Source organism: Ochotona princeps, chromosome 12 (genome assembly GCF_030435755.1).
Source record: "Ochotona princeps isolate mOchPri1 chromosome 12, mOchPri1.hap1, whole genome shotgun sequence".
Lineage (NCBI taxonomy): Eukaryota > Metazoa > Chordata > Mammalia > Lagomorpha > Ochotonidae > Ochotona > Ochotona princeps.
Window position 1 is genome coordinate 24030745 of NC_080843.1, and position 72089 is coordinate 24102833.

A 72089-nucleotide genomic window follows, 5' to 3' on the forward strand; every position below is an offset into this window, starting at 1 on the left:
TGTTAATCTGTAATGGGGAGGGAGTGCAGGGAAGTCTCTCAGGACCATAAAAAGAGTGAGGAAAAAGTACAATATAGCCTATCAAGATCAAATCTGGTAATTCATAGACAACAGACTCAAAGCGGCACTAAACAATAGTAAAACTACTATACCAATGCATGAGGGGGGAACCGGGTGCGATCCTGACAACCTCTTAACAGGAGGTCATGTGCGTGGAGCAGGGGGGCACTCCAGAGTGGAGCAGGTGGTAAGGAGGAAGCTTGGATCCCAACCATCAAGACTCCCAGACCTTCACCACAAACTATTAATACGAGCAACAAGGACTATATCCCAACTGCCAAGGAGGCCACAGGGAATTGGATGCCCTCGGAGGCCGAGTACTCTGAGGTCACCCACCCCCAACCGGAGCTTCTGCTGGGGATGGAAGAAGTCCAAACACTCACTACCGTGCAGAAACCAACGTCATCGGAAAGACAACCAGAAGCCCTGAGCGGTTCGCAGAAACAGAAGAACAATAAACGTCCTTCGGGACCAGGGAGGAGAGCTTTCTCTGGTCCGAGCCTGGCTCCACCTTTGGACCCCCACCCTCCCTCGCAATGACCATCGGGATCGCTCCGAAAACCCCTCATAGCAAATAAACAATCATACAAACTAAAAAAACCTAAAATAAATAGACAAACAACAAAAAGTAGAGCTTGGAATCTGACAGGAAAGAGCTGGCGTGGATTGGCTCATGCCTCGCTGGGTGGGACACAAAGATTAGTCACTCCTCACCATGGTGCTGAGGATTTTCCTGCACACTGCCCCCCCCAAATGCTCTGCACCTTAATTGTCGACAAATGTCTTGTTAGAGTTACAAGCCAGTCTAGATTATCCTAAAATCTGCCAAGATCAGCAAAATTATACTTCAACACAACAAATGGCTAAATACTAAAATGAAATAGACACTAGACAGCTGAATGGTACCTTATAGCCATTTTAAGGTATATAGCAGCCGGTCCTGTATATAAACTAAAATTGAAATGTCAATGAGCTAATCAGAGGTTGTGGTTAAGAACTTGTTTTTTTTTTTTTTTTTTTTTTTTTAACATACTGGTTACTCAAAACCATGTCAATTCCATAATGTTGCAAATTGCTGTTGATGTTATGTTGGGACTCTTAATTGACTGTGATGATATTATACCAGCTCTAACTTCGGACCAGAAATGGTCTCCCCAAGAAACTGTTCAACCCATCTGGACAATAAGTAGCTGGACTCTATGCTTGGTATACGTTTGCAAGGAAAGAATCTTGATTGAATTTGAACTGTAATACTGCATCAAGGTGGAGGAATCCACCAGGAGGGAGGGGCGTGGGGAGGGGTGGGGGGATTCCCAGAGCCTATGAAACTGTCACATAATGCAAAATAATTAATAATAATAAAAAAAGAACACTTAAAATGTACAGGCTCAGGGATCTCCAACTGCTCAGTAATTACTGACTTTAGCCACCAGGATGCGCAATTGATCTCCTAACTTTACTCCTGGTGAACTGAGATTTTCCATCTCTGAGCAAAAGGGCCTCCGCAGACGTGGTGAGATTAACTCATCCTGAGTTACTGGTTTCCTCTGCTTGCTGCGGTGCTCAGTGCTTTGCCCCCATGAAGGTCTTGTGCACTCTGCATTATCAAAGCGTCCCTGTGTTTGGGTCACAAAATGCCCCAGATATTTTTTTCTGGTTTAGACCCAGATAGTCCATTAATTTCTCTGCATGGGAATCATGCATGACATAGATAATACAGATTTGAATCGGAGGTTTTGATTTCTCCTGGGAGAGTTTTTAATTCACCTAGAGACAAGCTTTCCTCACCATTCCAGGGTTGTTCTTACAAAAACACACAAACGAACAAATAAAAACACACAAACGAACAAACAAAAACGGGCGGGGAGCACCTCTTCCAAGCCTGTGAATTCCAGGCGCCTGGCTTTCTCTGACTTGACTTCATGCCAAGTGCCTCATAGAAGCCGGAGGCTCACCCATCTCCCTGTTAAACTTGCATTTGACTATCAGTATCCCCAGGGACCACAGCCTTCATTCATCTGCTTAGGCTCTGCCTGTGCTTATACTCTGGCCAGAAAATGTTCTTGCTTTTCTAATTCATCATTATGGTTTTACAAAAACAGAACTATTCTTGTTCGTGTGCTTTAGTGGAAAAGTGGCTCATATTAGAACAGTCTGGCATAAACACTACTCTTTTTCACTGTTTCACGGAGTTAGAACAGTCCTCCTTATTCTTAGCCCAAATTACCTCTCATAAGGATAAAAAATCCTGTCATTCAATCCCTCCGAAGCTTCCAGGCTTAGACTCAAGTCCTGCTCCATCTGTCCTACTTAGAGGTACCCCACAATGCCATCTGTTTATAACCTGTTTTATGTTATGGTGATTGTAGGCATTGCTTTTTGATATTTGTGTGAGAGTACCAAAATGTACAAATGACAAACAACACTCTTACACGGCAAGGAATTTTCCACACATTTATAGAGTATAACATTAAAATCCATGGATTCAATATTTTAGATCTCAAAATTATTTTAGATATTATCCCATCGTGACCAACTCTTCTAAATAGGAAACGAAGTCCTTAAATGGTTTAGAGCAGTGTCCAAGGGGCTCTGAAATGCCTCTGCCAAAGTAACTGTAAGGCATTCAGAATCAATTCAACATTCCAATAATAAAATAAATATGGGTATAATATCTTCATTGAACTCATTAATACTTCTCATGGTAATCATATGCAATATGGGCAACTATGTAACATTCCTTTTAATTTTTTATGTTACAGTCTACTCAGTTAACTCAATCTCATCGTTTCTTAAAATTTCAACCTAGTTAACAGTATCATGACCAATGCCAATTACTAGTTTTTATAAATGAATACTAATCATTTCGCATCTGTTTTTGGGTATTATTCACAGTTTAGCATCTTAGTAGATGCTTTGAATATGTGAGTCACCATTTTTTGTTCTTAAATTGTGTTTAAGTTTTTAACTTGTGTTACTTGCATTTCTGTTTTAGCTTCTGTTTCTTCCCATGAGGATTTTATGGGAAAAGAGAATCCTCAGAAGATGACTTGATGAACTGGACTAGCACTGTCCGGCAAAGCAGGTGCTTTGACCCCATTGCCCTGCCTCGAGGAGATCAAGAACCTCAGTGGAGGGGGTTTCGTTTGCAGTTATCGCAGGATCTCGTGTGTGTGTGTGTGTGTGTGTGTGTGTGTGTGTGTGTGTGTGTGTGTGATTCTCCTGAGAGCCACTTGATCTTGTTTCCTGAGATCACGGACAGCGTTTACTGAAAGCTCTTCATTGCTAACTTTTTGCTCTGTGGACAAACATAATAACTCTGTCCGTTTTTCTAAGACATCAGAAATGCAGATGCGATGTTAGCAACAAGGCTTAAATAGATCGATCCTTAATTCTGAGTATCTGAAAGAATACATAAACAATGATTTTCCCCAGGGTCAATGCTAATGCTGGGCCAGAATGACAATCTAAAATCCATTTGGTATTTAGATGAGGGTTGATATTAGTTCCCTCCTCCCCAAACACATAACCCCCTGGCAGGCATTTTGAATTTACACTCATTCAAAAGGTGATCTGGAGGATGTGGTGTTTTCAAAAGCTGGCACAAACATTGGGTAACTAATATCTGAAAAGGCACATTGATATTAAAATGCTACAGGAGGTCTGGCTTTCAGGCTTAGGTTTTAGAAAGTAGTAGATGCCAGGTGTTTCAGAGGAAAGCATAAAACGCACATTAGATGCCTAATTGTACTGTCCTGCATCACAGAGATGGGGACTTTCTCCCTTGACTGCAGCTGGTGATAACAATCTGCCCTGGAGTGTGAAAGAATCAGGCAGCCTGAGCACAGGGCAGCTCCTTAGTGTGTCTTTTCTGGAGGGGTGGGCTCAAACTTTTGTGTCAAAAATCCTCACACGTGACAGCAAATACCCCTAATACAACAAAGTCTGTGGGTGTGAGCTGAAGTGCCCCCCACACTAAACCTGGTCACTGCTATGGAGAATGACTTAGAGAAGGGCCTGGCAGCAAAGCCTGTAAAAATCTGGACACTATGATACATTTTGAAATGGACTTCAAACCATGTTTCTGAGGCCATGTGACTGTGGGTCCCACAGCCCCTGGTAATAATGAGGATCTCGCTTGTTAAACATGTCGCAGAGCCGAGCTGGTCCCAACAGGCTATTTTTCTTTTGTTATGTCAGGAGTTGGCCATACAAAGGAAGGTAGGAGTGAAAGGTGTGAAAATGGAGTAGGCATTTTATACCTTTCCAGATGTACAAGCATCACTGATCAATTACAAAAAAAAAAAAAAAAAAACAAAAAACAGAGTCTTCCCATCTTGCTGCCTTTCTGGCTGCAACCTAGAAATACAGTGTCTCTATCAGGGAAGAGTTCTACCTAGACACAAGGCATGCTGCCCATAATAAAAAATTTTTGGATGTAAAAAGTATAAACTTCCTCTCAACTTTTTCTTATTTATACCCATCTTACAGGAAGACTACAACACATGTCAAACCTTTAGAGTCAGTTATATCCTATAATTCAAATATTGTATAAGGAAATATATGCCTCTAAATTATTGAATTATTGAATTTTTATTAAAATACATGTAATGTTTTCTTCAGAATTCTTTTCAAATGCTAACGCATTAAGTCACAGAATCATACTTAGAGAAACACTTAACTCATGGAACTGAAAACTGTCTCTTCTAATAACAGAAGTGAGTTATTTTTCATTGCTAGAGATGTCGCAGAGCGATTAAGTGACTTTCAAGTGTTTTAAGCTGTCAAAACCTAAAAATTTATTAAATTAACTAAACTGCTAACGAAATCTAAATTAAACTACTTTTACCACACACTAACTTCTTTTGACAACTTAAAAATGGGATTTCTTCTGATGGAAACAGAGTTTTGTGTAATACTGCCACCTAATGGTGTCTGGGATGCTTACCTCGTCTAGTCGTGATTAAATAAATTTATTAAATTAACTAAACTACTAACGAAATCTAAATTAAACTACTTTTACCACACACTAACTTCTTTTGACAACTTAAAAATGGGATTTCTTCTGATGGAAACAGAGTTTTGTGTAATACTGCCACCTAATGGTGTCTGGGATGCTTACCTCGTCTAGTCGTGATTAAATATCCTCTAACAGAAAACAATAGTAATTAAGACACAATTCTCAGATCTGAAGAACTCAAAAAAAAAAAAAAAAAAAAAAAGTTTGTGCCATACAAAAGGTGAACATATTAAGGAATGATCTTAGTGTTTTAAATATGTATGTAACTGGTACATTCTTTTGTAGCCAATTTTTAACATCAAACCCAGGACAAAAAGAGACTAGTACTCTAACCATTTCTCTCTGAGTTTTTGTTAAGGTCTTTCACTAATTGTCAACCTACCTATTTCTTTTAAAATTCACAAGTAGCATGCTTGTTTGTTTTTTTCATTTATGTACATTTCCTGAGGTTTACAAGGGAGGTAGGCGAGGACCCATGGCTATTTTCTCTTAAAGCAATATCTGTATTTCCTTCAGTTCCTGTTATACTTGCGTAAAGTCATCAGCTTCGGAAGGGGAAGCCGAGACTTCTCTGAGCTTCAGTTACCCTAAATTAGGTTGCAAAGATAGAGTAAATGATTTCCAAGTTTCCTTATAGCTTCAGAAGTTTGTCTTATAAATAGTATAACCAACTAAGATGCACATAGGATCCTAGTTCACACTTACATAGTGGACCAAAAATCTTCACATAGTTCTGTTTCCAAACTGCTTGATAAAAGTTGGAATGGGAGACAGTGATGTTCATCAGTAAATGAATTCTACTTAGCAATTAAGAGCAGTAGGATCCCCATGTTGTTAATATAGTTTTTCATATTACATGACAAATAAGCACTTACAAAATGATTTTTTTAACCAAGAAGTTAGAGAACACGCACAGAATATAAATGAGCCTAATATAATTCAAATAATATTTAAAATGATGTATTCTATATGTATCTGAGTATGCTATGCTTATGTAATATGTATGAAGAAACAAAGAAGCCCCATAATTATTCTTACAAATTCTATTTTAGGTCCAGAATAACGTTATTGTAAGTTATCATCAATGCAAAACAGCAGGGAGGAGAAGAAAATAATAAACCATCAAAGATAACACAATATAACAAGCTAAATCAAAATTTCAGAACATCGTAGAAACAGGCGGAGACAGGTTAGTACCCAATTTACACAAACGCTGAACTTGGAACACTGACAACATTCTGCCTCATTTTACTCAAACTCCTGATTAGAAGGTTTCTAAGGGGTTTGATAATCAGGTGCAACAGATGAAGCAACCATTTGCAAGAACTGCATCTCTTATGAGAGTAGGAGAATAGGTAGGAGGCAGCAGAAGATGGTGCCTTCCTGAGCCCCTGTTACCCAAATGCGAGATCAGTATGGAGTTCCTGGCTTCTGGGTTCAACCTGCCCCAGCCTTGGCTGAGATAGCCATTCAGGAGGCAAAAGAAAATCTGTCTCGCACGCTCATTCCCCCTCTCACTTTGCCTTTTGAATCAATAAATCAATAAATCTCTTCAAAACGATGGAAGGTTTCTACTGAAAGTAGGAACCTACCGCTCCCGTATTATGAGGGTCGTGATGTCAAATCATAAACCCATAATATTATCTCCAAAGGCAATTGGCATATCTTCAATTAATTAATCCATGTAGTCACAAAGAGGACAAAAATGAAGACACATGACTGTGTAAATTTTAAAACTTTCACCCAAAAAATACCCAGGAGGAAATATGGCCTGGCAATGGTGATGAAAATGGGTTGAGCCGAGAAAGTCTGAGCTCAAGCTCAATGCCTTCAGACCCTCAGGCTTTTTCTTTTCCTCTGCTTCTCTTTCCCTTCATTTCTCTCTCCCCTGCTTTCTACCTGGGTTCTACTTACTTCTTTTCCTTTTGCATTTGGTAATTTTCAACTATATTAAGGAGGAAAATAAGGAAGTGTTCCTTTTAAAATGAAAGAAAATGTAAAATGTCCAAGACCAATTCATTTAGTCTTTTTTTGCTAGGAGGCAGCTACATCAGCTGGGAAAAAAGAATCAGTCTTTCTTCTGTCCCAGATACATCATAAACTCTTGTGTATTTATAGAGAAATAAAAATGTTTACTGCCTGTCTGGATGCATTTCCCAGAAACGGAGAAGCCAGCTTCTAACTCGGAGTGCTGGGAATGTTATCTGATACTACAGAGAAAAGAGCAATATGTTTTGCAAACACACCAGTGATAAAATACTGAGTAAGTTCTGAAAGGGAGAAAAGAGAGCCAGAGGGATGAGGCAGGGGCTAGAAATTGTTAGGAAGACTTGGGTTATAAACCAGAGCTTGGTCTACACACCAAAGGAGAAAAATCTCAGAATCTCAGAATCTGGCAAGCTTTAAAAGCACAATTTTGTGTTCTTTGAGTGTTTGTATGTCCTATTGTGTGTTCTGACCTAGATTCGTCTAGTTACTCAGAACACAGCAGTATAGCTTTGCAGCAGCATTGCCCCATGGCTTAATTTCCCAATTAAACTTAAACAAATTTCTCAAATGCTCATAAAACCCTTGGTGGCAAGATCAGGGCACCTGAATATTTAATTATTTGCATGTCAGTCTGAGTCACAGATAACTGGCAGCTAATAGAAAATGTGTAAGACCTGAAAACAAAAGATTCTTCTAAGGTTTATAAAGAAATCAGTCAATAAAATTACCGACATGGATTTTTTTTTTCTTCAGTAGAAAGTTACTAGGAAACAGGAAAAATATTTTTAAATAATTAAGAAGAAAAAGATTATTAAATTAAAATCATTTTCTGGATGTTGAGCTCTGACAGTGAAATGACACAGCTAATACTATTAGAGGTTGTCTGAGTCTGACTTGAAACTAAATGATCGTTTAAGAGAAACTACCAAATTCAACCTGATTATAAATACTCCTCATTGGCTATAACGTTACAGTGTATTTTAACATAAGGCTAAGTCAAATAAACATGTATCTGAGACAACATCTTACAAACTAATATTAATCTAGCGACTCTCATAAATTAACTTAATTATATACCTTGTAAAATAGCTTGAGATTTGGCTGGAAGATGATGAACCAGAGGTGGTGATAAAAGAATTATTGAGCCCAGGAGAGGTCCCAGTGGGAAGCCCGGGGAATTAGTCTTGGGCTCAGTTTTACTTTCCATCTTAATTACTGAATTCAAAGAAAGGCTAAACTGCACATTAACTAATTTGCAGATGGTACTAAACTGGCAAACACTGGGAATTGCAGATTAAAATCCAAAGGGACTTGAAGAGTTTCAAAATAAAAGTCAGTGAAATCTAATCCTTTAAGTAATAATAATGGTGATGATGACAGCGACAAAATAAAAATTCTGGTGGTTATATTCCTTTGCTGAGGCACTTAAAAGATGTGATAGAAAACATTCTTTTCTGAGCTACTAGCACAAACACCGAAAAGATGGAACGGATAACGAAATTCTAAAAGCAGTACAAGCGTCTTTCCTTTACTGAAGTTCAACTAAGCCCACTTCTTGGCCCACTGAAAAACGAGAAGAGTAACTCATTGCCACCTGTTCACGTTCTTCGAACCACGTGACTCCTCAACTAACAACCTGTACTTCACTCCCTCTGCTGAGGTTCCTCATGGAACCTGATTCATGTTCCGGTGTTTCACATCTTTTCTGTGTCATCAGTGAAGGCAGGACAAAAAGGATACATCCCCAAAAGCCAAGAGAACAAGCAGAGGAACAGAGGGGGCGGGGGGAAGGGCCATCAATGTCCAAACATTTTTTTTAAAAAAGCAACATAATTGCTGAAAGCCAGATGGAATGGAAGTCAACCTTGACATGAGTGGTTATTCAGACTACATTCTGTCGCTCGGAAGTGTGGAACGTTATTCAGACTACATTCTGTCGCTCGAAAGTGTGGAACGTTATTCAGACTACATTCTGTCGCTCGAAAGTGTGGAACGTTATTCAGACTACATTCTGTCGCTCGGAAGTGTGGAACGTTATTCAGACTACATTCTGTCGCTCGAAAGTGTGGAACGTTATTCAGACTACATTCTGTCGCTCGGAAGTGTGGAACGTTTCTTTAGCAGAACTCTAAAGAGACTCTGGCTTCTTAATTAGCAGCTAACACATTGCAGGAAAAGGAAATAAAATTGAAAAAAGAGGTTCAACAATAGACTTTTCATGGGAGCATTGCTGGTCTGAGTGATCAAGCCACCAACCAACAGCCCAGCTCCCAGACAGCTGGCATTCCCCACACGCCGGGCTGGTGTTTCTGTTTCTTTTTTGTTGTTGTTGTTTTTGACTTTTCTACAGCCACCCAAGTCCTCCTTCCTCCACAGTTTTAAGACCTTGAGACTGATAACCAATGGTCTATGCATTTCCTCTAAAGCAAATCTTCTACCTCCAAGGCTACCAGAATAGTCTTATTCCGGCAGGGAAATAGAGAGGTAGAAAATGATGGCTACTATCCTGTCTTCCCACAGCAATAATGGGAAGAACTGATTGAGTACAGGGGTCCCAACCATTCTTACCACAGCCATATATGAAGTTGTCCATTGTGTTCCCCGAAGAAGTAAAATTTCAGTTGAAAATGCAATTGCAGGGGAGACTCCCCTTAGGTAATCCTCTCATCTGAGAGCTCTGAAAAAATTAATCAAGCATCACCAAGCTTATAAAAACAGTAACAGAAACTGGAAAGAGAATCACAAGCACAACATACCAAAAACAAAACAACACAACAACAACAACAACACATGGATCTTTAAAAGGATTCCAAGTATTTGGCAAGATCAGGACATACTACATACATTAAAAGAAGGCAAAAGACAGTGTAAAGTGAATTAGATGGGCACACTTTTAAAAGGAAAGGCGATTAAAAACCTGCAAGAAAACAAACGAGAAACCTTGACATGAGATGCATTGTCTAGATACAAAGCAAATTAAATGTGACACAAGCTTAATAATTGACGAAGAAATTAAAAGGAAAATTGAGTCGACTTTATATCTAAAAATAGTTTCTTTGATTGGCCAAGAGGTGAAAGCAAAAGCCCTACAGAGAGGATGCTGATCTGGATTTAAAAAAAAAAAATCTGGGTGAGCAATAAAAACAAAACAAAACAAAATAAAAAAAGCTATCATAAGACCAGTATAAGCATTAGTTATTGATCTCCAAATATTACCATCAATGTATTGTAAAAACAGGAAAGTCTTAGGATTTCTAGAGAGGTTGCACATGTTACCAGACTTGACAATATTCAAGGTACAAACGTAAGTGAACAATGTTGTCAAGGTCATGGCGAGAGGCTGGGTGCAAGATGGACTCAGCAGGAATAGCAGCGTGGAGACAAGGGCTGGTGCTCCAGTTTCCTCGTCACAAAAAGAAGTTGAGGAATGGTGCCAGAAACTGAGGTGAATGAAAGCGTGATCTGTCATTCTGTATTTACAGCAGCACGATCTACAATAGTAATGACATGAAAATACCTCAGATGCTGGTCAAAAGAGGAGGGGATAAAGAATCTAGGGTACATCTACTTCATGGAATATTACTCAACCACTAAAAAGAATGAAGTTCTACCATTTGCAACCAAATGGTCCCAACTAGAGACCATTATGCTCAATGAAATAAGCCAATCCTAAAAGGACAAATATCATATGATCTCTCTAACACAGCCATACTTCATGCAAAATACAAGATCAATAGATATAGGATTTGTTTAAGTGATAAGTATACCATGAAGTGGAGAGTACGGTATTCATCTCTACTTCTGAATAAAAGATAGACTTCCAATGAAACTGTTAAATATGTCTTAACACAAGAATGCTGGACTTCATAACATTTTCTATACCCACAATATCAGGATGCACTTAAATAGCAGAATGATGCACTTGTGCCAGTTGTTGAGGGACTAAACTATTGTTACAATATAGGGAAATCAGGGGCGGAGGGAAGAAGAGAAAATCTCTGAACCTGCGGAACTGTAGCATAAAAAATTGAGAATTTATTTTTAAAGAAGAAAAAGAGAAGCTGAGGTGAACATAAATCAGGGTAAAGAATGTCAAGTGAAGGTAGTAAGAAAAAAATTAAGTAATAACTAAAAATATCAAATTGAGGAAAATAAAGACTGAGTTACATTTTCATATTTTGAATTATGAAAGCAAGAAACATTTTAGGAATTTTCTTAGTCACCAAGTGCACGCATGAAAAACCTGAGCTGTGAAGGCAGGTGTCACTCCAGACTGGGAGCGCTTGCCTTTGGAAGGGACAACTAAGGCTGGCGATCGTAAACTCTTCTGTGGTAATTTATGTAACCTCGCAATGGTATTTCTGTCCCTGTAAAGTTACTGTTTTAAAACCGAACCTCCACAGTGCTCATATCAAACAGGCTTGGGGAAGCCACGTAATCCTCATAGCATGTTAGGACACAGGAAGAAAGTACATCTATTAGGAATGCAACTCTCAACAGACTAAATCTTTTAGCATCTTCATCTTGGAATCCCCAACTCCAGAATGCAGGGAGTACATTTGTATTGTTCGTAAATTACTCAGTCTAAGATATTTGTGATAGCCTGAAAAGACTGAGCAAATTCATCCGTATGGATTCCTCCAACAAAAATAACATCCACTAAGGGTTGATGTTGCAGCATAGATGGCTTGCATAGATGGTGCTTGCATCCCATGTGGGCACCAGTTTGTGACCTGTTTGTCCCACTTCCAATTTAGCTTCCTGAGAATGAAGAGGGAAAGAAACAGATGATGTTTTAAGTGCTTGGGCCCTTGCAAACACATGGGAAACACCAATCAAACCACTGGCTTCAGCCTTGCCCACCCCTGGCCTTTGCAACCTGCAGATGGAAGGAATATCTCTTTCTTTTTCTCACTCTCTCTTTCTCACTTGCTCTCTCCTCCTCTAGAACTCTGCCTTTCAAATAAGTAAAATAGATCTTTAAAAAGCCCAACTAACTTCATCAACATAGCTCTTTTTGTTCTAACTTTAAAATGCAGATATCATATAGCAGAACAAGATCAATGCTAATAAATACCAGTTTTTTATTGGTTTACTATATTTTAAGATTTATTTGATTTTTTTTTTTTTTGGAAAGGCAGATTTACAGAGAGAAGGAGACACAGAGAAAAAGGTCTATCCACTGGTTCACTTTCCAAGTAGCCACAACAGCCAGAGCTGAGCCGATCTGAAGCCAGGAGCCAGGAGCCTCTTCCAGGTCTCCCACACAGGTGCAGGATTCCAAGGCTTTGGGCCATCCTCAGCCAGAGCTGAGCTGATACAAAGCCAGGAGCCAGCAGCTTCTTCTAGGTTTCCCACATAGGTGCAGAATCCCAAAGGCTGTCCTCCACTGCTTTCCCAGACCACAAGCTGGGAGCTGAATGGAAAGTGGAGCAGTGAGGATATGAACTGACACCTATATGGGATTCCAGCACATGCAAAGCAAGGATTTAACCACTAGGTTATTATGCCGGGCCCAATATCAGTTTTTTTTTTTAATAATAGATGAATAGTTGTTCAGACAAAATTTGAGAAATCATGTCCACAGACATCATAAAAACATTATGAAAAAAATAACCTACAATGTTTTTGTGAAAGAATATTCACATAACCTATGTGCGACCTCTCTGCCTCTGTCGCCTTTGTGCAGTTCAGTCTTGTACAAACATGAAACCCACAATGCTGGGTTAGCATGTGGCAGAGTGCCACCTGTGTTGTTGACTGCTGTCCTTGTGGAGCCATGGTGTCAGCTGATACCTGTGAGTGCTGCTTCGGATCCCGCTGGAGGAGGCTGCCCCGTTGCGTCTAGTCCTTAGCTAATGCTCCTGGACAAACAGCTGAGAACAGCCTCGGTGTTTGGGCCACTGCTACTCACACAGGAGACTCAAGTGGAGTTGCAGGCTGCTGTGATGGTTCGAGTGGTTGAGTCTTTGCTACCCAATTAGGAGATCCAGGTTGACTCCCAGCTCCCAGCTTCAGTCTGACCCAACCCTAGTTGTTGTAGGAGTTTGGGGAGCAAATCAATGAATAGATATTCATATTCTCTTCCGCCTCCATCCCTCTCTTCTCTTTTCCTATCTCTGTGTGTGTCTCATTCTTTCTCTCCTTTCTCTCTTCCCCCTGCCTCATTCTTTCTTTTTTTCTCCCTGCTTTTCTTCCTCTCTCCTCTCCCTTTCAAAGAAACAATTGTTGAAGTTTTTCTCTAATTCTTCATAGGGCACATGTAAGGATCAAATGAGAGAACAATGCTCACAGGTGTGGTTAATATGGGGCCAGTGTTTTCAAAACGTCAATTACGTTGTTGCTTTAAGGATAATCGAACCTCAAAATCTCAAATGCTTAATTGCTGACAGAGACTTCGTGCTTCCACACAGTTCCCTGCAAGTAAGCAATGCATGATGGCAGGTACACAGAGCACTCTGCTCAACTTAGCCACCCGAATAATTGTCCTAAAGATCACACCACTGTGTGAGGCATCGGCAGAGCCTACATGCACCGGCTTTGCTGTGTGTGGAGCCAGAACTGACACGCCACACCTTCCCAACTGCAAGAACAGCAAGGACGCAGGGAAGTGTGTGGCAGCAGATTGATTAATGAGCCTCCAGTCTCATTTAAATATACAGTCTCTAGATAGAGAGGATGGCCAGTGAGGATACAGCCTAAAAGTCTAAGAGATCACCTAGTCATTTCTTAAGTCAGGCTCCAAAAATAAAACATTTTGAAGCTATCCCTTTAACTTAGATGCTTTAATGTATGACCCATAATTGGGGTGGCTTTTGACAGTATTAACCAGAGGCTTGTTACTGATTTTTATGTTTTTAACTAAAGTTTCATATTTATCATGTCAGAGATGTACAGGATCTTTTCTGATGATGGAAAGCTGTTTTTGCACATTGCTGTTATTTTTCACGATGCTGTAGTGTTTACATGTAGCTGCACTTCCCATGTGCTGCCAGCAGGAGGAGATGTAGGTTCTTTGAGGCTTCCCCACTGCAGTGTTACTTCCAGGGTCTGAAAGGGTAGGGAAGAAGTTACAGATTTAAATTGATTTCTTCCCTAAAGCCCTCAGAGTTTCCTGCAGCGGGATAGTGATTATCTTAGAATGCTTTTTTAAAACAACATTTATTAAAATAACAGAAAGCACTTTGAAAAAAAAATCTTCATTGTGTAAAGATGCCCCTATATGTTTTTCACGGTTCTCTTCAGGTTTTCTTACTCAAAATGTGGGATTGTGGGATTGATCCACGAACCAACTTTCTTTTGAGAGGCGGTCTCCTCTTAGAGCTTGGGACAGAAGTTACAGAAGCACACCACCTGCATCGAACCTGTTAATTTCCTAATTCCATAAGGGCGTCTCAAGCTTTCCTCCCTGACTCCCTTCCTCAAATCCCCTGTGCTTTTCCAGCAATAACTTCTGAGGTTGCCAGAGCCACTGCCGGCAGATTGCTCAGCCTGGGGTTTAGAGGTGGACACATCATGCCATTTGGTAAACTTCCCGACTCTTGACTCAGGAGTTTAATGGAAAGGATTTGTTTTTAAATCTCTGTACCTCAAAAAAGCAAACAACAACAACAACAACAAAAAGTATCTAACTATGTGCAGATTTTGCTTTGCCTTGCTAGTTGTATCTGAAAGTCTGCACGTGTAAAGAAAAAACAGGAGAGAGCAACTGACATCCGCACCTAAACTAACACAGATGATGCTGCAACTTTACACTGGCCTTTATCTTTTTGTTGTTTGACATTTTGTTCATCGATTTTGTGCAATTTGGAGAAAAAAATCCATTTTAAAAAATTTTATTCTCATAGTGATTTGTTTGTAGAATAGAATTACTCGTTTGGCATTTTCATCCAAATACTACCCTAATCCTTCTATCTTAGTTTGCTTCTATACATCTGGTTTGGAATCTGGCATTTTTTTCCATTTTTTGCTTCGATGGACTAAGAGATGACTGATTTTTGTTGTATAAATTACATAGGAAATACCATTATACTTGAATTTTTTTGGAAAACTACTTCAATATTAATAATTTTTAAAGGAAGTTTATTTTTGAAAATATTTTAGTCAAGCATAGTTTTGACAAATTATTAGAATAAAAATATTAGTGGATACTTTTATTAATAACATGTTTACCCAGAAATTATGATTTTAGTAAGATTCTTTCCCAAACTTCTCTTTCTTTAAAAAAAAAATGTTATTTAAATACCTACTAACAGTGAACTTTTAGGACAAGCACATCAACTTTAAAAGAAGAGAACCTTGGATCAAAGTCCTTGGGAACTTTCCACGGTCCTCTGTCAGATGTAAACAGCCTCACCAATATGGGAACACCTGTTCGGCCAGCTGGAGGCAGATAGTTGGGCCTGACTTGGCAGTTGTCCACACTCTGACTGTGGCTAGGGTCTTAGGAGTTTCTGCTCTGCCTCTCATGGCCTCTCTTGACGCCAACCCTTGGCCCCTGTCCCCACCAGACATTCAGGCCCGAATCTCAGTTGAGTGTTTCACACGCCATCCCTTGTCAATATGTCCACATTAAAGAAATGATGAAGATGCAGGTAAAAAAAAAAAAAAGAAAGAAAAAGGAGGAGAAAGAGGAGAATAGCAACTGTAAAGTAGAAGGAGGGAGAGGAGGGGAAGATAGAAAAAGGAGAAGGAGGGTGAACCTCCTACATCAGGGTATAAAGGCCTCCTTCTTGGGCTGCGACTCACTCGGTCTGGTCCCATCAAAGCTCTGCGGACATGCTGCCTCCATATACACTGGTGTCTGTTGTTGCTCTAAGACAGCACACAACTCACTGTTTCTGTCCATCTTCTAGAACACTCGCAGAGAGCAGCACCTGTCTCCTTCCACCTTCCTCTCTGATAAGCGCTGTGTTGGTTATGTGGTTGCCTTTTGGTGATTCTTGAATTTTCAGTCTCCCCTTTGGGAATATGATTCTCCCTTCTCTTGAGGTCTGTTGGAGACCACAACACGGCTTAAATGAAGACCTCGCTCTTGCTTGGAGACCACGGCACCTCCTATATGCTGCTGAAGCATGCTTGCCTGAGCTAAAAGGTAGGCAGTCAAACATGCCACATTAACAATGACATGTATGCTGAAGCAGTGAGACAAGTGTTGTGAGCTTCAGTCAATACCTGATGGGTCCTAGTTATTGGTTCTTTGACAATACCAACCTCAGTATCTCCTAACGCTGTGATTGTTAGCTTAGTTACTGGTTTCTCTGTAATCAATTGTACCTGTGTTCAAATCATGTTTTTTTTTAAGATTTATTTATTTTTATTGGAAAGGTAGATGTACAGAGAGGAGGAGAAACAGAGAGGAAGATCTTCCATCCGATGATTCACTCCCCAAGTGAGCCGCAAAGGCCAGTGATGCGCCGATCCGAAGCCGGGAACCAAGAACTTCTTCCAGGTCTCCCACATGAGTGCAGGGTCCCAAGGCATTGTGCCATCCTCGACTGCTTTCCCAGGCCACAAGCAGGGAGCTGGATGGGAAGTGGAGCTGTCGGGATTAGAACCAGCGCCCATATGGGATCTTGGCACGTTCAAGGTGAGGACCTTAACCACTATGCTATCGTGCTGGGCCCCAAAATATGTTCTTATAAACACCAAAACTCCCTATTGTTCATTTTTTTCACTATGTTTAGACTTTCTCATCACAAGGTCTTGTTTTTATGAACTGTGCATTATTAACGATTGATTGCTTGCATCATTGCTAATAAAACTTGGAAAAAAAAATCACACTTCAGGGTCGCTTGTGCCTGACAGACTGTCCCCTGGCTTCCCCACACTGGACACTTGAACTTGTTTCTTTGTTTCTTGCACCACCATTCCTCTTTGGCGAAGCTCTTGCATCAGCTGGATGCAGCAGAGGTCTTCCCAGCATGTTGAGAACAGGGACAGCCTTCTCCTTCCCGGACCTGTCCTCACCCAGCTCACACAGGAAAGAGGCAGGTGCTTCCAGTTCTGCAAGGCTCCAACGTCCCTGCCCTTTCCATACCTTGCTGCTGCTTTTGGCATGTTATTCAGGATCACTGAACCAAACTTTCCAGATACACAAAGATATGACAACAAGTTGTTATTGATGTGGTTCATGCATTGCAAGCCTTGATGTATTTTATTAGATGTTGAAAGATTCAATGAGTATCTTTAGTTTTCCTTGATTCATTAAACATTTGTGGAGAAAAAATTTAGTGGAAACACCACTCTGCATCAAACACTATACTGAATCATCAGACTGGAAAGACAATGCCCTTGTTTTAGCAATTTGAATTCTACCATGCCAGATGATAAAGTATCAGATATGTCATTATCTATTATTGATGCATATCAAATATTTACAAATGTTCCTAAAACATTTTTAAATATATGTGATATGCACAAACTGTAGCCAATAGTAGCATATTTTATGGAAAAAAATAAAGGTAGAGAGTGAAAATGCAATGACCAAAAAAAGTGTTATTTAAGAAGAGACCTAAAAGAAGTGTGGACATCATGCCATTGTAATATCTGGAATAAGATTATTTAAGACTGAATTAATTACTCTTGTAGAATTTGATGGAGAGAATCATCCGTCTACTAGCTCACTCCCCAAATGCTGGCAGCAACAAAAAAACAGGGTCAAGACAAAGCCAGGAGCTAGAAATGCAATCCTGGTCTCTCACATCAATGGTAGAAACCCAACTACTTGAGTACTTGAGCATGCTCTGTTGCCCAACATGGTGTACATTAGCAGGGAGTTGGAATTGGGAGCATAGGAGTGGAACCCAGGTATTTTACTATGGGATATCCTAACCAGCATTCTAATCAATGACTTAACTATTACAGCAAACACCTGCCATTAAATGAACTTTTTCATTGTTTACAGATTTTCTTTTTCTTCTTCCTGTATCTGGGAGAGTGGGGGATACCAAGGGAGATACCACACCCAGCCTACCATCCGCCTCAGAACCTGGGGGTGCGGAATGGCCACTCCATATGAAAGACATCCTAGGGCATTAACTGAAATTTTAAAAGTGGTTCTTCTGGCTCCTGCATTGAGACTGGACTGTAGGACACATCAGTGTAGAACTGGGGACATCAACTACAGTTCTTATCCTCTCCAACAAAATTAGTCACAATTTGTGAGTAGCCATCCGTGTATCTGGGCCTTCCTGGCCTGTGCCAGGTCATGAGGGTGCAGCACACTGTGCCCTGGGGAAACCAACATGGGTTTCGGCAAAATAAGATCCCACTTTGACCTGATGGCCGACAGGCGGCCCAGGACTGCACATACATGTCCTGTTTTCCTGTGCTTAGAAGGCCCCATCTTGTAGTGGAAAAATGAGGGAATCATTAAGGGGCCACTGCAGTCAGACCAGGCTTGCAGATTGCTCTCAGCAGGAAGGTCCATATCTAAAACTGACCTTTAAGTTGATTGGTGTCTATTGGGGGTGGAAGACCAATCAGGTTACTGTTACTAATGCCTCATGCTTCCTGTTTATCACCTGTATGTAAGCTTCGGTGTTAGACTCAATAAGCGGGTCAGATTGGATCAGTTGGTTGAATCTTGGTGTCTACTTTCTCTAGTGGTCTCGCTCAGGAACTCTGTCATCTCACATTGGAATCTTCTAGTAGGACTGTGAAAAGCAGCCTCAACAATTAAGATAATGAAAAGTAGCTGGGCTCTAGACAGGTTTTGCAAGTAGAGTTGAGAGAATGTTGCAGTGGATTATGTATGAGATGTTAGAGAAAGACAAAGAGGCCATGTGAGATTAAAAGAAATTTGACCCATATTAAGTGATATGCAGAAGTTTAAATTTGGGGCAGTGTGTGGTGTAGTAGGGAGTGTGAGTGCTGAACAAAGCTACTGGCATAATGCTAGTCATGTGGCTTCTTGATATCTAAAGGAAATCGTGGGGAGGTAGGATACAAAATGAATCTGAAATAGACAAAATTAAGGCTATTCTGGGGAGGTACTTACATTAACATTAGAAATAAAAAAGAAATGAGGGCCTCGGTTTTGGCCCAGTGGTGGAGACCCTGCTTGGAATGCCCTTATCACATAGCAAGGTGCCTGATTGGAGCCCTGGCTCCCTTGCTTTGGATCCAACTTCCAGTTGATGTGCATCCTGGGGGGCGTTATAGATCAATTAATTTGGTCCCTACTGCCCATAGGGAGGGTCCATATGGAGTTCCAGGCTCTTGGCTTCAACCTGGTACAGCTCTGTTGTAGGTACTTGGGGAGTAAATCAGCAGATGGAAGATCTCTCTGCCTCCTTTTCTTTTTCTCTGTCTTCCAAATAAATGGGGGAAAATAACTTGATATCAATAAAAACACTAACTTGACAACAATACACAGTTGAGACTCAAACTGAATTGGTCTGGGCCCAGTGCTCATTTTGAACCACCATGGGGTCATACAGTCTTTGCTTTTTTTTGGGGGTCACTTCAATATTTTCTCAGTTGCACTACTATAGTCTATCTATCAAGATCAACAACATTTCCATTCTGTTTCATTACCACATTTCACATTATTAGTCTTTATTCTGTACTGAAATCAATTTGCCCCTTCTTTTACATTAGCCTCTCCACTGCTCACTTTCACAAACACTTTTTGCTGGACTGGATTCCCACATGCAGTCAATTTTTGTGGTCTAGCTAACACATATCACATTCCCTGAGACACTTCTTGCTTGCAAATATCTGGCTTTGATGTGATATCAAAGGACAGTTTGTGAATCTCACTGCCTTAACTTGGAGCTTTGCAGATAGGGCTTCTCCGGCTCATAGCACTACGAGTTGCTTTGCTCTTTTCCCTGAAGCTTCTCCAGCCATATGTGGGTTGAGCTCTTTGGCTTCTGATGTGTTTCTTTTTCAAAAAACATCCACAGATATATATTTTTTTATCACTTTTGAAAGTATTTATTTGAGAGACAGAGAGTGTTCCCATTCACTGGTTCACTCTTCAAAATTGTTGCTAGGACTGGGACCAGCTGACACTTTAGCTTTGATTGTTAAGCCTCCATGAAAGTCCTTAAAGTATGATAGCACTCTGAGATATCTGAGGAGGATAGAATGAAAATGAGTTTATTTTGTTGCAATAAATGAAATTGATGCATCGTTTCTTTCAGGGCTCTTTGGGATGGGGTTAGGAGGGTGACACACCAATTCTTCAGGACCCCGCCCTGTATACAACTTCACCTGATTATTCTTCTGCACATTTTATCATGCAAGAGTTAATAGGATCACAGTGAAGGTTTGGAGGAAAATTAGGATTTTAAGATGCATTTCTTTTTACTAGAGAGGCAGGTTCACGGAGAGAAGGAAAGACAGAAAGATCTTCCATATGCTGGTTCACTCCCCAAATTGCCTCAATAGCCAGAGCTGAGCTGATTTGAAGCCAGGAACCTCTTCCAGGTTTCCCACTTTGGTTCAGGGTTCCAAGGTTTTGGGTCTGCTCCACTGCTTTCCCAAGCCATAAGCAGAGTGACTGATGATAAGTGGAGTAGCTGGAACATGAACCAGTGCCTATATGGAATGCTGGCACGTGAAGGTTGAGGATTAGTCTGTTCAGCCATAGCACTGGCCTTGAAAATTAGGATTTTTAAACCAATATTATGTGAGATAGCTTCCTCTACCAGAATATATTACTTAGGTGGATATTATGTCTTATCGGGAACTGCTTCCCCTACCTGTTATTGTAAAACCTAAGGTCTATGAGTCGGCCCTCAGGATTGCCCTAATTGTACACGGCAAATAGGAATCACTAGAACTTTCTGAACCCACTCAGGTGATTAATTTAAAGCAATATAGGACACCTGATAGGCAAAAAGAGATGATCACTTTAATTAATGACATGCTAGATGCTGATGTGCTGGTTTCGATGAATTCTCTGAACGATGGTCCGCTAAAGCCTATGAGGCAGGCCGATGGCGCATGGTGACCCTAACAGACCACTGAGGCTTAAATAATGCTGCACTTGCTGTTGCCTCAGCAGTTCTGGACATTGTTTCAACCATACAAAAATACTATGGGCTAAAGGAGACTGATATTCAGTGTTTGATCTTACAGATGCTTTTCCTTTATCTAAATCTCAGAAAAGCACCTAATGTTATGGCCTTCATGTGGGAAGCATTTGGATGATATTTACTGCTATAGGGCTTTCTGTTTTTAAACAAAAATTTATTTATTTCTCTGAAAGGCATAGTGACAGCAAAGGGGAAGAGAGAAGCCAGATCTTCCATCTGGTGATTCACTCCCACAAACAGCTACATAAAGCCAGGATCCAGGCAGTCCACTCTATTCACAAGAATGGCAGGGGTCCAAGCACTTGGACCATGTGCCTCTGCCTTCCTAGGGACATTACCAACACCTTGGATCACAGCAAAGCAGCTGGGACTCCAACCAGCAGTTTGAAATGGTACATTGATGTCACAATGTCAACTTAAAGCATTGCACCAAAACACTGTTACCTGTTACAGTGCTATCTAAACTCACCAGTTTATTGTTATACTTTTTCAAAAGGTATTGGATTTGATACAAGCCTCAAGTGCTACAATTCGCACTACTGATGACATTATGGTATCAGAACTTGAAGAGCAAGCAAGAGTGTACTTGAATACAATGGTGACTCACTTGAGTAACTGAGGCTGGTTGATAAATTCAGCATTAAATGCTGATAGGGATTAGAGCAACCAGCATCAAGTGGTGGTAGTGGCTGAAGAAAAGCCCATCTTGAGATAAGGAAGGCTGTGGGAGACCACATGGCACACTCAAACTGAATTATATCCAAGTGTGGTTACCACTCACTTAACACTGGCATGAGAGATCCAGCCTCTCTGGATGTGAAACATGCATTCTAACTGCAGTGAAACGTAGTGGTAACAACATGTGCGATGGACTGATAGATTCAGCAGTGTCCTACAATGCTGAAAAGTCTCCTAAGGTCGAAAAGCACTGCTCTAAGTACCCAGGGAGAAGCAGCATTTGTCCTGATGGGTAGCAGCATTCACAGGACAAAGATAAACAGAACGGGAAGATTAGAAAACACTCCTCTTGCAGGAGGGTAAAGGATTGGAATCAGCCTGTAAAGATAATAAATATTTAGCAAAGTGAGTCAGACAGAATCAACAAACAAGGTTGGATGACTTTAGTCATTACCCTATATTAAGGGCCTGAGCCCTGATCTAATAGGGTCTGGGTTATTCATTTTATTGTTATTTTCTATGATACCACTTTGTAGGTATAGGATTTTTCCCTCTCCCTTCTTTTCTATCCTTCCCATATTACCCTGCTGACATTTTCCTCATATTATCACAGTAGTATAGTCCTTTACTAACAGATATATAAGTTTAACATTCTGCTATTTAAGTGCTTCGTGGCATTTTAGGTATAGGCAAAAATGAAAAATCTGGCGTCATACTGTCAAAGTATGTTCAACTGTTTAATTGGAAGTCCTCCTTTTATTTGGGAGCAGAGATGCATTCTGCAATATATCTTCAATATTTCAATGTACATCGAGACTGAAGTGACCATGGCCTTTTTTCCTTTGGTAGAAGTTGAAGGAGTATACCCATGGGAATGCTTTTTTATATTTAACTTTTTTAAGTTTTATTTTAATTAACACACATTAGTACCCGTATGTAGGAGGTACAACATGATGTTTGTATACAGATATTAGAGTAATTAGTATATCCAGAACCTCATGAATTTATTATTTCTTTGTGGTGACAGTATTCAAAATCATCTCTAGTTATTTTGAAATTTATAATACATTGTTAACTATAAACCCTCTTTCTTGCAATAGGACAGAATTTGCTGCAACTATTAAACTGCAACTTCATATCTGATGCCCAGCTTTCTTCATCACTCTGTCCCATATACTTCCCATTCTATAGTAGCCACCATTATACTCTCTACTTCTATAACACCATTTTTAAAAAATTGTACATAGACGTATGAATATGAGGTACTTGTCCTTTGTGTTTGGTTTCTTAACAGGTTGTGACAGGGTTTCATGCTTTTCATGAATGAATGCTATTCCTTTTCTTACATGTACTATAGTCTCATTATCCATTCATCCATCAATGAATACTTAAACTGATTATATGTCTTGACTTTTATGAGAAATGTTGCAGTAAACATGGCAATACAGGTGTTTGGTTTATTGATTTCATTTCCTTTGGAAATTTCAGTGCTAGAATTGATGTATCATATAATAATCATATTTTTACTTTTTAGAGGAGATTCAAACTAGTTTCCACAAAAATGGCAATGATTTACATAACTGTAAACAATGTACAACAACAGTTGGTCTTTCAACATAACTGTTCCAAACTTGTCATTATTTATCTTTTTGATAATAACCATTCTAACTGGGATGAGATGCTATCTCATTATAGAGTGGATTTGCATTTCCCTAATGAAAGATTTTTCATATACAGGTCTTCTTCCAGAATTCTAGCGTATTTTAAAATATTTATTTATTTGTTTATTTGAAAGGCAGAAAAAGAGAGAATGGAAAAGAGAGATATTCCATCCCCTCGTTCACTATCCAATGGGCTGCAAACAGCCGATACTAGGACAGAGCAGGGAGCCAGGAGCGCTAGGGTTTTCTACATGGGTAGTAGGAACTTCAGTATTTGCACCATTGTCCACTATTTCCCTGGCCTGCTATAAGGTGGATGGATTAGACACAGAATAGCCAGAACTTGAACTGGCACTCTGATAAGGGGTACGGGTAACGCAGCAGTGGCTTATTCTTCTATACTGTAATGCTAGCTCTTATTTATTTTTAAATGTAGTGTATGTTTACAATGGTCAAGCCAAATTTTTGCATCTTCTTTCTGGTTATTCTGAATGAGTCCACTCAAATCTATAATGTAACTGGTGATTTTTTTTTTTTTTTGATACTCACCCTACTTGATTAAGAACGTGATTTGCTGCTCTCCTTAGCACCCAGACAACCTGGAAGGCTGATGTAGTTGGTCCATTCATTTTTCTGCCTAAGCCCTTGCCTTTTCATCTTTGGCATTTTCTAAAAAGTTCTGAGTCATTTCACTTAGTTAGGAAACCCTTTATTCCTGAAAGGGAATCCACTGGGGATCTGAATGTTTTCCAGAATTTCATCAAGAAGTCCTGGAAAATACCAAGCCTCTCTGGAGGTTTTCTTGTCCATCTCAGTTGATGGTTCTGTTGATGCGGTCTTTAGTCTACAAGAGTTGTCCATGACACCTTCCAGAATAATGTTCCCATTTTCTCAGTTTCAATAAGGTTGCTGCTTTCTGTAGTGGGTACAAATCTTAATCAGAACACTGAAAAGTTTGTGGGTTCTTCTGTTCTGATTCTGCTACTAAAATACAGTGAAGAGAGGAGCCACATTGGTCAATTCTGTGCCAAAACAGAAAAGCGCTTTTGTCTTGACCAGCATGTTTGAACAATATGTAGCTGTTTGTCATTTCCTGTTTAATCATTTGACAGACTTTAAACTATTTTTTATATGCAGTATTTGATTCACTCTCTAACCTATTAGGCAAGACATTATTGGAACTCAGCTTTATTTTACCCTTTAGCCCTGAAATCTACATAATATTTTTAAATATAACTTTATCAATTTTGGAACAAGCAATACATATTCAAAAATGCACATATATAACATAAGAGAAAAATCATATAGCTCAACTATAATTGTTAGCATTGAAATAAAGAAAATTTTTAATGTATAATTAGATTTTTTAAATGTTCTATATGTGTTTGTATATACTACTTCACAAATAAAATATTGCTTTGGTTAATTTCAACTTTCTCCCTTTAAGATGTTTTTTGAAGTTTGCTAATTCCATAGGCAGAAAATAAAAGCAGCCCTATTTGCTGGTTTACTCCTCAGATGTCCACATGGCTAGGTGGGGGCTGGAAACTCCATTCGGTTATCCCATGTAGATGATAGGAATGCAATTATTTGATTTGCTACCACTGCCTTCAAGGGTTCACATTAGCATCAGAGCCAGGGATTAAAATCAGGACGTTTCATATGGGACAGAGACAAAATACTCATTAGAATATTAAGAACTAGACCAAATGCTCACACCATAAATGCTTTTAAAAACCAACTTTATGTCAACAAATTATTTTAAATTGACCCACTGCATGTTATTCTGGATACATTACATTTGATTTTTTTTAACACATATGAATCGTAACGTACTTGGATTTTTTTTTCCAACGAGTCTTATCATGCACAATGTTTAAGCACACATACACCATCTTTCAGAGTGTTACTCTTACTCCCTTCACATGAAATTCAAGAGGTGAGCTCAAAGCATTAATGACACAGAATCCACACTCACGTGGAGACTGCAAACAAGATTATCTTTCTCTAACTACAGCTGATTTAACCACTCCAAGAATAATTACTGTATCTTCAACAAACCTTATTTGGACTGTATGAGGAGACTGAACTAGGAGAAACAGAAGAGTCTATACGATTATTGCACTTACTGTATTTCCAAAGGAAATCTGTCAATTTCTATCTTAAGCTCACATGACCAAGATCCTGAATGTTGAATCAACTGAAGTTTCCTGCTGGGGCAGCTCCACGCTGCTGTCTAAAATTCCCCTAATCTGATCCAGATTCCTGCTACTGTTTAGCAGTTGAACTAAAATCTGCCATATTCAGTTTTGTCCCTTTCTCTTTCTCTCTCTTTCCTCCATCTCCATCTTCTTACTTGTTACTCCTCCTCAGTCAGTCCCCATTATCAGAGAAGGGACCAGAATGGTATCCCAAGCTAAGCTACCAAAAGGTGGGCTTTAATCCATTAGTCCTTCCCAACTTGAATGATTCTTTTTTTCTCCCTTGTTTATAGTTTACATTTTCCTGAAATTTTCTTAACTCTTGACTACAGTGTTATATACTTTTTCTATTGCATGAAAGAACTGCATCTTAATGGAGTTAGCATTATCTGCCTAATTTGAACATTTGAGTGATTACGACAGCTCTAATTAAATCTGGCCAACAGCTTTGGTTAAAGTACGCAGGTTAAATGGATTATTTTGAATTTTGCTCCAACCAAATGGCTTAAACTTCTGTTGATTTATGCATTGTTGACCTCGAGGCTTCCAGCTGTATCCTTGGAACTCTCTAAAGGCTCTCAACTGAGAGAGATATTAATGGTATGAGTTAATCTAAAATGAGACCAAATTTACTGTGTCTGTATAAAGGCCTTATGTTTTATGCTCCAGAATCAGTGACACATGGTTCCAGAAAAGATTCATCCCCAGTGGTGTCTTATGTTGGTTGCATGATGAAGGAGGTAGAGGGGATGTATGTTATCTTTCCTATACTTGCCATCTGACCAAGGCCTTGTCACTGCTGGGACAAGGCCATGGCTGCCCTCTCCCTATCCCCAGCTCCCACATTCTTGCTAACTATACACCCCTTTCTAGCTTGTCCCAGCACTAGAGGTCATATAACAGGCCTGGAGGCATAGATAATACCATCTGCCTTTTTTCCTGTAACTTCTCTCTATTGTGGGATCTAGAACACTGTATTTTCTTAGCCCAGGAACTTGAGGGATGCAGGCAGAACAATGTCTTTGGCTCTCTGTTCTCTTTATACATGGGTGATAAGGCATCATCAATATCCCTTTGGAGTACATCATTGACACTAAGATTATTTTGATCCACACTATTTGAAGAAAAAAAAAACCTGATCTTTTTTGACTATGACAAAGCGAGAGAATAGAGACTTGAACCCTAGAGGGAGGGATCAAGTATAACACAATCCTCCAAATTTGCCTTCCTCTGTAACAGAGCAGGGAGATCCTTAATGTCCAAGAATCCACCACCAGATTCCAACACTTGTTCTAGACAGAAGTTACTTAGTCTTGGTGAGGAACTCCATCTTCATGGCCTCAGGAAAATCTTGTGCCTTCCTTTAATGGAAACAGAGATTATCAGAGAGTCAGGCAAACCAGAGAAATACTGTCTGAGAAAATAACTCCTCAATCAGGATAGACCTTACTCAACACCCTGGCTTTAAGTATGCTGTGATGAAGGCCTTTAATATATAAGCAACAGAACCAACAAAGATGCCTTCAGGGTTGTTGACCCAGTTTAAGGAGCAACTTAAACTGACACTGGGTCAAGATATAACAGGGTATACTTCCCACAATGTGACAGGAATGCTACCCTCAAAGAGAAGGCTCTAGTTATCAATCAACTCTTATCAGACACAACTACTGGGGGGCCATGCAACACAGGTCAAAACTTGTTCCTCTTTTAGTTCTACCACTTTTCTCCCTAAGATATGGATATGGAAGGCCCAGGACATGATTGTGAACAGGTAGTTCTACCTAGGAGGCAGGATGTAACAGCTGCCTTAAATGAGATCATTGAGAACTTCTAGCTATCTCTTGGTACAAGCGCATAATCGACATGGCTAGAAACTAATGAGTGGTCTTAGACTGAGCGAGTATAAAAGGGTACATATTTATACTAAGTGTACTTACCTAGTTCTCCATGCTCATGCAGCTATTTGAAAAGAAAGTTGCTTCCTCATCACAAATGGGTCCCACATCAATATCATCAGAAAATACTGATTTTTGCTTTTAGTGTTCATCCCATGGAAAGTGACAGCTGCATGCTGAAAGCAACACCAAAAAGGCCTGATGAAATCACTGAGAAAAATCACTTATCCAATTTGGGGGCCCCAACCATTATGGATTGTAGAAAAGACAAATGACATCCTCAAGAGTTACTTCCAGAAGCTATCAACAAAAACCCACTTTTTATGGGTCTTTCTCCTGCCTTATTTTTTTTTTAATCAAAAATGTCACCTCAGAATTAGACTGCAGACCTTTTAAAAGGCTGTATGCTAATCTTTTCCTTACCAATAATTTCCCAGTGGATAGTCAGACCTGTTGCCCAATCAGATCCATTGTGGCGCTTGCTGAATTCCAACAGACTAGTCAAAATCTTGTGGAGATCTACCCCAGAGGTCCAGGAAAAACTTACTACCTTCCAGGAGACTCAAGGTTAGTCATGGCTCTTCCTTCTTCTGTGCAGACTTGAGAGTGATGCTATCCTCTGGTTCTTTCTAGTCCAGCTGAGATAAAAGTGTTCAAAGTGGATTCTTGGATACACCATTTCTGATTGAAAGGCCAAATTTCCAAAACCACTACACATTTGATCCCAGCAGATGACCTTGACACCATAAAAGAAAGTATGTCACTCACGGGACTCAAACTCTCCTTAAAAATATTTTAAAAAATTAAAAAAATTATTTTGCATTCTTCTCAGCCTGTATCTCTCCTTCCTAGCATTCCTGAATTCCATCAACAAGTTGCAGTTATTTGTGGGATAGCCCTGTACTATTATTGCTTCATGATAACGTGTTAACTAAGAAGGGCTTAACGTTTTCCTCTGCTTGGAAAAACTACAGATACATTTCTTCCTCACACTAAGTTGTGATTTTCACTTCAATTTTAAGTAATACACAGTTTGCCTACTGAGAAAGCTTCCTGACCTCATATTCTTCCAAGCATTTATTTTAGAAAGTCTTGTAATTACACATTATTGCTCCTCCTCTTTCAAATTAAAATATTTTCAAAGGCTTGTTACCAATTTTATTGCTCTTTCTCAAGGATTTGGAAGCATTCACATTTGGCCATAGCCATCAGGAAAGGTGATACTTCTCTCAGCCGGTTAATGTGAAATAATTAAGAATATAGCTGAAAACAAATTTTCCAATTATGAAGCTACCTCCTTTCATGAAGTAACAAAAATTTAGTTTTCATTTGTATTAAAACCAATTAACTATTTGAGTATATGATGGTATTTTAGGTATAGGCAATGGTAGAAAATCAAGTATCAAATTGTCACAGTATATTTAACAGTTTCATTGGGAGACCTCCTTCTACTTGGGAGTAGAGATACATAATGCAGTGTATCTTCATTTCCTGGCATGATAATCTCCATTGTCTGGTTCATTCACCAAGAGAATGGTCTGGCTGAGCAAGGCTGCAAGACCCACTGGCAAGTGCCAGTACTGTGTGAAAGTCATGTCAGGCTGGACATTAGTACCCCTAGCAAGCACAAGATCCAGGATTCGGAGCATGCCAAACTGGGTACTCGTCAACTAGGCTGCACCTCCTGCTGGTGAGCATAAGAATCAGGGTTTGGGGTAGGTCAGGCTGGACAAGCTGGAAGTACCTGTTGGCATGTGTGTGGACTAGATCTGGGGTTTGATTGGGTTTAGATAAGCCACAGCACCCATGGGTGTACAAGAGAGCCAGATGGGATGCAGTCCAGGCTGGGCTAGGTTACAGCACAGGCTGGCACGCAGAGGGTGGGCCTGATGGGCTTTATTGCAAGTCACCCCAACTAGGCTGTGGCTCCTGATGGTGTGCATTAGGACAATGCCCGTGGTGGGCTGAGCTGGGTTGGGATGCAGCACCCATTAGTTCTCATGAGAGCTGGGACTCACGGTAGAACTGACCTGGCAGCTGCATCCACTGGTAGGTGTGTTGGCTGGTGCAGGTGATGGATCAGACCTGACATTGCAGTAGCTGGTGCACACAACAGTCATATCTGAGATCACCCCAGACAAGGTTTCTTGGGGCACTCCCCAACTGGAAAGCTGGACTCAAACCCTGGCCAGAGAAAATCACAAGATACGTGGTCTAACCATGGAGTGAAGATGTTGGGACTGGGTCTCCTTAGCATGCCCACATGCACATTCAGGAACATGACAGCCAGCTCATCTAAGCCATTAGAGAACATGGAGTGCCTCTTCAGAGGCTAGAAAGTAGAAAAGTTGGACAACTCTCCAGGCCAAAGTTTGCAGCAAGTGTACTGTGGATGCATTAAGGTGGATTTGGTCAGTCCATAGATTTTGGAAAGATTTTCTCTATGCTGTTGCAACAAAGCCAACAATGTCTCAGAACTACCAAAAGCACTCAAGTAACATTTTCAGAACATTCTTCTAAACAACAGGGTCTCTAGAATGTCATTAAATAACCATACCCCAACCCTGGGTGCTCATGTAGTTTGTGAGTAAGGAGTAGCTCCATCCTTTACCTCGTGGGGACACAGGAGGAAAAAAAGAAAAAGAAAAAAAGAGCTAAAACATTTGTCCCACCCACCTTCCTCCATACCTCAACCCTCCCTACCCTAATCGGAGGCCCATCCCTCTCAACTATATAAATAACATTAAAAATAAAATTTAAAATACTCAATAAAAAATAAAGTTACTGCAAAGCTGATACATACCTCATGTGCTTTGGTGGATCCGAAGCACCAAGCTTTAGTCTCACAAATAGAAACTCACAGTGTTATTGAAAACCTCAACATTACATTTAAGCAAAACTGTTGTCATCTTGAGAACCTTAACATAATAAAGGACAATGTGTGAGGGATCAATTACAAGTTAGCAAACTCCAGTTGCCACTTCTAGGGAGGAAGAAGATTGGGAAAGAGGAATTGACCACTGAGACCTGCTGTGCTGGAGCCATCTGTAGGGTCCTTGCATGAACACTAACAGCTGCAAGAATGGGTGAAGCATTCTAAGGAAAGGAAAGGAAGAGGAGCTATGGCCCATCTTTTTCTCTCTGCTTGCTGATGTTGGTTCACTGCTGCAAAGCCTCACAATGGAACCAATCTTTATTGATTGGAAGACTGCCACATCCATACCACTCCCACAATCCAGGGACACCCTGTGACAATTCACCGCATTCCATGTTATACTGAGTAGTAACTAACAGTGGTTCTAGGGACACTTCTTTGTAGTCTTCCATGGTCACTATAGAGCTTCACTGAAAAGGAAAATTCCTTTTTTACACAAAAAGGAAACTCATGAACTCAATTTCCTGGGGACAAAGAGTTCAGTTCCCAAATCACGATGGTTCTGGACAGAATCCCAGATTTCCACTTCTTAAAAAAGATCTGCCTCAAAGTGGTTGCTTTTTAAATTTTTCACGAAAGAATTTAAATTTCCCCACCCTGTAAGATTCAAAGAGCTTCCACTATATAGCTTTTTTCTTCCCAAATTCCCATCTGATTTAGGGATGATTCCTAAAGTGGCCTTTGAGGAATTTCTGCAGTGAAATCACAAGATGGGCAGATGTATCAGCAATTTTTTTTGAGACTGTCATGTGCACTGATGCATCTTTCTGCTCCTTTCACCTCAAATAAACCCAAATTTGATGAATGAACAAAGCACAGAGAGAGAGCGAGAGAGAGAGAGAGAAAATACACAGCTGAGTTTGCATTCCAGAAAACAAATTACTGATCACTCAGGATCACCTGCCTTCTCCAACCAAGCTTTGTTCTCAATCCAGGAGAACACTTTAAGCTGTGGTACATGCTGGTAGAGCAGGTTTGTTCAATTAATCTGTGAGTCCACATTTTACTAAGTTGAGCTAACACTGCACTAGGAGATTTTTAAAAATCACAAATACACATACATCTCTATTATCAAATCACTTGAAAAATGTTAAACAAATTTTCAAGATAATTTGTAGGATATTTTAAGATAGAAACTAACTGTACAGTAAATATAATTTTGTGCTGGAGAGTCCTAGAATAAACTCAGAAAAGATAGATGATCATATTGCATAGAGTCAAAACTAAGATAAGAATCCCATGAGATAACTGAGTGGGAAAGATTTGCCATGCATATAGACATAGCATGGAGAGAAGAAATATGTAGTTGTTGGTATGCAAGGCCCAAAACAGAGGATAAGTAGAGAGAAAACCCAAGAAATCAATCTGCTTTTCCAGTACCGAATTGGTAAAGCTCTCCCTGCAAGAAACAGCAGGGTTGTACCAGTAGACTTGGATTAAATGCTATTATAAACAGACCCAACAAGTACGTTATGCATCTTAAATAATAATGGTTTATTTCTTGTAACTTGATACAGCTAACAAGGCAGAGGAACAGCTTGGTGTGGTAGCCAGGTTGAGACTATATACTGCTTTCAACATATAGCTTCTGTATGTTATCCTACAATTTCAGCTGGCTGGGAACACAGAGGCAGACACATGACCTATTTTTAATACTTAGGACTAAAAGGGATACGTGACCTCCTCTCAAATCCTATTGACTTGCACTCAGTCACAGAAGGAACTGGGAAATTGGGTTCAGCTTAAAGTCCAGAAAGCAAGGAAGGTAATATAGTTTGTGGATCTGGCTGTTTCTAGTGTCTTACTTCTACAAAGTTTGATAAGGACTTGTGCACACATCACTGACTAATTCAGGGAAGAGATGATAATAGATAAACTTAACGTTTACAATGGGTTAACTGTGTCTATGAGCTTGTACATGTAAAATTTGATTCAGTCCTTGCCAACCTCTAGAAATATAATTCGTTCATGCTTACATCCATACAATGAGGCAACAAAGACACAAAAATTGGGGAAATTTTATGCTACTGTGTAATGAAAATGTGTAATACCCAGAAATCCTCGGAAACTCACTCTGGAGCCTCTACCTAAAGACAGAGGTAGATAGGAAGGTAGGCTTGGATGTGTCTCCAAGGCCTCATGCATTGAAAGTTTTGATCCTCAGTGTTGTGATGTTGGCTGGTGATGTGAAGCCTTTATAAGGTGGGGCCACAGACAAAAGGTTTGTAAATAAAGAATTGATGTAGTTCACTTGTGATTATCATTGCTTCTCTTGAGAGAGCTGATATGAAAGAGTAAGCCTGGGTCTCTTTGGTTTCCTGTCTGACCCTGCAATCTCTCCTCTCATGCCATCTGCCACGATGGGATTTTAGTCAGGCGAACCTTTGCCAGAGTTGGTTAAACTATTTGTACTTTCAGCTTATAATACCGTGAGCTACACAAAGTTTTGTCTTTATAAAGCACCCAGAGTTTGGCATGTCATATAACAGAAAACAGACTAACATGGGTGGAGATCTTCTCTCAAGACATTTACAGTCTTATTGGAAACATAAATCAACATGAATGAAGCAATAATAAGTCACAAATATAGTCAGGTCTTGGACATTGTGCTATGGGAATTATACTAGCAGGAGTTATGAAAGTGAACACAACCTGAATAACTGGGAAATCTGTGTAGAAAATGGTGACTCCAATGACATAGTGGGTAAATTTTCTATCTGCAATGATGGCATTCCATATGGGTGCCAGTTCATGTACCAGCTGCTCAACTTCTGACCAACTCCCTGTTAATGGTCTGGGGAAAAAGCAGACAATGGTTCAAATGTTCGGGATCCTATGTGGGATACCTGGATGATGTTTCAGGTCCCAGGCCCCAGGCTTGGACCTATAACTCTGACTTGCAAATATATAAATAATATATATATATTTTTTAAAAAAGTGAACATGATGACTCTAGAAGGACCTAGTATTGAGAAATACAGCGGGGATGTAGGAAAGCAGGAAAACTGTGTTGCGGGGAGATGGATTCAGCTATCTCTGGGGAGGAAAGTGGAAACATAGGTATAATTGCAAAAGTTAGCGCATGATGGTTAGGCATGAGGTAAAGGTTACAATCAGATAGCCAGACATTCTAAGGCTCTGAAACAATCTAGACTCTCTTTACCTACAATGAGAAGAATTTCCTAGTCAAAATTCAATAGTATGACCTGTATTTGTTTACAGATTTAGTGATGTTTTTGCAGTTTTAAATTTTTATTGTAGTATATTTAAGTTTTACAACATTTTATCTGGACACATACACATTCAGTATTCCCACCAGATTCACAGGAAAATATTCTAAGACCCTCCACAAATGGCTGAAATCAGACAGTACCATACCTTGCATACTAATTTTTGCGTAAACATGTAATTTATGTGATAAGCATTAATTTATAAATTGGTCACAGGGTGAGATTCATAGCAACACCAATAATAAAATCAAGCAATATAAATAATGTGCTGAAATAAAAATTACTTGAAATTTATGAGTTACTTAGTTTTGTAATTTTTCATATTCCTTCAGATCAAGGTTTACTACAGGTAACTGATTCTATGGAAAGTGGAACTGCAGTTAAAAGACTTGTTTCTTGAAATGATTACTGTAACCAGGAAATTAAGATAATTACCACCTTACACAATTATCTTTGATGTGGTGTGTCTTTAAAACAAATTTTGTAAGAAACAATTCTATTGTTGAAGATCACCAATTAAGAGTCATATAATAAATTGGTACTAGGATTTAGTCCTAACACAGTTGCTCTCTCCTGATAACCTATGCTGTTTTTCCATAGCAGAAGTTGTATAATCTATTGCACTGCTCCTGCGCCAAAAATACAAAATAAATAAATAAGTAATTCAGCTTTACTGCTCTTAAAAAAGGATCCGATCACCTCAGATAAAGTTTCTTTGCATATCCCTCCAACTGAATTGCTGGACTCAGACTCCCAACCATGGAGAGAATTGCAAGTTTCATGATCTGACCATGAAGTACAAGTGTCAGAACTCAACCTCCTCAGTGACTCAGAGCAGTGGACAGCATATCCAGGTGCACGTGGAGGACATGACAGTACACTGACGTCTACAGAGAATACCTGGTCCCACAACAGCAGACGGAGGACAGAACAGAATGATCAACTACCCCGCCAGGTGTTGGCAGTGAGTATCTGGGCAAACAGAGACCCTAAGGTGGATTATGTCAACCAGTGGATTCGGGAGAGATTTCATCGTGTTTGGAGTGGTAAGATCAGCAGTAATTCAGAACTGTTCAACTATTAAAACCTCTGAGCAGGACTCTCAGCACGTGCCCCACACTGCAGATCATGGGGTGGTATCAGGTGGCTGGACCCAAGGCGCAGAGGCGTTTGGGAGGCTGGGAGTGGCTTCTTTCCTTGTCCCTCACTTCCCCCACAGATACAGGAAGGAAAAAAAGAGAATGAGGAAATGGTGATCTCACCCACATTCCTGTAGCCCTTGACCCTTATCACGCTAATCAAGTATGTAAAAATCATCGAAAAATAATAATAATTAAAAAGGATACGATCATTTAGTACGGTTCCTTCTCTCGCATTCTCCCATTTACCCCTGACCACATTATGCAAGTGCAGTTTTTATCCTGATTGTTCTAGGCCACCTCCAACTTTTGCCAGGGGATCCTCATTCAGATAGTGAGAAATAAATGACTGAGAACTGGGATCTGATGGTCCTTATGAATTGGCCAAGTGATATCCCATAAATATTTTTTGTTATATTTTCATTTCACATTTTTGAATTTTGTGGTATAGTTTCATATAAACTGGGATTCCCACCCCAAGCTCCCACCCCCTGACAAATTTCCCCCATTTTGCTACAACAGTACAATCCTTCATAAGAAGTCACAATTCCATCAATCTCTTATTTAAGTGTGCCTCCAGGAAGTTCCTGGCTCCTGGCTTCGGATCAACACAGCACCGGCCATTGCGGCCACTTGGGGAGTGAATCGTCAGGCGGAAGATCTTGCTCTCTGTTTCTCCTCCTCTCTGTACAGCTACCTTTCCAATAAAAAAATAAATCTTTTAAAAATCAATAGAGGTGTAATATATTTAGAGATTAGTACCATGTTCAATTACTTCATGAACTTGTGCACCACCAAGACATAACACACACATGTACCTTTGTTTACATAAAGAAATCGCCTCTGCTACCTAACCCCACAAAATCCCAACTATAAAACCAAGCTATTCGTGATCCATTTGGGCTAATTTAATATTTTTATTCAACTGAAGCATAGGTGGCTGAGTTCATTTAGAAATTCCCCTGGCAGTAAACTGTGTTAGAACAGTTAACATATTCACTTGCAAGATACCTTTCATGGGAGGACTCAGTGTGAGGAATGCACTTTCTTATGTCATATCCTAATGAGTTTCTCTTTTAGGCACCGTTCTTTAATTAGATAATAGGTGCACACTGTCAAATGAAATTGAACTTAATAAAAGATACTTACTTCAACATTTGCTTCTTCTGACTTAATCTAAAACTATATTTAAAGTCAGAAGGTATTTTTTTGGACAAGCACAATTAAGGTGACAATTATATCTATAGCATAGTTACTAAAAGTTTGCAACCATTTAAGAACAGTATCAACTTTTAAGACAATGTATAAGATACAAGAGAAATTAAAAAATAGTTAAAAATAAAGTCACAGATGACAAGATCCAAAGTAAAGCCTACATTTAGTGCTACTCATGAAGAAACAGAATTTATTTACTTGAAAACCATAGTCCTATTTATTCTTAAACTTTAAATTTTAATCTGTACTTATCTAAAAAGTAAAATTAATTTTTACATTTAGCTGAGTGTTTTTTAACCATATAAATACCACATGCTTCCAGTGTCCAATAGCTGCATGCTATGTAGTAAAAGGAGAATTTCTTGAGAATCTACAAACTATAGTCAAAATTTCAAACATTATTCTCACTTTACTGCACTTTATCTTAGCCAAAAGGCCAATAAGCGATCATTATTCTCATTTTTTTATACTACTCAAAGCAGTAGGTCTCTAAAAACAGACCAAAAATCACTACAATAAGAATGCAAAAGATGCAGCTGATGTATTTATTCATCTCCATTAATTTAATATTTCTCTATCAATCTCCTTTCATAGGCAAGGCACTGTACTATTATCTAATATATACAAATGCAGGCGTGCCAAATATAAATTGATAAGTGTTATGCACGATGACATAATCAACCAATACATCATCATTTGCATGGTCAAACTTGTTCTAGAGTTTTATCACTTAAACAAATGATGTTAAACTGAATCGTTTATATGCGTATTTATAAATATATATCCTGTTCTTCTGATTTAATCGAAGAGGTACAAGCCACATTTCTGCGAAGTTTCCAGAGCTCAAACTTCATGTCTTTGCAATGAAATTTTGGTGCATTACAGCAGGGTAAGTAATGAGTAAAGTCATGCTACAAACTTCACAAATGAGTGTTGCAAGGCATGTTTACATACAAGCTAATGTATGCTTGTAGTATAGAGAGACGAGCAGGAGATTACACATTTTATATTAACAAGCTTCTCAGGCTACTCATGAAGAAAAAAGAAAAACACAACAGAAACTGTGTATTACTGTAAGATCACCAATACAGGATAACACAAGAACAACATTAAGTTGTTCCTTAAATTGTATTTGTGTTTAAGTTTCAGTGCATAAATCTTCATAGGACATAATTTCCCCAAACAGGAAATTTCAAAAGTCTATTTTCAAGGTGATTATTTACATGAAAGCACTTTAGGACGTGAAAGGATTTTATATTGTCACATGTTCTTAACAAAACAGCTAACAATTTATGTTGAAGCTAAGAAAAAGATAAAATATAGATTAATTTCATTAATGACTGTTGAAAAGTATAGAAACTATGTATAGCTACCTACAGCAACTATAGCATCTATATATACTATTTTTTAAAAGATTTATTTATTTTTACTGCAAGGTTAGATATACAGAGAGGAGAAGAGATAAGAGAGGAAGATCTTCCGTCTAATGATTCACTCTCCAAGTGGCTACAATAGCAGAGTTGAGCCAATCTGAAGCCAGGAGACAGGAGCCCCTCTTCTGGGTCTCCCATGTGGGTCCCAAGGCTTTGGACCGTCCTCAACTGCTTTCCCAGGCCACAAACAGGGAGCTGGATGGGAAGTTGGGCTGCCAGGATTAGAACTGGGGCCCATATGGGATCCTGGCGCATTCAAGGTGAGGACTTTGGCCACTAGGCTATCATGCTGGGCTCCCCATATACTATTGTTTATGCACATACATAAACAATAATATTTATGTAAATATAAATATACTACTTACATCTAGTGCTTAATTCATGTGCAATTATACAAAGTATTTGTAAGTACATGACTTAGATAGTACCTAAAATTAGCTTCCATCATAACATCACATGTGGTGTTTTAAAAATAATGTAAGTTATAAGAGAGACAACTGTTCTTGTTCTTCTGACCTCCTCTCTTCTTCAGCTACAGTTCAAATTACTGCACACCTAGAGACGTCTTAGTCTTTAACATGTTTCCTAGGTCTCACTTCTGCTACCCACATCAATACGGCCACCTTCTACTCCAAAGTGTTTAAATTATTCCAAGTCACTCAAACCCATGGTGTCCAAAATGAAATTCAAGTTTTCACTTATTCTCCCTAATCCATCTCCACGCCAAATAAATAGGTTATATTTGGCTTCTTAAGAAAATATGTGATATAATGATCATCAAGATTTAGTCTGTTATTTCAGAATATGATTGCAGATGACTTTCAAATGTATGGCTTATCCTTTAAAGTTGTTCTGACTTTCAGAAATGAAGATGTTTATAGATCCAAGGGGAAAGAAGTTTGGGGGAAGCAAAGTAACTGAGAGAGGCTGAGGGTCTTAGAGGTCCTGGTTTGATCAAAAAGCCCATTCCACAACTGAGACCCCACTTGGCTTTATCAAACTTCATTTAACAATGCCATTTTTTTTCAGTCTTCCCAGCTGTTTCTTAACCACAGAGGCACACATGTTGAATCAAGTCAATTAATGTTTACACAAACATTTGAGTAATTTTAACATGCTTTATACTTCAGCCTCCTAGCTTTGTTATTTTTTCTACAAACATTTAAGCATAATATTTCCTTATTCATGCGTTTTTTTTTAACAAAAATCTGCAATAATATGAAAATTTCCAGAAATTTAAAATTGTATTAGTATGTACAGGACCAACTATAATTAAAGAAAAATAAAACAACTTTCAGAAATAGGAAAATTTAATTCTGATGCATGGAGTCATGTAGATTTGATTAATAATCATGATGACAAAAGCTCTAAGCACATAAACAGGAAAAGCACTTTTTGTAAATGACAAAATACTGAAAACTTCTTAAGTTTGTGAATATGGTGAGAGTTACCCGTTCATTTCAATAATATCCAATTCTTGGCATAATATCAACCAAATACAATAAGCATTTAAAAATGTTTGCTAACCAAACCAATAAAAGTTATCAGTATAATGTTTATTATACCAGTAAACAAGGTACTCAGTAAACCCAAGGCATAACTAAGCAACTCAAAAGATGAGTAATTCCATTAGAGAGCTTTGTACAGTGATTTTGAACATTTTCAAGATAAAATGAATTTTAATCCAATAATAAGAAAACAGTTTTGGGCCCGGTGGCATAGCCTAGTGGCTAAAGTCCTCGCCTTGAACACACCGGGATCCCATATGGGTGCCGGTTCTAATCCTGGTAGCCCCACTTCCCCACTTCCCATCCAGCTCCCTGCTTGTGGCCTGGGAAAGCAGTTGAGGATGGCCCAGTGCTTTGGGATCCTGCACCCTGTGGGAGACCTGGAAGAAGTTCTTGGGTCCTGGCTTCGGATCAGTGCAGCACCGGCCATTGTGGCCACTTGGGGAGTGAATCATTGGACAGATGATCTTCCTCTCTGTCTCTCCTCCTCTCTGTACATCTGCCTTTCCAATAAAAATAAATAAATCTTAAAAAAAAAAAGAAAACAGTTTCATTTCTAGCCAAGATAGAGTGAAACAAATTTATACTTTTCCCATCTTAATTGGAAAAATTATAAAAATGGATTATAAAACGTGAAGCAGGAATTTTTCAAACTTCAGACAAATGGTATGCAAAAGTAAGCAAACAAGAGGAAAGCGCCTGTGCCTGAAAGATTCCCGAGACTGAGAGGAGGGAAGGAGAGTGGGGGTTGGATCCTAATGGTCTTCCTCAGTTGGGGAGATAGAGTTGTAAGTCCTGGAACACCAAGGTGACTGGGTCCCAGGCTGAGTAGCAAAGAAGAGAGAGCAAAGAAGAAGCAACAAAGACCCACGGAACTTTCCCCACTCATCACCTGGAAACTCAATGTGCATTAGGAGAAAGAACTACTGCAAAGGAACAGGTGAACTGCTCCTGGAGCTCACACAGGTCAGGTATAGCAGTTTATGTTTCTAGCGCCAGACAGGAAAAAAAAAAAAATCTCTTTCCTGGATGGAGTGCAAGTTATAATACTTAGATTTTAGTGATGAAGGGAAAAGTCAGATCTAGACCAAGGTTTTCCTTAGCTGTTCTTGATAAGGCTTAAAAGCAATCCTTCAAAGACCAAGCTCTCCAAGCTCAAGGGTATTGGCTAAAGCATGTGTGCACAGATATCTAACCCCCAGGAAGGTGAACTCAGTAACGTCTGCACATCAGAAAGATTATCAGACATGTAAAGCAGGAAGCAGGTCCCTGAATCAGGAGATAGGCATTAATTTAAACAGATCCAGAAATACAACACATGAAAGACTTTGGAAACAAAGGCATTATGGGAGCTATTGCAACAGTTATTGTTACTATATTTCAAATATTCAAGAAAGCCGAGGAAAATGTAAGCATGTTAAGGGGAAATCTAGAAGATATAAAAATGACACAAATGAAAATACCAGAGAGAAAAAATTATGTTTAGGGAGAAACCATATGTAAATTCTCCTAGCAATTTCTTGGCCTTAAGAATGGAGCTTTTGTTGATTTAAAAGGAGATAAAACTTAAAACAATTAAGGCAAATATGTGACAAGGGCAGATTTTTATGTATTACTCCATACCTTATCTTCTATCAGCCTCCCTTTCCACCAAATATCTTAGGAGTCCCTTAAAACCTCATGTGGATAGACAGAAGGTACGGGCGTCTAGGGATTGGCAGCAGGGCCTCGTATTATCCAGAGCTGTTCCCTGGCCTCCAATGGTGGTGGTCTTTCTGTTTTTCCTGGTCACTCCTGATTATCCTGGTGTTTCCTTGCTTTGTACTGTTCAAAGTGACCACCCTCTCTGCTTCGCTAGGCTTCTAGGACTTGTAGGAGAGAAGGCAAAACATCCAATTTATAGGTGGTAAAGCATGTCTGCAAGCAGACATTCCCTTTAGAGTTACTTCAGAACAATACTGTAAACAGACCAGGAGGAGTTGGCCATCGTTTCTGCAGCACCATAGAGAACTGCCTGTCCTGCTACTGTCTGTGCTGCTAATGTGCCATTAGGGAAAATTCAATTGTTGGTTTCCCAATGGCTACCATCACCATCTCTGATCTAAAGTCGTAAAAGATGATCTCAAGTAGCATTTTACAAAGTTCTCTTCTTCTTGCCAAATAAATTTAATTGTGTTTTAATTGGTTTGAATTCAAGTTCATGCTCTCAGCATTGCTATTTCCTCTGCTAAAGATGGCACTTCCTCCAAAGTTCACATATTACTTTAATAAATTACACTAGATAGCTCTGGAGGATTTTGTCCTAAAATGTGAGATCCCGTGGGACATTGAACTCCATTTTACTTTTAAGTTTTTTTTTTTTTTTTTGGAAGCATTTCTTTCACATTCTGACCCAGGATTGCCCTATTGAAATACGCCTAGGAGAAAAATAAATATTTATGCAAAATTGTGTTGAGTTATTTATGTTCTATGATACACTCATGGAACAAGTTTTGAAGAAATAACGAGTTTGACGTACTTTGGCATCAGCAATTGAGACTTGACTATAATGGATGAGTTTGTCAGTTCTAAAACAGTTTCACAAGAAAAGAACAAAGATTTCTTGTATTTTACAGTTAAAAATAACTAATGCAGAATGATATTTATTTCTATGTCAATGGCAACACTTAAACTACAATCTGATTTGCAAATTACAAAATAGTTAATATTGGCCATAGACAATTTTGTATATTAAAAACATTTGTAAGTTAGTGCTTTTATATCTAAATCCCATTAACAAATAATTTAACACAAAGAAATGACAGATAACAACCACCCCACTGCACTCAGTTAAACTACATTTTTCAGATCTAATTATTCAGCTGGATCATGAAAATGACCATAAAATGCCTCTAAATAAACATAAAAATAAAATTTAAACAAACCCTTAAGCAAAGATAGAACAGAAAGGCTACTTTGCAAGTGAGTTAAAATCAACTAACATTTACAGAGCATTAACCAAGAGAACATTGTTCAAATCTGTGAAAAGGCTGGTGCTGTGGCAAGCAGATAAAACCACTGCACCCCATAGGATTATCCATTTGTATCCTGGCAGTTCCACTTCTTATCCAGTTCCCTGCCAACGGCCTAGGAAAAGCAGAGGAGGATGGCATAATGGACTCATGACACCTATGTGGGACACCCATAAGAGGTTCCTGAATCTTGGCTCTGACCCAGCCCAACTCGGCACATTACATCCATTTGGAGAATGAATTGACAGATGAAAGCTATCTCTCGTCACTCTCTTTCTCTCAGTATCTCTGAATTTCAAATAAATAAACCTTTAAAAAATCAATAAAGAAGAAATCTATGAAAGACACAATAATATATAGTTGTTAAGATAATATAAAGATAGTTTTCTTGTAAATTAATGAATTATCTTCCGAAAAATTCTATGACATAAGGACTCTTTAATAGCCCTTTTTTGCCCATGGTGACAATGAGGTTTAAGGTTACATAACCCAATGTCAGAAACATCAAAGGAAGGCAAACTTTGTAGAGATATGAATAAACTAGCAGAGGCAGAAAGTACAATAAAAAGAATGTAATAGGAAGTAGAATCCAATTACAGCTTTGAACTTAAATCATGGCTTTGTTCCTAATGTGTGTGTAAATATTCACACACATTTTTTCTAAGACACACCATCTGTAATTATGAAGTAGAGCATATTAGCTAATTTATACAGCTATTGTAGGACCTTCAATCTAGCTTTTTAAAATGATTTATTTATTTTTATTGTAAAATCAGATATACAGAGAGGAGGAGAGACAGAGAGGAAGATCTTCTGCCTTCCGCCCATTGATTCACTCTCCAAGTGGTATGCAACAGCCAGAGCTGAGCCAATCTGAAGCCAGCCAGGAGCTTCTTTCCAGGTCTCCCCCACGGGTGTATGGTCCCAAGGCTTTGGGCTGCTGCTTTCCCAGGTCACAAGCAGAAAGCTGGATGGGAAGTGGGGCCACCGGGAATAGAACCAGCACCCAAATAGGGTTGGGCGCATGCAAGGCAAGGACTTTAGCTGCTACATACCTGACCCTTCTATCTAACTCATTAAGCAGGTTATTGTACTACACTTAGATTATTTCCTTAAAGTTACTTTTGTTTTTGAAATGGTCCTACAGAAGTTATGAAGCAGTAATTCCAAAATAACAGTAGCAATTATTTTTTTATATTCTCATTTAAAATCTATAAGTTTGTAACAGTTAGATGCTTTCACTGCATGCCCAGATCCTTGCATCTTCCTGCTGTCCATTTTTGATGCACCATATCCATTCTCTGAGAAGTTATCACATGAGATGGGATGGATGCTGGAGTTTCAATGATCACATTCACATTCCAGAGATAAGAAAGGAAAATAAATTGGCATCTGGGATCCCGTTAAAAAATCTTATCTTAGAAGTATCTCAGAACACATTCACATTCCGTCTAAAGTGGATGGACACAAACACTCCAATCTGGTTACAAATTTGTATCTTTATTCCAAGGTACCTAACGGTCAGCTAAACTCTGGAATTCTCTTAGTATAAGAACAGAGAGCATGAATACGGGATTGACAAGTGCCCAAATCTATAGCATGACTTTGGTGAAACACATTAACTAGAAATATTATAATAAATAATTTAGGAAAGAAAACACCAGAGCCAATTCCTCCTTCCTTATGTGAGAACATGCTAACAAACCTTCTTGCAAAAACAAGAATAGGAGGCCAGCATGGTGACATAGCAAGCTACTCCCCTGTCTGCCACCAGCATCCCATTTGGGCATTGGTTTGTGTCCTGGATGCTTACAGCCTGAAAAAGCAGCAAAGAATAGTTGCTGGCTTCTGGCTCCATATCTGCTTAGCTTTGGCTGTTGTGCCCATTCTGGGAATAAAGCAATAGATGGAAGATTTCTCTTTCTGTCTGTGTCTCTGCTGCTTTCCTCTATCAATCTGCCTTTCAAATAAAAGGTAAAACTACAAATAAAAATAACCCTTAAAAATAAAACTACTGTTTTTTTTTCAAAAGACAATAGTGCTGTATTTGTAAGTATAGGGAAGTCATGGACTCTAACACTGACCTTCTAATATACACATTGCACTGCCCTCAAAAATGGCGTTAGAGATAAGAAAATCCTCACAGACCATGATAGCTGACATTCCCATAAACTTGAACAAATAAATTGGGTGACAATAAATCTTGGGAAACAGTTGCCAAACAATTACCAACAGGAAAGCACAATGGAGTGGAGTCAACAGGTCGCCAGTGGCCAACTCAGTGGGAATTAAGTCCCAAAGAGGTAAATTCACAGATTTTTATTTGATCTCATTAATTTGTTTGGGTCCTGACTGATTAGGAGTTTGAGCAAGGAAATGATACTTCACGAGAATCAACATTTGTAGTGAAATGGGCCATTCAAAGACAAATATCATGTGATTTCTAAGATTTGTGATATATACAGAGTACAAAGGTATAATACATATGAGCTTGATATATTGAGATCATTTATATATATAATGAATGATTTTTTTATTTTTAGAACTTAAAAAGATTCTTTAAAATATGGTACAAGTAAATAAATAAACAAATAAAAATTCCCAACTAAGCTATTTCCCTGGGAAGCCTTAGGTGTAACTCCAAGGAGGTGCAGTAGGGAGAGCACATGGGATAGTGAGGGTTGCTTGAATGTCACTAGGCATTCCTTCCACTAGGACCACCTTCATCCCAGCTCTAGACCTCTGCTGTCCTGGTCAGTGAGAGGGAATGGAGTAGCTTCTACATAAATAGATTCTGGAAACCCTGGATGCTGGCTGCTAGGACTGGATGTGGTGTGCACAATCTTTGGCACAGCTGCATAGTGACTTACCCATCTGTCAGGCAAGGATGTTAATATTAATAATTCTTATGTTAGTTGTTTTGAAGGTTAAAGGTTTTGTAGAATATTTTACATCTAGCTAGCACTCCATAAGCATTAGTTATTTATTCAGCATGTTGGAGTCAAATTGCTATACTCTAAAACCCTCTTATTTAGCTAAGCAAATTAAACTTCCAAGCTTAAGTGTCTTGTTTGTCAGACATATAGTAGGGTTCTCAAAAAAATGTGAAATCATTTTATGATTTCATATTTGTTAAATTATGAAATAGAAAGTCTACATGAAAACAAATTAAAATTATATATTTTACATATACAATGCATTTGCTTTTTTTCTGTGCACAGGGAATCATGAGCTCTTGTGTCTTATATTTTGTCTTTTGATGCCTTTATGCTTTGCCAAGAAGAGCAATCAGTTTCTCAGTTTGGATTCTGAGAATTTTTTCTTACAAATGATTTACTTGGGATTCAGGGCCTTGAATTGGGGGCGGCTGGCAGCCCCCCACGGGGTGGTGACCCTGGGGGGCACCCCTGCCGGGCCAGATTCGAGACTGGGGACTCAGCAGGCCAAGACCACTGCTGAAAGGCAGTGACTGAGTCCTTGGCTTTGGTGGCCAGTGCACCAAATGATGCCAGGCTCTGCCTGCTGGCCACCCAGCGGCAAGCTCTGGGGGTTTTAGGATAGGAAATTGCTGCTTAGGGACTCCTATGAATAATGCCAGCTTTAGTGTATGTGAGAGATGAATTTTGGGTGATTCCTGGTTACAGGTCCCTGGAACTTTTGGGTAAGCGTGGGGACTAAGACCTAATGGTTTGGAGGGGAGTGTCCATAAGATCTATTTGAGCCAGACTGAATCACCAGCCAAATTAGGAATCCTGAGAAGGGCTGTTATCACTGACTGCCACATGCCGATCCACACCAAAGCTATGGATGGGGACCTGTCTAGTTAGGCACCATAACTTGACTGGGTGGTGGAACAGTGGACTGGTCACATTCGGCAGGGTCAAGTCACTTACCAGCATGCGAGAGAATTTGGTCCGGGGGTAAACTCTATGGGGGAAGTGTGGGCCTAACCCTGTGGAAATACAAGTCCCACAGGTTAGCTCGCAAACTGGGGTGGCGAGGGGCTAAGCTAGGAGTGACCATGGCGCCTGCCATCACTTATGGGTAAAGGAACTAATGACATTCTCGGCAGGTCAAGACACCATCACCCAAAGGAGCATCCTAAAACAGCATGTGGAGTGGGCCGAGCTGAAACTGGAAGAGGGAAGACTGGGCAGGGCCAAACAAATTTCAACTCACAAAAAAAAGAATAGAAATCAGGACGGAGCACATATCATTCCAATCCAGGCTCTTAAAATAACTGGTCTACAGGAGGCAGGGATACTATGCCACAGCACTGAAGGCAAAGGCTGAGGGGAACACCTGTGGGCCTCATGTGAGCTAGATCGGGAAAGGGCCTGAATGGGCTGACTGTTCCAAATGGTGCAAGCAAATTAGAGTGGGCAAGGGTTGATAGGGCTTTGCCACATCATCAGATGGCAGAGACTGGCATCGGGGGCAAATACTGTTAAGTTGAATGCCAGAACCACCTGGAGAGTGCGCAATCCAGAAGTTGGAGTGGCCTAGTAGGGAGATAGTGGGCACCTCCCTCAAGGTTAACAACTCCCACTCGAGAGCACAAAAACCAGGATAGGGGCAGGGCTTGCTAAACAAAAAGGCACCTGCCAGTGTGTGTGTGGGCTGGATAGTAGGCTGGTTGGGTCGAACTAGGTTTCAATGCCCATTGACAAGTACCAGAGTTTAATGGGAGGTGGGACAGACTGAACAAGCTTGCAGTACATACTTGCATGGATGGGAACTAGGGAAGGGAGCAGGCCTGGTGGGGGTTTTGGGGAGTCGCCCCAACTAGGCTGCAGCTCCCACTGGTTTGCGTGAGGACCGAGTATGAAGTGGGTAGGATAGAGCTAGACCACAATACCCATTGGTCCAAGTGGATGACAGGGCTGGAAACAGAACTGACCCAGCGGAGATCAGTCACATTAAGCAGGGCCATGCCATCAACATGCTAGAGAACCGTATCTGGGGGAAGATTCTGTGGGGGATGTGTGGGCCAAACCCTATGGAAAATCTAGCCCCACAGGTTATTTCAAGAGGCGGAGTGGTGATGGACTAAACTGGGTATGATCAAGGAGCCTGCCATCAATCACAGATTAAAGAACCGACAACAGTCTTCTTAAGGGCACAGGTCAAGGCAGCAGCACCTGAATGTGCATCCTGTATAGGGTGTGGGGTGGGCCGGGCTGCTATGTTCACCAGCTCAAGCAAGACCAAAAGGAAGGCCAGACTACACCAGGCGCTGGCCTAAAACCCAATGGCATGTATGAGAACTGGGTCTGGGAGGGGATCAAGGGGAGAAATTTGGGAAACTCCCCTGGCGAGTCATAGTTCCCACTGGTGAACATGTTGTCCAGACCTGGGGGTCGGACAAGCTGGGCAAAGTAGCTCCAACTGCTTGTCAGTGTATGAAAAGGCGATGGAATGGGCGTGCCAGGCAGTACTGAGCAAACCTTAGCCCACAAGTAAAATTAGAAACCAAGATGGAGCACAAGACATGCCCAGCTAGGTTCTTGCACCAGCTGGTCTGCGTGAGCCACGGACGCTGAGCCACAGTGTCTAAGGCAGGGGTTGCGGCAGGTGACGGGCTGTGCCAAGCTGAGTCAGAGCAACCACTGGTATGCTGAACACTGGCTGGGAACAGAACTGGTTGGGGAGCTAAGGGGACACCCTAGCTGGGTGGAGGTTCCCACTAAGGGGCGCACAAGCTGGGATAGGGCTGCGTTCTGATCTTCTTAAGGGCACAGGAGATATTCTGTAGAACAAATAAAATGTAAGCCCACAAAATAAATCTTAAATTTCAGAAGATTAAAAGCATAGCAGGCATCCGTTCCAATCACAGTGGTATGGAACTGAAAAACATTAACAGAAGGAATTGTGGAAAATTCACATAGAGTGGAAGTTAAGCAACATGCTCCTGAATAATAAATGGGTCAATACAGACATTAAAAGAAAAATTTAAAGTATCTCAAAACCATTTAAAGAGAGGCACAATGTAACAAGACATATGGGATGGAACAAAAATGTTGCTAATAGAGTTATTTCACTATTTTATCAGTGAATCTTTACATTCAAAATGAAGCCAGACACCTAAAAAAGTGTCAAATATTTCAAGGAACTAGAAAAGCAAGGAAAAATTAGGCCAAAGTTAGAAAAATACAATCGCAAAGATTATAGTAAGATAAATTAGAGTTTAGAAAATAACAATGAAATTGATTGAAATTTTGAAAAGATAACCAATACTGACATTTATTTAGAGCAAGAAAAAATAAAAACACATAAATGCAATCAGAAATGAAATAGGAGATGTTACAATGGATAACATTTCATTATTAGAAAGGTAGGAAGAGTAGGTAAAAAGTATAGATGTTAGCAAAAGAAAATTGTAAAAAAAAAGTTTATTTATATTATCTGGAAAAGACTAATTTTTGGCGTAAAAAAACTTTCATTATTCCATGAAAATTTGGCACGTTTTCCATACTTTTATATCAATAAACTAATTTTCTGCCAATAATTTGCTCATTTAGCCATATTTTACTGTTATTTATCTTTTTCTTCTGTGTGCATACAATTTATTTCTTTGTTTTGATATTGGCTGTTTTAAATTCTGCAACTGCTTTTTCCTGGTTTATATTTCTTTCAGTGGTCTCAATGTGTCTTTTTTCAAGTAAAACCTTTAAATTTCGACACTGCCAAATTTCTTTGGTCTATTATAATTTTGCTTTTGGTTTCTTATTTTAAAAGATCATGCCTGCATTGATATGAGTATATTTCTGTTTGTTTCCTAGATTTGCCAGTTTATTTATCTAATTATACTCAGGTATTTAAGCCATTGTTGATAGCTTGTTTCCTGCTAATGCAAAGAAAAGTTCTAGAACTGGTTTTGTAAATAGAAACCTTGTTATCTTGATACTGTTTATGGCACTACACATGATTTCGACCTGGATTCAAAACTGCACCTTGATTATGTATTAGATTTTTGTAATACATGTATTCCTTTTCTAGCTTTATCCTGTCTAGTAACAAAATGTTTCCTAGTTCCCCTCCCACATTTTTTAAACTTTAGCTTTATATACTGAGATAACATGATTTGGGTTGCAAGTAATGGAAGAGTCAGCTGAAATAGACAAAGTAATTAAAGAAAATATTGACCAGCTATTGAAAATCTGAGGAGTAAGATCATCCATAGGCCAGGTCTGCCCTGCTGTCTCGTGTGATGTGACTAGAACAGAGTTCTTAGCTGCATAGCAGCTTCTCTCTCGTCATTTTCAAGGCTTAGACCATAGCTCAGCCTCCATTCTTGGCAATCCATTGCCAAGGTGCATGAAGCAGACAAAGTGTATGTGTAAAATGTCTTTGAAATCATCTTTGATTAAATCAGTCTTTACCTGGACAGGTCTATTCTTGAATCAAAGTGTGTGACCAAGAAGAAAATCTGAATCAAGATTAAAAATGGGACAAAGATGTATACCCTGAATAAGAAATAGATCATGTATGTTTTCAAATTAGTTCATGCAAAATGTTCAGGAGACATCTAAATATATGTGCTGGATAGGCATTCAAACTGTGGGAGTCCAAGGCTTAGTGGAAAGCTTTGACATATGGCTATAAATAGAGGATTTCCTCTAGTTTTCTATTTTATTGTTGAAATACAAAACTATGGAGAAAAATCTTGTAGGAAAAGAAGGTAGAGAGAAATTTCAAAAGGACCTAGGATATATCTGTTACTATATTCCAAAATTGTGAAGTGGAGAAAGGAGAAGTTGTTGTATAAAGGCTCAAGAATATACATCCAGTGAAACAGGAGGCAAAAATGCCAGTATCTTGGGGTAGGTCATTATGGATCTGAAACATGGGTATATGTTCATGGAAAGTCCAGAGAGAAGGCTGAATAACAATTAACTAATTCATATGCATTGATACATATATGCATTCATGCATGTATGTATAACACACACACACATACGCCTTTCAAGTTCATGATAAAATCAGGATGGAGAGTATATAAATGCATTGGTGATAGGGACTAATTGAGAATCCAATCAATCTGTGACTTTCCCTAGGCCATGTTGCTTGATATTTTGCAGTTCTAATTTATGCTTCTAGTGATTATATGGGACTAGTGTCCATGCTGAGACTGCTGTGAAGGTTAATTACAAGATGGAGGTGAATTCCCATAAGACTTCTTTTTCTTTTCTTCACCTTACTTGAAATAGAAAGTGAAAGGAACAGGGGATTACTTGTGGTAAATGAAAATTGGCTCTGCATAACCATGTCTCTCTCAACAAGGGGACTGAGAGGCTAATTGTCTCCTAGCCACCACAATCTTTTGCACAGCAGAGATTTTTGGAGTATGTGGCTGTTTACAAGGCAAGAAATGATGTGGCTTGATGAGGTATTTCCTCCTGAACCTTATGATGTCTTTACTCCTGCTGTTCTTCCACTACACACAAGTCATAAAAATCACTTCACATTCAACTGTCCCTCCATTTTAATGGACTCTAAAGAACTACAGTGTTCATCCTTGTGTGCTATCCAGACACTGCATTCTCCTGTCCAATTCTCCACTATGTCATGTTTGATAGTTCTTGCTTTAGGACAACAGCTTTTCTCAGTGACTTCTCTGAGTCATCTCCCATCATTTTGATTTACTTCACAACTGCAGGGTTAGAAGATACTCTTGCTTTGACTTGGTCTTTTAACATAGCTTGACATTACAAAACACTGAAGAGCAGATTGTAACACACAACGCTACCCTCAGTATTGAGAGCAACCAAATGACCTAATGTGTCTTTTCAGTTTCTAGCTTCGATTATATCTTACAGTATGGAATCTTTTTATAGCATAATAGTCCTTTATATGTAGACATGAATATATTATCTAATTCTTCGTTCTTTTGTCCTTGAATCACAATGTAGCTTCTGATTAAATTACATATTGAATTTAGAAACCAAATGAGCTGCTTTCAGTATCTTCTCTAGTCTTTGATCATTTAATAGGCTCAAAATTGATGGGGTCTTATGTATTTTTTGGTAATGGTTTAAATTTTCCTAATGTAGACAACAAAATTTCAGAACTAGAGGGCATATGCTTCTTATCCCCTCAATTAGGTTAACTTTTCATGGCACCCTTTCCATCAATTTAAAATCAGTAAGTCATCTGGTATCTTGTTTTATCAGTCTCTCGTCATTAGATACTTGAATTATATACTGTTTTGTCATGATCAGGGTCTAACGCTTTTTATCCAAAGAAATCTACTATTGTTCACTGTAATGATATAACATTGTTATATCATTGTTAATATTAAAAACACAGTGGAACTTTACTAGTAGGGATAGAACTCTCTTGCCAACCATTGAACTTTGTGAATATTTTCCAAGTAGCTTAACAAAATCTTAATTTATACCTTGAATAAACTTAGTCACATTTTTGATATATCATGCTATACATTAATAAGAGGGATTCTAAGTTTTATACATGTCTAAATGGTATAGTAAATTTTGTTCAGAGTTCATTTTTCTTTTATGTATTACATGAAACAAATGCTCATCCTAAAAACATTCTCAGACTGGCCTTTGACAAATCATTATGTGATTGTTTATACAGCCATTAATTAATTGTAGTATATTGGATTAATTACATCAAAGTAATACAAGAAAAATTACTTTTCACTGATGATCGAATGATAGGACATTGGCTAATGATATTTAGTAGATTTTACTTGAGTTTAAGGTACACAAAAAATTTGACCAGTGCATGGCACAGATATTTCTTGATCATGTTTTCTCACATGAGCTAAAGGTGGGACAATCAAAGATGCACAAACAAGCATGTTTTACTTATCATATATTCAAGGTCCAAAAGAAAAGATAGGTGCATCAGTTCAAGGCTTTTTCATTCATGTGTTCAACTAAGGAAAGCTAAGCCTTTTTAGCAGTTAGAATAACTCAGGAACCTGGCCTATGTCTTGTATATGTACACCTAGGAATACACAGGTGTGTTTAGCCTAGATGTTGGGTATGGACTAGGAAGCAGGGAATGAGATGAGAGAAGAGCAGGCCAGCTCAGTGAAGAGGGCTTCATGAACTATGGGAACCCACATGAAAACCACAACCTCTTCGGATCTTTCTAGCCAGGGTCATTTTTAATAAGTGTTTTTTTGTAAGTCACTGCAACATTGTATTTCAACAGAGTAGAGTAAGAGGACGTCAGTTGGAGGCTATCACAACCTTTTCTCATGAATCATGGGAACTCTGTGTTCTAACAACTGATGCTGTGAATATTTTTATAAGTTACCTTTTACTGCTTTATTCTCTAATATTCCCATTCACTATTTCAAAGCATTTCTTGCCATTTTATTTAAAAAGTACTTTAACATGACAGATTAATAGTATGACTTTTTTCTTTATTTTACATGTGTAAGAGAAAGCTCTCATATTCCATTTTCCAGAGCTCCATGTCTATTAAAATCTGTCATGTATTTCTATCACAAATCTGGTCTGAATATTACACAATATTTCTAAAATACAAAAATGATATTTCCATTAAATAGACTTGGTTATATTCCTTCTCCATGAAAATTCTTCAGCAACCTTGAAATCTAATATGGTATTGACAACTATAATCTACAGCAAATCTACCATGTTGGCTTTTTTATAGTCTTCTTCCCACATTCTATATTCTGAGAGAACTGAATGAATGTTTCTTTCCCAAAGTCAATCAAGCCCTTTCAATTCCTCTTCTTTGACTCAAACTCTGCTTTCTAATTTGCAATGTCCTATTCCTTTACTGTTTTATATCCCATCACCCATAATCTTATTCCCCATCATTACCAATCAAAATCTACCAATGTCATGGCCAATCACTCACCGCTTTTCCACATCCATACCTGTCATCCTTCAGTCTGTTCTACTGGAAAAAATAATGTTCGTCTTTTGAACCACCATCCTAGTTGTTCATACATCTCTTGTATCATTGATTTAAAATTATTTGCGTACATATTAGGTAACAATTTCCACAGTTCCCCACCTTATAAAGTGTGTTAGCTACAGCAGGATCTAAATGGCTTTGTCTTGAATTTAACTTAGAATAAGTAAGCACTAAGCCCTGGGACTACACTGACACTCTGAAAGAGTCTGGTCCTATGTTTAAGATTTTTATTATGTGCATAGGCATATTTATTACCAATTAGTATAAGAAACATAATACTTACGCAACTTAAGTAATTGAACAAGCATTTAAATAGCAACCACAGAGGAACAGAGAGTCTAATGTTGAAATAAAATTCTGAGAAAGGAGTTCAAATACCCAGAGTATTTACAGAAGTTAGTAAGAATCATTCATTGTAAGTTCAAAAAAGCACTGTAAACTTGGCACCCAGATAGTGATTAAAGTAAAATAAAATATTGTAGCAGGGACCCATTAGTTACCACTGGCCTCAGAGGCTGGCTTTGCCTGAATAAGTGCTCCACCCTCATTTCCTGAGGAAATACTGCCCATCGGAACTGTCCTCTTGTTTTCCGGCTCAGGGAGAAGCTAGTAAGTCCTGCAAAGGTTTCAAATGCTGCTGATAGAGTCGATATTATGTCACAGTTACAGAAACTTGTTATCTGTTGGAATCTTTATATACTGCATTTCCTCAGTTACTACAAAGTAGTTTCCATTCAGATTTGAACCATCTCTTTCAATTCACTTACAACAAACCAATACTAAGACCAGTCTTTGAAAGTTCCTAGTGTCATTAAAAACATGCTGATCCTTGCAGACATTCGGTTTTCTTACAAAGTTTGCCTTGCTCCCAAGGTCTCTGTCGTTAGCCCTTTTGGAAGCACAATGCCCAGTGTCTATATTTCCCACCCTTGAAACCTAGGAGCCATCCCAGAATTATTAAGATGATAAGAGTACCTATAAAAGCTCTTAAGATACTCCTAAACTTGGAGCAAACAATGGGGTATTTACTGACCTTATCTGGTGCTGGGTGTTCCCTTCAGTTCATTAGAGAAGGCCAGAGCAGAGGAAATTCATTCAAAAGTCTCTGGGCCTCCCAAATCTCCTAAGAAATAGCCAGACCTTCAGAGTGCCAGACCCTGTGACCTCAGCCAGTCCACAAGGCACTAGTCTACTCAAAATTAACTCTCTTCTTGTTGAAACTATACCTTCTTTATAACTAAAATATGATACAAACAGACAGATAAGGTAAATGTAAGACAATCATACGTGTGGGACACATTAGGACTACCCCAACTTCAATGGGCAGAAGGTGTTTATTTGTTTATTGGAGGCTTGCTATAGCAGGAAAGTCAGTCACCATTATTTGCATTTGGCGGAGATTCAAGGTCAGGCAGGAGCGAGACAAAACTTCATAGTGAGAAAAAGAAAGGCTTCAGGTATGCTGTGTTTACACAGTTTCAGAATAGGCAGGCCAGATTTGGGATGACTTGAAGCAGAAAACCCCAGATGTTTAGTTTTGAGAAGATAATTGGCTTTCTCTGGCAGGTCTTGACTTAGAAGCAGGTGCAGGATTAGGGGAGATAGCAGTTATCATGCAAGCACTGCAGCTCATGGCAGATGGCTGCAGAAGTTGATGATTGCGCATCCAGGACACGATATCATAGAGGTTGTGAGTCAATGTTCTGTTTTACATGTTGTCAGATGGCTGTCTGTGTATTTAGCACCTCTTAGGGATGGCTTTGGTTTATTTAGAATCATGCTAACATGAATTAATATGTAGGAACTCATAGCAATGTGAGACTAACATCCTTAACTAATATCCTTCCTCTGGATATTAACTCTGAAACCATTCATAATTCAAAGGAAAGTCTCAGTTGTTAGGCACAAGAAAAGTCATTATCTCAAAATAAGTTTCATCAAAATACCATCAAATAGAATTCTACAATTAGGAACTGGAAACAAAAGTTGTCCAAATACTAGGTATTTTTGTCTATCCAATGTGAAAGTAGAATTATAAAATGGTAACTGATGTCTTAGCCAGATATTCAGTCAAATAGCTACTAGAAAACAATCAAGTCCTTTGAGTGTAATGAGCAGAAGAGAGAGGGTGACTAGGGAAAGTGAGCGATCCGGATTCTATAAGTGCCCTGTCAGCTAAACCAACAGGACTTGTAGACACAAGTGAGGTGGCAGTGAGGAGATAAGAATATCCTAGAATGACTCCAATGTCTCTGATTTGGATGGCAGTGTAGATAGTGTAATATTAGCTGATAGTAGGTGTGTAAGAGAATGACCATCCCAAGGAAATGCAAAGCTGAGGCCCCAAAAGGAAGATAAAATAAGGGACAGTAGTTATTCTATCAGTCAATAAATGTTTTTGAGTTAGGAATTCAAACAATGTGCATTTGACCAGTTGTGGCTGGAGTAAGTGCCATGATGGAGGTAGCAGACCTCATAAAGGAAACATAAATGTTTTGAGGGTCTGGAAGTGTGGGAGTGATGCAAAAAAAAAGTAATACGTGAATTAGCAGGTGACTTTCTGCTGCTATAAAAAAATACATGACATTAGGTAATGCAAAAAAGGAAAGAGGTTTATTGACCCGTAATTTTGGCTGCTGAAAGTCCATGTTTAGGTGGTCGTATCTGTCCAGACTTTAACGAGGGCTCTCCTGGCTGCATCACACCAGAGCAGGGCAAAGAAAGGGGGGATATTTGCTCATTGCAAGAAGAGAGCAGTTAAGTGGTGAGACAGGAAGCAAGAGTAATTCAGGGGCCAGGCTTGCTCCTTTTATAACTGACTCTTGTGGTTATTGACCCAGCTCTCCTGAGAACTGAGAACAAATTCCCCGCAAGGTCAACAGTAGCCACATTTCACTACGCCCCACCATTTAGAGATTTAGAGTTTTCATCACCTTAACATTGTTACCCCAGGGACTGAGATCTCAGCACTTGAACCTTTGCGGGGACATGCTCAAAACAAAAACAGTGAGACTTAGTTGGCCATTGTCAGATTATTCCTGAAAAAGGGGTTAGTATGGGCAAAATCACTAAGACAGGAGGGGTATTTCAAAGTATTGAAGGGGGACTGAAATGAAGGAAAGGAAAGTGAGAGTTGTACAGGACTTTGTGGGACATATTCAGAATGTGGGGCTTTATTTTGCTCCTCAAAAGGAGCCATGGAAGAACATAAAGTAAAATCAATAAAAGAATAAAATTTCATTTCTAAAAGATCAGTTTGTTCACAATGAGATGAATGTAGGCACAGATATAAAGAATCAGTGGGGAAACTATGCAAGTAGTCAAGGTGAGATAAAACAGTAACTCAAATGAACATAATATTCATGGAGCTAAAGAGAAATTGGTCATCTATGAATTTATCAGAAGAAAGATTGGAAATATTGGTGATTAGTTCAGTGTTGAGTTTAAGGGAAGATGTCTAAGATAATTTGCCATATGCCGGCTCATATAATTGAGCAGATAGAAGAGCCATTCTCTAAGGTAAGGAATACTGGGGGACTGCCAGATGTGGAGGCAAAATTATGAGCTTGGTTATGAAGATGCACATAAGGTTAACACATGGATACAGAAAAGAGGCAGTTGTTCATATGGACCCAGAATTTGGAAAGTTTTTGAAACAAACAGAATTGGAAAATTACAGCTGATGATTAGAAACATGGTACCAGATGAAATTAACTAACCTAAAAGAGTAGAGGGAATAGTTGTGGAAAAGTTTCCATAAATCTCAATTATTCGAGGCCAGATAGAAAAAGTATGGCAAAATTTTAAAACAGAAAAAAAAAAAAAACCCAGAAGGAATAAGGTCTTGAAAAGTGGAGATAGAATGCTTTAATAGCAAGGGCGTGCTAGCCTGCTGCACTACACCTGATGCTTCCAGTAACAGCCAGGTTGGAAACCACTTTGGGGTTAGTGACATGCGTGCCACAGTGATGTTAAAACAGCAGTTTTGGTGCTACACTGCTGATAAATGCCAGAGTGGAGTAGTTTCAGTTGTGAGAAAGATTTGAAGAAAATAATAATAACAGCAAGTACAGACAGGGCTTTCAGGAGATGTGGTACAAAAAGGATAAATGGATGATTTGAAGATTTCATTTATGGTTTCATTAGGCTGAAGGTGGTTGCAATGCTTATGGGATGGAAGCAAGAATCAAAACGATTGAAAACACAGTAAAGAGAAGGCATGATAGACAGTAAGAAGTTCCTCAGGTGAAGCCTGTACAGAACACACATGATAAGAAGAAATCACTGCATAGAGTCCTATTTAAACCCTAAATTTCAATGCCAGGTATATGATCAACTGATCAAGATGGATGGGTCTGGAGTCATTTTGTGACCTTCTAATCATAACCCAACTGACCACTCTATGCCGTTTCTAAAATTTAAGCCAGTTGAATTGGCAATAAATTATCTAGACATTAGGATTTTGTCCAAAAGATATTTTACCCACTTACCTCCATTTATTTTGCGCTCACACGTATTTGGACCTGATAAACCAGGAATATTGTAATTAAATTGTAGCAACAGACTCCAAAAAAAAAACCTCAAAGTGCTATATGATTAGTCCAATGCTAATTCCACCATTCCCACATTTGGTACCTTTATATTTGACTACCTCATCTACTTGCTGACACACTGATATGATTTTTCAGCCAAAGAAAGATATATCATCAACATAATAGATTAAATCTGTATTGGGATGCAATAAAATCTAATTCTTGTCTTTTGATGCCAACTCCTTCAGGTCTAAAATTCTGCAATCCTTCAGTTTTGAGAAAACCATGACCCTTCTGAAGACTAATGAGAAGACATTTGTGTACCGTGACATTTTTGAATCTATTATCTATAAAATGTCACTTATACTTCTACTGATGAAACAATGTACTCTGGGGATCCTACTTGGCAACTGAAAACTCCTCAGAAGAGTAGAATAGCAATGATTATCACAGACCCAGTTAAGTGAGTTCCAAATTATTCCTACCATCAGGCAAGTTTGAGAAACACTTCTCAGACAGCAAAATTCTGGTTCAGGATAATGAAAGGAAATTAATTCATGACATTTTACAAAATATTCAAATGTGTAGCAATGTTAAATTATTATACAGTTAATTTGTAAACCTAGATTGTACCACTAATATTTTACCAGATTTATTTTCAAATTTTATTTTATATGTTAAAGATGTTTAAGTTTAAATAACACAAACATAGTGAAATGATTACTGAATGAATGCAATTTTGTAAATTATCATCTATTAAAATCTGTTCTCTTAAAAAAAAAAGAATCACAACTTAGCATAGTAAAAAAAAATCACGAAATATTTTTGGTGCAGGGATATGATTCCAAACATGAACCAGAAGCAGCAAATCTAGCCCCTGGGCAAATTGAAAAAATAGACCCAGTGTGTTTTATTTCGTTCTTCAGTGACACTTCCTGTTTCTTGGGTCTTCACGCTTTCTTTCAGGGTTTGCCGATTCTTCCACGAAGTTGTTAGCTAATGATAACCTGAGTTCTGGCCCTGCCAAAGCCAATTTTCTGGCTCTAGTTGGGCATGTGTAGCAGTAATACTGGACAGGGAAACTGTGGAAAAGTGAGGTTACTAAAAAGTAACGTAGGAGCCTTATATCCCCCACAGTTAGTGGACTCCATTTTTGTAACCCCAGCACCCTTCCTTTTGTAAACTCCAGTTCTCCATATACCTTGAATAAATGTAGAAGTCTGTAAAACAAAATACTAAGAATAACACAGAAGCACAATATTAAAAAGAAGGCGCTAATAATTCCCCTATAATCAATAAGATCATGGCTTAAGAAGGGGAAAAGGAACTGTAGAATTTTAGATCCTATTATTTTACATAGGATATTTACTTTTTAAAGATCTACTTTGTTATTTGAAAGGTGGAAGTAGAGCACTTAGGTCAAGCACTTTCCAAATCTTCTATTTGACTTCCTTTGACCTAGAATAAAAAATAAGTGACTTAGCAAGATGTCTTCTTAACTGATGGATGACTACACAGAAAAGCTGCCTGAAAGCTTCATGAAATCAACCTTTCAGTCCTTGATTTTGTCAATTTTCTTACACTTGCTGCTTACACTTTCCCAAACACTTTCTGAAATGGTCCCAATAATAACATCAAGTCAGTAAAATAAACACAGACAATAATGTCAAAGTTTCATACTATGCCTCAGTTAACATCTTAAATTTAAGTGTTTGATATCACATTCATTCATTAGATATTTATAAGACTTCCAACATGTATCAGGTACCACACTAGAGGCTGAAAATGTCATGGTGAAAACTCAGACACAGCCTTGGATCTCAGGAAGCTCTTTTCAATAAAAATTTTCCTCACAAGACTACCTTTCTCCATCCAGCTCTCATCCAATAGAGCATCTATTCCATTCATAGAAAGAGTCTGTGGTTCTAATAACAACTCAGAACCAAGGCATAAGGTCTACATCAGTGGAGTTCAGGTCCAAGAACACAGAGGACCAGGAGCTAATGTCTCTAGCCAGTGCTTGGGCAAGTTAGATTCTGCCCAAATAAGAGGCTACCTAAAGAAAAAGAGATCTCCAGGAGCAGGCATTCAGCTGACACCTTAGGATGCTCATTAAGATGGTTGTATACCACATAGGAGAAGCTAGGTTAGACGCCTGTCTCAAGCTCCTGACTCCGGATTCCTGTTAGGGCATAGCCAGGGAGGTAGTAATCATGATTCAAGTAATTGGGTTCCCACCATTCACATGCAAGGTTGGATTGAGTTGCTGGTACTGAGTCCAGTCCCAGCCTATCCATAGCTATCCAAGGGCATTTGGGAAGTGAATTAGCAATGACAGTGCACTCTTTCATGCTCTCTATCACACACACACACACACTCAAGGTAAAATTTTTAAAAATTAAAAAGAAAAAGAGGTCTCTGTGCTCTTTTCCAAGGGAACTGAAGATATTTTAAATAGAGTATAGGGCCAGAATTGTGGTATAGCAAGTTAAGTTGCTATCTACTATGGTGCCATTCTGTAGAAGTATCAACTTCAATATCAGCTATTACACTTTTGATCCATCTCCCTACCTAATACACATGGAAAAGTAGTAGAAGTTGGCTCAAGTACTTGGGCCTCTGCCACCACTGTGGAAGACCAGAATGTAGTTCCTACATCCAGGTTTTGGCCTGTCCTACTAACCCCACCTGTCCATTGATCATTTGTGGAGTGAAGCATTGAATGCATGAGATATGTGTGTGTTTGTGTGTGTGTATACCTCTTGCTATAACTCTAACTTTCAAATAAAATAAAGAATTCTTTTTAAAAAAATGGAGCATGGTGAAGTTCAAGCCTAAAGGTGCTATCAGAAATAAGAATTCCTCCTATTTAAGGGCAAAGACTCAATTATAGGCCAGCTAGTTCACCAGAGAGAAACAGAGAAAAGGAAAGATAAGAAGTGTTTTCTGTGGCTGTAACAATCTCTGAAGTCTATTGACAGAAAAATTGTGATCTGACTACAGAACAATTTATGCCCTAGGGCTCTGTCAGATATAATAAAAAATAATCATCTGATAATAGTGAGCCCTCCCAGAAGGATGTGATACCAATAGAGTTATCAGGATCAGAGACACTCACAGAGAGCTGTGCTAACACCGTTGTGATCGGAGCTGGTGTGGTGGCTAACAGACTAAGCATCAACCTGCAAGCATCAGTATCACACATGGGCAGTGGTCTGTGCCCAAGCTGCTCCACTTCTGATCCAGTTTCCTTCTTATGGCCTGGGAAACAGCAAGGATGGCCCAGGTCCTAGAAACTCTGCACACCCACGTGGGAGACCTGAAAGAGGCTTCTGGCTTCGTATCAGCTGAGCTCTAGCCATTTTGGCCATTTGGTGAGTGAACCAGTGAATGGAAGAGCTTTTCTCTCTCTCATTCTCTCCATAAATCTGCCCTTAAAATAAAAACAAATGAATTTTTAAAAGTTACATCATGATTCCAGTACTATGTGTCATATAGAAAGTGACCTCTTGATAGGAATGGGAAAGTTTTCCTAATGCAGAAGAAACAAGTTTTACGAAAACCATCTAGGCATTTCACTAAACAAAAAGAAGCAACATGTAACTAAAAAAAATCCTCAGAGAGAGGGAAAAGAGAAACTTCAGGGTTTGTTTAGGGCTGAGACGGTGGGGTGATTGTGGTGGTGAGGGACAACGGGCATAGGAGCTCCTTCTGGGGTAACAAAGATGTAAGACTGATTGTGATGAGGATTTCACAACTCTGAATACACCAACTGCAGTAGGTAAGTTATAGGATAAGCAGATTATATTTCAAAATACATGTTGTCAGAAGACTCAAAAGTCCACTTTAGGCATTGGAAGCAACAACTCACTCGCAAATGCTCTGAAGTCGATTTACTTGCCAAGTGAAAAGGAAGAGACGTTTCAGCCAAAGCAAAAATTGTAAACTTTCTTGGGTTTATTCAAATAGTTTGGCAGAAAATCTGTGGGAATTGGGTTCTGGGATGATATTCAGTCAGTATTTCCAGTGACCAGTATCGATGATGTCGAGGTGGCACATTGTTTGTCATTTATTTTAATTGACTAAAGTAAATACTGCTGCTTCTGGGCCATGCACTGGACATGGAAAATCTCCTCAACTGTGCAGGGCTATGAACTCTGCATCCTTGTGCATCTTACTCTCCATTTCACAGTGACCTCCTGCCTGTGAGCATCAGATTAGTAAGGAAAGTGAAACAGTGTAGGAAGCATCACCTTACCAGCAAACATGTCCTTTTACTTGTTTTAAAAGTTCACCATTTGGGGGACTGGTACTATGGTGCAATAGGTTAAGCCACTGCCTGCAAAACTGACATCCCACATGAGTCCCAGCTGCTTCACTGCCAATCAAGAGCCCTGCTCATGTGCCAGGGAAAGCAGCAGAAGATGACGCAAGTGCATGAGTCCATGTACTAAGGGGGCCTTTGGCCTGGCCCCCTGCCTCTCTTTGTAACTGTGTGTTTCAAATAAATAAATACATAAATATAACTTTCACTTAAAATGTGCTTACAAATGTTAGGGGGCACTTATGTTATTCAAGGAAGAGAGAAAGAAATGGAAGGAATGGAGAACTCTCTTCTGCTAGTTCACTCTCCAAGTGCCAGCAGTGACTAAGGTAGGACGGGTTTGAAGTCAGGAGGTAGCAGTTCAATCCAGTTCTCCCTAAGTGTGGCAGACACAGTAATTTTAGCCACTGCCACTGCCTCCAGGGATCTACATTAATAAGAAAGCTGGAGTCAATGTGGACTCCAGATATTCTAATATGGAATATGACATTACAAACCCTAGGCTACATGTTTGCGCCAAGCCAAAGTTAAGATTATAATTTTTGAATGTGTTAACTGAAATATTTCTCCAGTTCCTAATTTGCATCTTCAAACTGGAGAGCTGTTGTGTGGCTTCTAACTTTTATTTGGCTGACACAAGTTAGTCCTGGTGGAATTCATTGTAACTTGAATGACAGGTGAATACAGGCAGTCCCCACTACTTATTATACTTTAATTGTGGACATTCTTTCAATTATAGCAGATGGGAACAGCTAAGGGGGGAAAGTTACCTAATTAAACGGTCAAATCAGTAGCAATGAATGACGTAACATGTATTTTGTAATCCAACGTCATTCATTCAATATGTGGCAGGAAAAATGTTCCACCCTTGGACCCGGTGGCGTGGCCTAGCGGCTAAAGTCCTCGCCTTGAACGCCCCGGGATCCCATATGGGCACCGGTTCTAATCCGGGCAGCTCCACTTCCCATCCAGCTCCCTGCTTGTGGCCTGGGAAAGCAGTCGAGGACGGCCCAAGGCTTTGGGACCCTGCACCCTCAGCATCGGATTGGCACAGCACCGGCCATTGCAGCTCACTTGTGGAGTGAATCATCGAACGGAAGATCTTCTTCTCTGTCTCTCCTCCTCTCTGTATATCTGACTTTGTAATAAAAAATTAAATTAAAAAAAAATGTTCCACCCTGAAGCTATACAGAGGAGAAGATAAGAGCTTCTCCAAGGGTATTGCTTTCCTACAACAAAATAGAAGAGAAAGAAAAAAGCCTAATCAACTCATTTAATATAGTTTTACATGACATGGGAGCATTCACAAATAAAGACCCAAAGACTTATGAATTGTCATGCTAACATTTAATGAAGAATGGACATCTGAGTAGAAGTGTGATTTGGTGAAAGGACATGGCTAAAAATAAGAGTGGAGGAGTTCTGCAAGGCCTATTTTTCACATTATTCTCGGTCTCTTGGAGTAATATTCCTCCCTCCAGGTATAGGGTAAGATACCTGTCAGGAAAAAAAGAAAAACTACATTTAAAACGCTTTGTTGGAATGCTTTACACTTTCCACAGAACAGAAACTAAAATAAACTGTTATACAATTAGTCACAAATACAGTCCTCGAGTTTTTTTTGTCCATACACATGAGTATCGTCTAAAACATGTCTTCTTTGTAGCAGCTAGGCCCTGCCACCACTGTGCTTGTCTAAGTTCACAAATCTGTTGTAACCTGTAGCTTCCCTGTCATTTCTCTGGCTTTCCTCCCCTGCTAAACTTTGTTTCCTCGCAGTCATTAAAATCTCCTGCCACTGCCATAGCTACTGCTGATGCTAGAACCGCCATAGCCACCTTGGTTTAGTGGTTTGGCAAAATATTGGCCACCACCAATGCACCCATACTGTTGATTGCTAAATGTAATAGTCTAATCATGATGCTGAATAAATGTATCTTTTTTTTATGTGCTGTGTAAATTTAGTCTACTCTGAAGCCATCTTAGTAACCTTCCCCCAAAGTGTAAAGTCAGAATTCATCAGGGTGATGTCAGGTTCCAACTGGAACCATTACACATTGCTAGGGTGGAGTAGCCATTGCCTTCATCCTGACAGTTTTTTGTTGTGACCTTCTGAAGTTCACCATTAAGAGTCACCCAAGCAGAGTCTTGGGATTATTTGGTTATAAAAGTGATTGTTGGCACATCCTTTGCAATATATCTAAATTGAATAATGGTACCAGATAAAAGTGCAGATGGGAATGAAGCTGTGTATCATCCATTATCATGTCTAATCAATAAATGATCTAATTCTCTTGAAAAAAAAACCAAAACAGAACAAAACAACACATGACTGTCAGGAAAGTCTTCAAGGAAGAAGGAAGATTTGTGAGTGATATTTCTAGGTTTTTTGTTTGCTTTTGGGGAGATGAACTCTACTTTCTATGGCGCACTTCAGGGGAGAAACAGGAGGGGGGGGCATGTAGAAGCGCTTCGATGATCCTCCCTATTCCCTACAGTTTAAGATATTTAGCATGCCCATTGGTCCTTACTGAGATGCCAGTGCCCCTGAGTCATGGTACCCAGTCAGGGAACACTTCAGTGGTTCCTATGGCCAATGCCAATTGACAACCTGAGATGTAAACAACGGAGTCTATGCCGACTTGGTTTGCTTTTCCTTCTCTCAGCTGAAGGAAGAATGTATCCCAGGTCCTTGTGCAAGTTTCCAAAGAAATGATAATCTGCATTTCTCTGAATGTCAAAAAGAAGCTAGAGAAATCAAGTGATAAATTATCATTGTTTACACAACCATGGCAAACAGAATACACTTGGATGTAAAATGCCAACATTCTTGCTGTCTTCTGCCCTAAATAACTTCTAAAATAGAAATACAAGTATAGTTACAGAGTGTTTTTCTTATACACCACTTCCAAATTCTCAAAATAGCCTGAAAATGTCTCATCACAAACTAACACTGTGAAATTTAGAAGTTACCAACAAGAAGATACGTAAAGAAGCCAAGGAGTCAAAAATTTCAGAATAGTACATAAATCAAAGCACAGGAATAAATGGATTTTGAGTAGAAGGGACAAACTTATATCCTTTTCACAGAGCAATAAGGTAGAAGTGTATATACTTCATTACATTGCAGATCAGAAGTGGATTTCTCTTAAGTGTTAACTGTCATTGACATAATTCTAGAGGCATCTGACCTGTCAAAAACAGCCACATTGCCGTTGGAGCAGAACAACAAGCAATGTCCCTTGTCCCTTTCACTCCTTGTGGAACCAGTTGGTACCAGCTTTCCCCGTGAAGGGCTCCCACCTCCACTGACCTCATTCCCAGACCTTTCAGGGTCTGTCGCGCTTTGCAGGTCCTGCCTACCCACCTGTGCCCCTCAAATATAAGAGACTTTGAGGATTTGCTTCCTAACATGTTTTTTGAATTTTTTTTGGTAAATCCATGTAATACTTTTATTTTTTGATAAGTTTCTATAGCATGTATAATTCAGCCCAAATTCACAGGGCTGTGGGCCGGTTAAAGCTGCTGAGGGTGTCTCAAGCCCTTGGGTCCCTGCAGTCACATGGGACACCTGGAAGAAGCTCCCGGATCCTGACTTCAGACTGGCCCACCTCTGGTTGTCACAGCCATTTGAGAAGTGAGTCAGAAGGTGGAAGATTTCTCTCTATATAGAACTCTGAAGTTACAAGTAAAAAACCTACTCATTTTCCACTTAGGCTATTTTCAATTTATGATGGAATCATGTAGAAGTAACTCTGTCTGTAAGAGAAGAACACCTACACTGAGAAATAGACTAAAACAAGCTGGTAGATTCCTGCTTCATGGCCACTCTCTGTGTCGTGCTCATGTTCTCTCTGGTCATGCTTAAATAGCTGCTTCTCTTTGTGAAATCCATTCTTAGTGAAATTATTTTCTTTTAATCATTTCCAAAATTGGTCTCATTTTACATCTGTGTTTGACTTGCTATTATACATTATTAGAAATTCATATGTCAGAAATTTACTATACTATGTCATGTGCTTCTTGTAATGCCTGCAACCCATTATGGGAGCACCTGGGTTCATTTGGCTTAGAGCAGGCATACATGTGCAAGCATTTAGGGCATGAAACAGAGAGGGAAATTCTCTCTCTCTCTCTCTCTCTCTCTCACACACACACACCTTTGAATGAATAAAAATTTTGCAAGTAAATTATGGAGTACCCACTGCATTTAGGAGATTTGAAATCCGAAGTTTCTCTTTTCTAGTTGGTTCAACATTTTTACTCCAGTGACATTACCTGTCACATCTGTATTAGAGTGATCTTTCGTCTGCCGGCTCTCTCCCTAGATGGTGCTCTCACTTGTGATAAACATATCACCTGTTTTCATCAGTGTGTATCACTTTTCCCCATGGCTTTGTTGATTAAAATTCTGTAAAATAACACAGCTGTTTAAGAACTTGTTCAAATAACAATTGATTCACATGTTGTATAAAGTTCAAGGTCAGAAATTCAGGAAATGTTTTCAGATTGTGTATGTAAAGTTACCCTTTGTGGAAGATGCTGGCCTCTTCCTACAGCAAGAAAGAGTCACTAAATTGACCGATTGGGGCCCCTTTGGAAAATCCTTCAAACTATGCATCTTAGATTCCCCTTACAATCATATCCTCAAGTATGGTATGCTTACAACAACAGGTGCACAATGGCTGTCTTTCACACTGTACTTAGTACATTTGGATTTCTACCAGTGAAAACTATACTGGATTTTAAAATACATAAAATCTCCATAGTTCTGAGATGTATCGACTACAACAATCATTTTCTGACAATAACGGAAAGTTTTTCTTCTCAGGAAAGAAAGCTCTGCCCATTATGCAGGGTGGAGCATGGGAAATGGGTCCCAAGGTTAAGTTATCTCTGGTTGCCGGACATCTATAATTCCTTTTCTGACAAGTTCATTTGCAGTATACAATACACATTGATAAGCTATCAGTCACATGAACATTTGAAGGAAGAAAAAGGAACCCATTGACTAAAAAGTCATTAAGCTTTCATAGCAAGGTTTCAGAGCATATGTAAAGCATATTTTGATCTCTTTCCCTCACTGTTCCAAGAGAATATCTGCTCTTTAGGGCACAGCACTAGAGTAAATGTAGGTTTTCAAAATAAATAAATACAACAAAATACATTAAGTTCAACAACTATTTGGAGTGAATAGGACAATAACTAGTCTAATGAAATACATTTGTTACTTCCAGTTCATCAAGAAATAATGTTCAGTTCATGCGTTGTACATTCAATTCCAATCCCCATAGAATTTTTAGCTGAAACAATTAGGAAGTATTTAGAAAGCTAAAAATTACTTCTTTGGTCACACCATTCATAGATGTTCTTGATCAGAAATGGAAAAGAAATACAAAGTCGGTGGTTCCAGAAATACAGGCAGACACTAATCCCTGACATTTATGGGACTAAGCCAGAACTCACAGCCTCACTTGAGGAGCTACAATGGGGCCATCTCTGCAGTCAGTGGAAGCTCCAAAAAAAGTGGCTTACCTTTCCTGTGAAACAATGGGAGCAGCTTTTATAAAACTGCATTACCGGGGGGATAAGAGGGCATGAGGGTAGAGACTACAACGCATACTACAATGCTTGGCTTCTAGTTTTGCAACATTCATTGTGTGGCATAAAAGCCCCAGTCACACTGCACAACACCAGTCTGCTAGTCAAGATGATTCTAGAAAACAGTATTCCAAAATTCATGCAAAATGACAATTTTAGAGAGACACAGAGAACAATTCATCTTAGACAAGATGAAAATATTGTACAGGAATGTAAAGATCAATTTTTCCATAACTACGCTGAGAGTACTCAAGAAGATATAAGGAAGAGTAAGACCACTAGCAGAATGAAGAAAATGTAAAACAACAACAAAGACAACAGAAAGAAAAAATGAAAAGCAGTGAAGAAAAAACATGGCAAAAACAGTACTTTAAACAAACAAGAAAAAAGAAAACCTCCAGTCTAGTTTCAGAAGTAGAGACAATAACTGAACAAGCAGAAAATTCGGAGGAATTCATCAAAAAATTACAAAGGGATACAATGGCTATAATGTAAAAGAATAGTTACTAGGGATAGAACATAGTTTAAGAAAAATCCCATAAGTACTGCTTAGCTTTCCAGCTAAAAGAAAATAAGGGGATGATGACAGAAAAACAGGTTAGAAAGTGAATAGCTACAAATTTTAGATGTAAAGAAAGGTATGTGTGAAATAGATTTTTAAAAGTCATGCTTACCATTACACCATGGTGGAAGCACAGATTATCAGTGACAAAGATAAAAGTCTCATAAAGCAGAGGTTCATTGCATTCAGGGTACGGCGATTACAAGGGATGAAGGTGAGGAGGAGCAGGCAGGTTCAATCTAGTGCCTTGTCTTGTTCATAATAAAACCGGAGCTGTAGAAATATTTTCGTCAGAAAAGCTAGGAATGTATAAATAGGTAAGAATGTATATGAAAATGCAATCACAATGTTTGACTTCCGAACTAGAATAAGTAAATGATAAAATAGTCTCAATCTAATAGACAGAGTGGAAAAAGTTAAACAAGTCAATCAAATCAAAGAGAAACAAAAATGTGAAAGGCAAAAAGAAAAATCAGCATATATATAGAATTCGAATGAATGAATAAAAATTGGAGGTTAAAATTTTCTAATTGAAAATAGGTTTTTGTGTGGACATATAAAAATGAAAAATGAATTCTAAAATGACATGACTAGAACAGTGAGAAAAAAAATAATACAACTTTCAAATACTAAGTAGCAAACATTGCATTATCAACATTAAATCCCAGACAGAATCTCAATTATTTCTTCCTAACAATAGCATACCAGTTTCTTAGCTTCAAATGGAGTTGCTGAGTTAATGGAGTGGCCCTCATTGCCCATTCACATTGATATAAATAGTTAAATTCACAATATGGTTTAACTTTCCATGTGGCTTTGAGATGAACAGTGAATATTTATAAAAGGTAAGATTGAATTGTTGATGTATATTTTCAGGAGAATTCTAAAATATAATAGGAACAAAGATGCTTTTGATGACAGGGATGCCACAATGTTTGAAGAATTGTTGAATTTCACACAAATGTCCATCATTTGTACATAGATTTATTTTCTTCATATTGTAACCTTTTATTTTTTGCATTTACATTACTGATGTTTGCAGTGTGTGTTCAATTGTTTTCAGCGAAGATTCTGCTGCTCAGTCCATACCCTTGTCCAAACCTTATGAGAAGAGATTTGTGTAGTCTGACTAAAGAGTAGCCCTTTCTACTTTCTGAATTTGTGTCTGCCTTGTATTTTGTTGCATCTATTGTGGTGCCACGTCACAAGAGACTTAAAATCCTCTCGCATTCTTGAGTTAATACTCTTCCACCTTTGCCTTAGCTGAACAGGTTTATCTGTACAGAGTTCAATCACATCACCCACATACAGACTACGTCACCTAACCTTCGGCCTAGACTGGGACACAGGACACAGCTGACATCAACAGAGATAGACAACTGAGCCTGTGGTTCACAGGACACAGCTGACATCAACAGAAACAGACAAATGAGCCTATAGTCCAGTGAACACACAAATCTGACGAATGGTTGTTTTAAGTCCCTGGGATTTGAGAGGAGCTGGTTATGCAGCAATGTGCAAATAATAACTGATACAAATTGCACTATCCTCATCAACCATTTATTCTGCCAAAGTTTTTCATTGACAACTGCTAATTAGATTAGTCTTTGGCTTCAATCATAATTTAATTGCAAAATGGAATTCAACAAAATCAAAAATGGAATGAAGAAACATAGAATTTATAATACCTACATTGAAGAAATGACACAATTTTCTTTTTCCATTGCACTCAATTCAAGGAGTTAGAAAAATAACAACAGAATGAATCCAAAGAAAGTAGAAAATTAAATTATGAAGAGTAGAAATCAAAGAAGCAGAAAAAACAAAAACCAATTGGGATGCTAATGAAAACCAAAAATGGGATACTTGCATAAACTATAAAACATACTTAGCATCACTGTGAAAACAGGAAATCATTTAAAAACATAACAGAAGAGTACTATAAATTTAAGTGCAACGAAGAAAAACAAACTGTTGTAATAAATAGGGAGCATAATTCTGCAGTTGGGATGAACATGTATAACCTTCTCTGTCCTATCATGACACATTTCCCTCCCTAAATTACCTCTCTTGTCCACATAATGTCAGTGACTGCATGTATTATTATACCTCTAAAACATTTATTTCTGGAACATATTTCTGTTTCAAATCTGTAATTCTGATTGCCTCTTACACAATAACAATAATTAATTGTCAAACAGTATCTCAAAAACAATCTATCTCTACCTTCCTTTCTGGAAAGTATTTCATGAGTACTATGTTATTCAGTCTGGGATAAGGAAAAGGCCACCTTCCCATTTACCTACAGAACTTAAATTAAGAAACTTCATTAAGTTCTGTCTCTCCTAAACCACCAGTATTGTAATTTTGTTCTCTGAATTACTTCATTAACTTTCACAAAAATATTCAATATTTAATAAACTATATTGCAGAAAACACGTAGTATAAATATGAGATTTTGTGATGATAGCCTATAATACCCTTATGTTTTATTTAGATATTGAAGTTTATTTTTCAGAAAGGCATCCGTTTGTAAATTTCATTACACAGGTGAACAGTGTATTAAAAACTAAATAAAACTAAATTCATGCTTTACTGACTTAACCTGAGTACTTGTAATTATCTTTTCATAGATTATTCATAATACTAAATATCTTTTCTATATTGCCAGGATGCAATAATTAAAAAGAATACTAAAGCACATTAAGCACATTTTGAGGACTAGTACATGTAGATAGGAAAAAAGTCCCACTTTCTATTTTTTAATGAGTGTTTTGCCATTCAATTTCAGTATTATCTTCTAGGTATTGACTTTGCAGAAATTTTATCGTAATGCTATGAACCAAACAAATGTCTGATGGGGATTAACCCAATAGAGGAAAATGAAATTGTGGAATAAGAAAAAAAAGACTTTCCAGAGAATTAATATATAGAGAGGGTCTTTCTGATCAGGAGATATTAAAACACAAAACCCTAAAGGAAGTATGAGAATTAATTCTGGAAAGAAAAAAAAATCAGATCATGAGGATAATAATTCTGAATACTCAGAGTGTTTGTCATGTTTGAGAAAAGGCAAAGCAAGGACCCAAAGGAGTGGAGAAGGGGGCAAGGTAAAAGATGAGAGGGTAGATAATGGTTAAAAAGTAGGCTAGAATGATTGGATCAGTCGTCTAAGTCATTGAGTCGGATACAAATCTACTGGTGAGCTAGGCACTTTTTGTTTAAGGTAGATTTAATCCCATTATCCCATTTAAAAGGCAGATTTACCAAAAAAAAAAAGTAGATTTACAGACAGAACTAGAGACAGAAAGATCTTCCATTCACTGGCTCACTTCTCAAATGGCTGCAAATAAGAGCTATGCCCATCCAAAACCAAGAACCATGAGCTTCTCCCGGGTCGGTCACGTGGGAGCAGGGACCCATGGACTTGAGCCATTCTTTGCTGCTTTTCCAGTGAGAGATTGGAAGTAGAGCTGTGAAGATACAAACAAGCTGTTGGTGTTGGAGGTAGAAGATTATTATGACACACTGCCACACCATCCCTAACTAGACACAATTATTTAGGGCACGCTATAGTGAATTAACAAGAGGACACCAGACCATCAGACCTGAGTTCTTAAATACTTTTAAGTAAGTGTTTTCAGACATAGATTTGTAATTTGCTGATTATAAAAGCTAGAAAAATTTGGTCTGCAATATAAATGTAACTTTAAAATAATTCTAATCATGTATTTTATTTGAGATTCGGAGAAACAAAGAAGCGTGCTATGGGGGAGTGATCCCATCTAGTGTTTTACTCCGCAAGTGCCCAGGAGACAAACCCAGACACTTCAGGGTGGAGTATGGACAAGGCAAAAGGCATGTTAACCATTGAGCCAAATGCTCCTCCGAAAATTTAAGTTCCCTGGGACTGGCCCAGTAGCTCAACAGGCTAAGCCTGTGCCTTGCAACATCAGCACATCATATGTGCTCTGGTTCTACTCCTGGTTGCTCCACTTCCAATATAGCTCCTGCCTTATTGCCTTGGGACCCTGAACTCCATGTAGGAGACCTGGAAAAGATTCAGCTGGCTCCTGGCTTCAGCTTAGCTTAGCTCTGGCCATTGTAGTTATTTGGGGAGTGAA